A 72,089-nucleotide genomic window follows, 5' to 3' on the forward strand; every position below is an offset into this window, starting at 1 on the left:
GCTTAGGGCTAACTCTAGCTCCAAGAAGATGTTTAGCCACTCATTCATCCAACCCTCAAGGGCCATCTCCATGGTGGTATTGATCTTCTTCTCCTTGATGGAAACCCTAGATGAATGGAAGAACTCCTAAATAGTGTGTGCGTCTCTCTAATCTCTAGGCTCTCTCCTCTATTCTATTGTTGTATGATGATATATCTTGTAAAAATAGCTCAAAATCCTTATATAGGTAGCTCTAATGTCACACCCAATGGTCAGGTTTCGTGCACTAGGGCCCTTCAATGATTGCACCATGAGCCATCTTTTAATGAGCTGAACTTTATTTTATTTCGAACTTAAGGAGGTTCGATTGATCGAATTATGATGAGATCGATCGAAGTATGACCAGATCGATCAAAGTATGGCCAGATCGATCAAATCTCGGCAACGCCTTTTTGGAATAAAACAAGTCTAAGATATTTTTGGGATATTTTGGGATAAAGACAAAAGTGGTAGGTGGGGATAAGATCAAAGAAGTTTGATCGATCGAAATAAAAATTGGATAGATCGAAGATGGAAATTCTTGAGGATAAGGACAAGGGGTTTGATCCATCTTGGTGAGGCTGGATCGATCACTGTGAGATCGATCGAAGATTGGTCTAATCGATCAAAACCTGTTATTTTCCACCACTTTGCTCTTTTCTTCCATTTAGCTTGAGATTGCTTCTTTTATGCTCTAATTTGCCTGAATTGACTTATTTTGGAGATAAGCGCCTGAAAAGGGCAATAAAATGAAATTAGTCTAAAATAGGAAAATAAGATAGATAAAGGTCCTAGAATACTCGAGCTTAAAGGATTTAAATATGCATTTTTCAGTACTCATCAATATCTACCAAAATAAATTGCAAAAAGGTCCCTAAGAAATAAAATAATTACTTTTTATAATTACGAAAAAACCCCAAAACAAATAATATTTCCAAAGAAACTATGCATTCATGCCTTTTTATGTAAAAGTAAGTAACTAGCATACTTTTCTAGAAAAAGTAAAAATACACAAAGCATGTAATTTAAATATCATGCATGCATGCAAAATTGGAACCAAATCCGAGCACAAAAAGTGAGGTTACACGAAGAAAATCATTCTCGGAAAAAAGACGAAAAGTGAATAGTGTCAAAAAAATGAAAATGTTGAAATGACTCGGTCCTTAAAGGAAGTTGTTAATCCAAAGGAAAGAGCTCAGAAACTATTTTCGAACACTCGAGATGACACTAAGTGATGAGTAATCGAACTCAGAAAAGAAAATTCAACGGAAAAAAAATTTATCCGTAAAATTTCAGAGAAAGGAAAGGAAGGAAAATGACCGAGTCATTACAAATTAATTAATTAAATAAAACGTCTAGAGATAGAATATACTTGAATTCAAAATTATATTCTTAGAATTCGTATTGAATAAGGAAATATGATTGGAAAAAAAGACAATTCAAGTACAATTCGTATTTAATTTTAGTATGGAGAAATAGAATTAGAAAATAATACATGTTTTGTAAGAGTTAAGGAAAGTTATGTTTCTATGTATGTATTGAAAAAAATAATACTCCGTATTATAAAAAAAATTAAAAATTCTAGACATACAGAGTACTTGAATTCAAAACTCTATTATTAGAATTCGTATGGATTAAGGAAATACAATTGGAAAGAAGTAATAGAATTATAAAAGAATACTAAAATGCATTATAAATAAATTAATTAGTTAATTAAAAAGTCTAAAAATAGAATATACTTGAATTCAAAACTCTGTTTGATCCGGTAAGTTAGATAGGATTATAATTTTTTTCTTTTAGCTTTGTTTTTATTTTTTAGAAGCATCATGAAAGTATTTTATTTTTTTATCGTGTGTTTTATGTTTGGTTGGTGACAATAGTGGTTGATCTTGTAAATTTAGTTTGCATTGTCATTTATTTTTTTATTTTTTCAAAAGTATCATGAAAGTATTTTATTTATTTTTATTATGTATTTTACCTCTACTATATCTGCTCCTTTTCTCTTTGTAATTGGTGTTCAGTTTTTTCTCTTAGAAAGCGGCAATCGTGCTTCATCTGGTATGTTTTTCTTCTTTAGTTTTTATTTTCATTTTTTGAGAAATGATAAGCGCCGAATATTGTATATTCAAGCGCCCTAAATTGCATTAGTTAAGTCCATCGTTTGATTATTTAAGTAGATTATCTTCATTTGTGTGTATGTATATATTTTCAGGTCCATTTGCCAAAAAAGGAGCAAAATCAAGGCTTTGTGGAGTTTTGGACATCGAAAGGCACAATTCTGAATTTCTGGCAGCAGTGGAGTCAGGACTTTGCTCGCCATTTTGACCTTGCAAACTCGAGAACTGGACTTCCATTATCAAATGGCATATTTAGAGCTCTGAATCAGCTTTCCAAATCTTCAAGCGGTTCATCATTCGGAGCTCAGAGCAGAGAGTTATGGCCTTGTTACCAGAGGTACGCAGAACTGCCTGGCAGCAATGAAATTCTGCCTTGATCTTCATTTTCGACCAACCATCCTTGAGAATTAGATCTCCACCAAAACATGAAGTTTTTAGAGCTCTGAATTAGCTTTCCAAATCTTCAAACGGTTCATTAGTTGGAGTTCAGAGTGCAAAGTTATGGCCGTTTTACCAAAGTAGGTCCGGGCGGAGCAAACCAAGCATAGGGCATTCTGGCCAATTTTCGAGTGCTCGAGGCCTTATTTCGAGTGCTCGAAATTAGGGCAGATTGCTTCACGAGATCAACAGTGGATTCAGGAATTTGCTTGCCATTTTGACCCAGAAAACTCGAGAACTGGACTTCCATCATAACATAAAAGATTTAGAGCTCTGAATTAGCTTTCTAAATCTTCAAACGGTTCATCATTCGGAGCTCCGAGCAGAGAGTTATGGCCTTGTTACCAGAGGTGCGCAGAACTGCCTGGCAACACTGAAGTACTGCCTTTCTCCCCATTTTCGACCAACCAGACTTGAGATTTGGGTCTTCATCAAAACATGAAGTTTTTAAAGCTCTGAATCAACTCTCCAAATCTTTAAACGGTTTGTCATTCAGAGTTCGGAGCGAAAAGTTATGGCCATTTCATCAAAGTAGGTCTGGGCGAAGCAAGTGAAGCATGGAGCTTTTTACACTAAATTCGAGTGCTCGAGGCCCTATTTCGAGCACTCGAAATTTGGGCAGTTTGCTCCACGAGACAGCCCACTTGTGCTCTGAAAATTCCAATTTTGGATGGCCCTCTTTAATGAGGTGGTTGGGGATGTTTTTGGAGGAGAGAGAGAGCCTAGTTTGGTGGTAGATAAGAGGGATAAGAGCCAAACATTTGAGGAGGCTACATTTCTACAAGATTAGAGGAGAGAGAAGAGAGCAAGAAAGGTGTTCTTGAAGCTCCAAGGAGGTTGCACGAAAATGGCCATGAAGATGGAGCTTCTTCCTTCTTCTAGCTTGGCAATGGGTAACTAACTCCCTTCTAGGGAGGTGATGAAACTCTTTCTTGTAAGCATGTCTTGTTTTTGATTTACATTTGGGGATGTAATGTATATATATGACCTTTCCATGAACTAGAGCTTTATTTGATGTGAAGAGCTTCAATGTCTATTAATGATCATTTTGAGTTTAAGATCTTGTCTTAAGATTGTTTCCTCTTATGATTATTTTGCTTCCATTTTCATAGTGACAATGAAGATGAGTTTATGGAAATGTTTTTATTGGCATGATGCTTGGGAAATTTGATAGTCTATAGCTTAGGGTTCTCTTTTGATAGATTATTCTTGATTCCTAATGTCATGTGCTTCTACTATGTGATTAAGGGCTTGATAACTCTATGCTTAGTGAGTATGTCTAAGGTTGCAACCTAGTTTAGGTAACCAAAACATGCAATACTTTGATAAGTTATTCTTGCCTATTGATTTCATAAAAATTCTTGAAGGTAATGTAGCAATTTTATGTTGTTGCATTTCATGGTTATGTGTATATATTATTCCCCAAGTAAATCATGTATTAACATGCTTATGGATAGGTAGTGGATTCACTTCCCTAGCCCTCTCTACCTAGATCTCCTTCCTTTACATTTAGTAGCATTCTTGTTTTATGCACACTTCAATTACTAGCTTAGTGACAAACCAATCAACAACTCCTTATTACACCTTATCATCCTTAAATAACTCTAGATACTTAGGTTGCCTTAAGATTAGCGCAGTCCTAGTGGTTCGACTTACCCGACCAATAGCCCTATTTTACAATGATTCGTGCTATTGCGAAGGTTGATGTATGATTGACCAACCGATCAAGAAACACCAAGAAAGTATTTTATTTTTTATTCTTTGTTTAATGTTTGATTAGTGACAATAATGGCTAATCTTGTAAATTTAGTTTGCATTGTGATTTATTTTTTATTTTTTCAGAAGTATCTTGAATTTTTTTTATTTTTGATTTCTCTTATTTTCAATTTATTTTCTCTGTTTTGCTTCTAGAGTTACTATTGTTTTGCTTCTAAGGTTTGCAGCTAAACAAGAATCAGGAGAAAGAAGAATCATGAGAGAAAATAATTAAAAACTTTAATTAGGATGATTTTGGTTAGAGATGTTTTATTTATCGATTTTCACAGGCTTGGTAGAGGGAGCTTGCTCGTGGGTCTAACCCACGCTTTATTTTTCAGGTTATTAGATGTTCTAGTTTTAAGGTTGAGGATCCGTAGCTTGAAGACTTGTCTTTCATCTACTCATCTCATCTACTTCTAAGTAGTATTGACATTTAATAGTTAGCTCATAATTTATTTATGTATAAACTATTGGATTAGTAGTTTTGGTTTAGGGGTCCTTGACTTAAAGGATTCCCAAGTTGTATTTTTAAAGATCTATATTTATGGATTTTATTTTGTAAAGAATGTTTTGAGGTGCTTGAGAGGTATGAGAATATGATTGAAAATTTGGTGCTTGATGATTTGAATTGGAAGAGTGACCTACACTTTGATGGTGTGTGTACGGTGGAGGATGATATACATGAGCTTGAGAATTTTAAAGGTGGGGTGGAACATATTTTCCTTGAGGAGGGTTTACACTCGCTTTTTGGTTTTTCTATGAGAAATTTGGATGGTTTTTCCACCCGGGATTACAGGTGTTAGAGAAAGGATTATGTCCTGGACAAGAGAAAGTAGCAATAGGCAGCTCCTGAGGCTCATTTGAGATTGAGTGTCCATGAGGACAAGTTAAAGGATTATGACTTGAACCTGAATAAATCATGCATATTTCATTTTAAACTCGGGGAGGAGAGAATGATTGAATTGCCGAAGTTTGACTCGAAAGGAATTGATCAAACCTTTGAGTGAGATTTTTGATCTCAGCAGCAATCTCAATAGATTTATCGACATGATATAGATTTTTAGTTTTTCTTCCCCTTATCATAGAAACACGACATAACCGAGAAGATGAAGAATGGTGCATGGAGTTTTCACTCAAATTGTCAAAGAGAGTCTATAGATCATCTTCATGTTTAAGCAAGAATGTACCTTTGCCTATGAGTATTAGATAAGCCCTAATAAAAACATTGTATAAGTTGCCACTATGGAAGGTCATGATGTGGACACTTCCGTAACAAATCATTCAACTTTTCCCAAGCTTCATGGAATGGTTTTCCATCACCTTGAGAGAATCCCAAAATAGTCGTCCTCATTTGATTGGTTTTAGTTACAGGGTAGTACTTAAGGAATTCTTGTTGCATTTGCGCCCAAGAAGTAATATTAGCCCCAAGGTTGTTAAACCAATACTTTGCTTTCTCCTAGAGAGAGAGAGGGGGAAAAGCTTAATTTTTAAAGCTTTTTCCGAAAAATTGGTGATTTTAACAGTAGAATACACCTCCAAAAATTCATCCAAATGTTTTTATGGATCTTCATGATTTAAACCACAAAATGTTGGACACATTTAGATGATACCACGCTTAATTTCATAATGGTTAGCCCTCATATTCGGTATACGGTAACATGTCGGACCATTGTATAGATTTGGAATATAATGATTATGATGGACCATTTGAGGATTAGGTAATGGATGAGCGACTTGAGGTGGTTGAACCACATGAGGTGGTTCGGGAAGAACCGGAGGATTGTTTTGTACCACTAAATTAATTGAATGATTTAGAATAGGAAGAGTTCTCCTTTCACCATCTCTTAATTTCTTAAGGGAAGACTCAATTTCTTGGTCTAGAGGAATGATAAGTACCAAATATTTCATATTTAAGCGCTCTTAATTGCATTGTTTGGTCTATTTAGCATGTTAATAAAGTATGTTTTATAAAGTTTTGTGTTTAATCGTCATTTTTAGGGCCTATCGCAAAAATGGTGTAAAAATGGGATATTAATGGGTTTTTATGAACAAGGGAATTGGCGAGTTACGGAACCTAGAAAAATAGACTTAAAGCCTAATGCTTGTACTCAGCCTGAGAATAAAGTCAGGCTTAGGAGGCAGAACAAGAAAGAGAAGTCAAACATGAAGGACTTAGCCTTGCATCCGGACGCACTCTCCTAGTGCAGATCTTGTGTTCGGACGCACCTCATAATCCGAGACCAATAATTGAAGATTTGAAGAAAAATGAAATTCCAGTAGCCTCGCAAGTTTGCGTCCGGACGCCCGATGCCATAGCCCCCGCGAGCCAGTGCTGCGCTCGCGCGCTATGAAGACTTGGACACCCAGTGTCCGGACGCACTTCCTAGCATCGGGATGCAATTCCCCAGATTTGAAATTCAAAAGAAATTTTAGTTATGTGACGGCCTTGGGTTTTCAAGCCCAGTGCGTCCTGTGATAACCCGAAAGCTGACCCGGGAATAGATCCAAAAATATAGAACCGAAAGATAGAACCAATGTATTTAGAGATGTACATCATCCCTAATACACAAAGGTAGCTTCTTGAGGAGTCCCGAGACTCAACGGAAGCAAGAAGAAAGCAAGGATTTTGAAACCTTATAAAAAATGAACCAAGGGTAAAATGGTCATTTCAGAGAGGAATGGATACTACCAAGTATACCATTGGAAGGAAAACGAAAAATTAATGAAGTTAGACTCAAGAATTGTAATACCCCTAATTTTAAAAGGACAGTCCTGGAATTTATTTATTTTATTTAATTGCATTTTTATTAAGTTAATTATAGTATTTCCTGTTTATTTGGATTTACTTGTTTTATTTGTTAATTTAGTGTAATTGTTTTATTATTACTTAATTGTTTTATTGTTATTTATTTAATTATTGTTACTTATTTTTGTTAATTAACTCAATTGATGTCACGGTTATTTTTTAAAAAAAAAAAGAATAAATGGCCTTAAGTGAGTTAGGTTAGAATACGTAAATTCTTTAGGATTTAGGTGGTTGAGGGTTGTGTTTTAGCCGACATAGATTTCATGGGCCAGCTAGGATTGGAATTAGGGCTTAGTCTCTGATTATACATGGATTAGGGTTATCATGATTCACCTATAAATATAAGCAATATGGTGGTTTAGGGTTTTAGAAAACTAAGCCAAATTCTGTAAAAACATAGAGACCGTGAGATACAGAGAGCAACTGAATCTGTTTTGTGAGACAAAATACAGAGAGAACCTTAAGAGATTAAAGGAGAGATTCAAGGAGGAGTTCGGGACTGAATTAGGAGCAGCAGAGGTAGTTTAACACAACCGACGTTGCCGGAGTTGATAGAGACGATAGTTAGAGATTTTAATCCAAAGTCTCAAGGCAAGTCTCTGTTCTTCTCTTTCCCGTTAATTCGTGTTATGTGCATGCCTAGTTAGACTCTAGGGATTAAAACAAGGATAAAACAGACTTAAATAAACTTTATAACAAGTTTTATATGCATGTATGAATTTCGTTTACTCTCGTGAATTAACTGCTTTGCAAAAATTGTTGATATTCTGCTATTTGTTTTTGCTGTGGTTTACGGTTAAGCGTTATTTTAATTGAGATTAGTAGGATGTTTAGATGCCTTGTAATCACTTTAGGACTGAGTTTGAACTTTAAAACAAGTGCTTGGAACATTATTTAATTTCACTAAATTAATCTGAATTAAATCTTTTGTAATTTGCTTTAAAATTTCTAACGGAGGTTCTGTAAACGTGGCTTTAAAACTTGTGTTCCTACACATGTTAGGATTGGATCTTAGTGGTTTAAACTTATCTAGGACTAAGATTGAACCTAGAACAAGGATTTAAAAATACTACAGAGGCTCTGTTAATTATCGGACTTGGAGAAGAAGAAGCTGAAACGGGCAACGGCTGCTAAGGGAAATGAGAGCAGGCTCCCAAAGAGGTGGAGCTGGCTCTTGGTGTGTTAGAGAAGGCTCTAAAGAATCTAGAGCAGGCTCTAGATGGAAAAGAGCAGGCTCCAAAAGTTTTAGAGCCCGCTCTCTCTTAGAAGGCACAAAAAATGGTTTTTAAGGTTCGTTTGGTTGAAATTGGATTTTCTGGAACTGTTTAAATCTACTGAATGTTGTAATTAAATGTTTATGACTTATAAAAATGTTGAGAAGCAAGCTCATATTCAGATACTGAGGATGGGAATTAATTCAAGTTTAAACAAGGGACCCGTAGGTGGATAATTAAATAATTAACTTAAATTGCCTATTGTTTTAGCACTTGGTTTCTCTGCATGATCTTAAATTATGAATTATATTTTCAGCTGTGTTAAGAGTAGTCTAAATATATGTGGCTTAGATGGAATTAACTGATGTTAAACACTGTTGTAACATTACATTAATTATTGTACTGTTTGGAGAAGTTAGTGGTGTAGTTTAACTTTGTCAATTTCAAGAACTGGAACTTAGCAAGTTGTATGGATTTAATTATGTAAAATTATATTTTCCACAGTGTTGAGTATGGTGAATTAATTAAAAATCAACTATACTTATGTTGGATTTAATTGGTACTTCAATTATACTAAGTTATACCAGTTTATGGATTTTATGTAGAATTTAAATGGTATGACTTATTATAGCTATTTAAATTGTTAGAGCATGATATTTAGGTTCCGTAGTGAATACCTAATATTGTTATATGTATGAATTTATATTGATGCATATTTTGGAGGATGTGAATGCTTGCATTTCTTATAACAATTTACATTTTTGGATTTGAATTTTAGGCTCTGTATTGAATGCCTGATACTTCTGTGTAAGAATTAATTTATACTGTGCATATTCGGAGTTTGGTTGATTAGTATCTATTATTGGCTTGTCAACTATGTTAACTGAAGGATTGTATGTATCGGTATGGGACGGTGACATACTAGGTATGGACTGGTTAAAATACTAGGTTCTACCTAACTTGGATTAAGCTATGGATTAATCATATAGGTTAAGTCCATCCCCTACTTGTGTCATATCAATTGAGAATTGAATGACCTACTATGGTTTTAGGATGGATTTGTTATACATATATCAGACCACTACACAGATGGATGGTATTTTGTATTAGGAGGAGTATGGACTTTATATATATATTATATGGTGCTGTGGTATGAGATTAAGTCTCATGACCATGGTTAGGGCGCGTATATCACCTAGGATGGATAACTGGACATAGGTGTTGTTCCCTGGTAGGTCTAGGTACTTATGCCCACCTTAGGGTGCGTAGTTGCATGTTGCCTTCTATTCAGGCTGAGACAGACCTACTGGACTAGCGAGCGTCCTATAGTGTGTACTATATATATATATGGACAACTCTAGATATTGTTGAGTCTTCCTAGGATGTATCTGCGTATCGGATTACTATTTGGATTGTAGTAGATCAGGACTTGCATGTGGGCTTAACCCACTCCTTTATTTTTCAGGTGTTCGTCAGTTCCAGGGTTAGAGCTTGGACATGCAGAGCAGATATAGATATTCATTCCTCCGACTACGTAGGAATCTTCTCTATATTAGCTTTAGTTTTTATTTCAGTTTTCCAGTTTCAGTTTGAGAACTTTTCATAAGGGGTCTACTGGATGGATTCCCGAGTTGTAACCATGGAGGTTTTGGCAGTTGGATTATTTAATCTTTATTATTTAAAGGATTTATATTTAGTTTCTTTCAGCTTTTAATATTTAATCTTATTTCATTTTGTATTCCGTGTTCGATTTAAATATTAATTGTTTGATATCCCTCAGGTTTGGGCCTGGGTTTGATCAACCCGTGTCTCGGATCCGAGGGGTATCACAAGAATCACCTGATTCGGAGTCCGGATGGAAAAGATATGAAAATAAGAACAAAACGGCATTCTCCGATTTAGAGATACCGCAACCCTATCTCACTAAAACTGGTATAACTCTCACTACGGTTGGATTTTTTGAGAGTGGTTGGTATCATTGGAAAGCTATCTATAAGCTCTTATATTTAGGCTTAAGAATGACCTGATTTGGATTAGAAATGAAGGAGTTATAACTCTCTGAAGTTCATGCAACAAAGTTGCCTAAGAAAAATCAAAAGGGGAAGGTTCTAGGGCAGATCAGCCAGCTGATATGTGACGGCCCAAGTTTTTCAACCCGGTACGTTAGTGATGAACCGAAAGATGACCCGATAACGGATCCGAAATCCAAAAGCAAAAGACAACCAACGGTCTCTAGAGATACAACATGACTCTAAGACGCCAATGTGACCCTCAACGAGGTCACAAAACCCAAAGGAAACAAATGCGGAAGTAACGTTTCAAAAATGAACAAGAATGAACCTAGGGAAAAAAAACATCATTTCTAGCCTAAAAGTTGGTGCCACCGAGCACACCATTGGAAAGACAACAAAAAATTAATGAACTTAGACTCAAAAATCACTTGATTTGGAGTTTGGATGAAGAAGATATGGCTAACGGAAGAAGAAGGGGCAAAACGGTCAAAAAATGCAAACCCTAGATCATCTAACCGGTTACCAAGCCTTCCTAACCGGTTAGGAGACCAAAAAAATCGACCAAAACATTGCCCAAGCACATGTAACCGGTTACCAAACTTCTCGTAACCGTTTACATGTGAAGGAGGCAGAATGGGTAGCAAAAAGTCTTGGCAGCAGGGGTTTTTTTGGAAAAAAATAGAAATTTGAGGGCCAAAATGGCATTTTCTGGAAAAAAAATACGAAGAAGAAATCCCCTCAAAATCTAGTTTTCTACGTGACTTGGAAGGAAAATCAAAAAATACACACTATGAAAAGCCCAAAATGCCCTCCCAAGAAAAGTGTTCCAGAGGGTCCAAAAAGCTGCTAAATATAAAAACTGAGAGCTGAACTTCGGAAGCGATTTCCGATGTCAAGACGACATTTTCTGGAAAATCATAAAAAAGAAACCCCCCCTAAAATCATGTTTTCTATTTAAACTTATAAAGAACGGAATTTATTTTGAAAATAAAATTCCCAAAATACCCTTAGGTCAAAATATGCAACAAAAGTGTAAAATGAGTCCGTATGAGGCCCTTTCACCGAAGAAGAAGTTTTGCCCGGAAACGACCATGCACGCAAACGTAACTTACCTAGTAAGATGTGCTACAATGGTCCATGGCCCAAAAATATGGTTGACACAAAATATGACCCCCCAACGGCCAAAATGCCAAAAATGTAATTTGGAATGAAAACTTGGAATTCAAAACTATGAAATGACTTCAAAATACCGTTTGGCCTTTAGCCATACCTCATACATGTTAAAATGAATTTTAGATAACGAATTTCATACACAATACATGCTCTGGTGCAAAATAGTGTACTAAAACGCATGAATTTCATATAATCTTATTAAAGGCAAAAATCAACATCCATGACATAAATGTGATTCTAAAAGAAGTTTGGCCCTTTGCCTCATGTCATATACATAAAATGAGAATCAAAAGTGTGCTTAGGCACACATTACAAGTTTCGAATCAAATATACACATATGACAATTAAGACTACAATTGGCATTCCGAGCCAACCTTCACAAAAATGGAAGTCTTCAAGTCCACAAGTCATCCAAGCATAATGGAAGTCTCAAATTTAATTCTTATACCTGAAATATGCCCCAGTATCGTAGGGGTGAGTAACATAAAGCTACTCGTAGGAAATGAGCATGCATCGACCTACGTTTTACAAGTTTGCATGATTTAATTATTGTGGTTCATTCCACCTAACGTCTATGTCAAAGGTGAGACTCAGGGAGCATCCTAGCTACCTAAGATCATTTCTAGCATCAATCACCTCATTCGTGCAATTTTAGCAACATAGGGTCATGCTTACACAAAGCAACAACATAGGAGCATGCTTACACAAAGCAACAACATATAGATCCTCAAGGTTATCAACTTGAAGTCTAAAATGCAACATTAACTAAATATAACAATTTAGCATAATTAGAATATCTAATACCACACATCAAGACATAGATTCTCTAGGTTATCAACTAGAAATCTAAAAGTGTGAAATCAACTAAATATATCAATTTAGTATCAATGTACTTAACAACATCAAAATCGCCAATAGCCAAAACCACAAGTCAACAAGGTAAACATGATTGTCAACTTGGAATTGAATGCGAAAACAAATAGTGGAAGACTTGGACAGCACGCTCGGAATTCTGCCGAGACCTCAATGGTTATTCCGGGCACTAACCGTAGGGAAGACCACCCTAAGTGCGCACTATCTCAATGATTTAGAGGACTCACGTCCCCGTACTAGAGCCAAACCCTAGCCATCTCAACTCAACAATGTTCCAAGATTCCAAAATAAGCCAAATAAGTTTATAACTTATACATATTACTGCTACATAGTAACAAGTTAGCAATTTAACTCTCAATGTGCATAATAAGCATTTCATATCCATAATGCTACGAAATCACAAGCCAACGATATATTCATATTAGAAACATACTCTCATGAATATAAATTAAACAACAATGCCCTTCAATGCATATAACATAATCAAGTGAATACTTTACAAGTCTAAATCCATGATCTTAAGATAGAAGCACCTTCTAAAACATGATTAAATCCATGGATAAACAAGATAGAATCTAATTACATCAAAATAATTAAACTCTCTAGATTTTAAATCATTTCCAATTGGCCCCAATTTAATATATGCTAATAGACATATCATGGTCATTACATATATTCACACAAAAGCTTAATTAGGCCCATGAAACCACCAAAATAGATTTTAATTAATTCTCTTAATTAAAGTCTTTAGATTTCCAAACTCAACCAAATACTTTCAAATTAAAGTATGTTCACAAACATGCCAAAACTTAATTTAGAAGCATAATACAACTCAATTTCATGCAAGGTATAGCCATGAACTTTAATCTTTCACAAAAGATAAATATTAATTAAAAAGAGCAATTCTTATTTAATTAATCCAAATTTAATATATGCTAACCAACATATTAAAACAAGATTTTCTATCATGCCACAATTCAAATCAAAGTTATATATCATCATGAATTTTTAATCTTATACAAAGAATTAAAAATTACTAACTTTCTAGATTTGAAACAAGGCACATATATAAGTTGTATAATCATGCTAAACACTCAATAACACACACAAAAGCCTAAAACATTCCCTGCCTCCATTTGAGATGAAATCTCAAATCCGCACCAAAATAAATCGGCTCCGAATCCGACGAAACTCCTAAGTTTTATCGGGGACAACACCACGAACATAAATCCCAAGGAATCCCCATCAAAAACACAACTTGACTTCAAACCCGAACTCAAGAAATGGCCAAAACGAGATTCCAATCCGTTGGAATCGAAGGCCTCGCCGAGGGGAACAACAAACACTAAGGCATTAAGGTATTTCATTGAAGGGAAGAAGCTCAAAAGAAGAGAGAGAAGATGGCAGCCATGGCTGCCTCTAGATCCGGCCAAGAGAGAGGAAAGAGAGAGCAAAAATCTGATTTTTCACTTAAAGGCCCCCTATTTATAGAAAACTCAAAAAGTGCCCCGAACGGGCCCCGTCGGGTCCGGAAAAGTGAAATTTGAGCAGACGCGCTCAAAGGGCAAAACTCCATGAACGAAAAAGATTCCAAATAAGAAAATATGAACAACAAAAAAAACAGCATCAAAAACCGAGTCCCGAGCAGAGTGTTATACCCAAAACAAGTTTGGCGCAAACTAGGGCCAGAAATCCTGAAACTGGAAAATATCGTCCAGGAGGAAATTCTAAGAGTCCACGACTCGACGAAATATGAAAATGAATCTCATACGAGGATCCAGACTCAAAACAAGGCATTGAGCAATAACTTTCATTAATTGCACAATGGCCCCTCCAAAAAGTGAAAATTGCGAAACTGCCCTAGAATGAAAATATCTTCCAAAAGATATTTTCTTAGATACCCCTGAAATAAAATATCTTCAAAAGATATTTATGAAAAACACCCCAAGAAAAGAAAAAGTTTCCAAAGAACTTTGCATCCATGCTCCTATGGACACCGGGAGCAACCAAAGTACTTTATCACGAAAGTAAAGATACGTATCTCATGGAAACCACTGATAATGAAGATACGTGAAGTCAAAAACCAACTCCGAACACAAGAAGTGTGGTTATACAAACAGAGTGACAAATGAGGAGAAGACGAAATAGGGAAAAGGGCGAAAAGTGCAGAGTGTCGAAAAACGAAAAATGTGGAAATGACTCGATCCTCAAAGGTAGTTGTCAATCCACAGAAAAGAGTCTCGGATGTCATACCAGAGCACTTGAGATAACACTAAACAACGAGGAACTGAACTCAGAAAGGAAAAGACAACGAAAAAAATTTATTCGAAAAAATCCGGGTCATTACATGATATACAGTACCAGCCGGCTGAAATGCCATTTTTTACTAAAAGGCTACTGAAATTGGTCTCGAATAGTCATCATTCAGCTGATGACTACTATCAGCCGATTGATGGACCTGGTAATAGCAGAAAAAGCTGTTGTAATCCATGGGGAAGGTGCTTGTCTCAATCCTAGAGCTATGCATGCTTCCCATTTGATCCGGACAAGTTTCAAAACATTTCCTAGCCTCATGCAAGCATCTAAAACATGCTAAATCGAAATGAAGCTTTAAATGATACCCCAATGCATGAATTTTGCTTAAATTTTCATAAATCATCCAAAAATAGTTCAAAAGTTTGAACTTAAGAGTTTTGTGAAATATAAACATGCACGCATACGTAAAATGAATAAATAGACACGCTATAATGACCCACTGCCTCATAACATGTCATATAAAAAATATGACCCTTCAACCTTTCAAATCCCATATATTTCATAAACAAACTATGGAGTTAAACAAGCATACATGTCATATAAGTGTCTTTGGCCATTAGCCTCATTACATATACATCCAAAGAGTGTCAAAAGGTGCATTTAAGTGCATATTACATAGTTTGAACATTAAATACATGTTTTGTCAAAATAAACCAAAATGGAGCATGATATGCTAACAAGTGCATATTCTAACATAACAAAAATAGTCCAAGTAGTCAAGCAATCCTAAGAGTGTTGTGCATCCCACAATAATGCTTCTTTACCTAAAAAACACCGAGTAACTTTGGGGTGAGTAAACAAGTTTACTCGTAGGGAATGAGCATGCATGAACCTACTTTATACAACTTTGTAATTTGATATAAATCAATTCATAATGTTCAACCAACATTGGAACTTCTAACATAATGCAATAAGATATAAACTCATAAAGTTATCAACTTGGAATTTAAATGCGAAATCAAACCAAAGTGGATACTTGGACATCACAACGGATCAGACCGACACCATAGTTACTTTAGGGTTACTAGCCCATGGGTAACCACCCTATGTGAGCACTAGACTTGTAGTGGAATAATCAACCGTACAAGAACCATGCCCTAGCCTTAGTCATAACAACGACATCCCAAGTTTCCAAAATCAACAATTTGTGCAACAAAATATATGTATTAACATAACATATATATACAATGTAAAGCCATCTACTATACACAAACCAATTTTTGGAAACACAATACATGCTCTAGTTCACAACCACAATGGCATGCAAATTGTTGAATAATTATTATGCAACTTGTCACAACTTATAAGAATTTTATTTAATGATAGGAATATACTCTCACAAGTATTATACAAGTTTAAAATCAAGACTTAACCATATAATCAACATGAAATTCATACTTAATTCATCAGTACAACAAAGATAGAAATTATTTTAATAAAACAACTAATTTCTCTAAATTTCATTTCTCATCCAAACATGCTTAATTTAATATATGTTAGGGAACCTATTAGGATCATTACATATATCTCTTCAAAACTTAACTTAAATCATGGGAACTTATAAATGAAAATTAATTAAATTAATTTCTCTAGATTTCAAAATCCTAAATGACTTCAAGTTAACATAAGTTATAAATTAAGTCCTGGCGTTCCCAAAAATCATGTCTTAGCTTAATTTCATGCAAGGTACCGTTAACTATTAACTTAAAAATTTGGATCAAAGACATGTATTCCATATGAACAAAGTTATAAAACAAATATAACAATAATATCATGAGTATAAATCACCCCCCTACCTCAATAGAGAATTGAATCTTTATAAACCAAGAAGCCAAGCTTAAAATGGTAAACCAAACTACGAGAGGAGAGTGAGAGGAATCAAAAGTATTCGAAGCTTATGGGTCTAAGGTGAGTCAAAGGAGGCCAAAATGAAGCTTAAAGCTCTAAACTAAGCTTTGCTTCAATGGTAGCTAGGTTAGGGTTTGAGAGGAAAGAGATAAAGTGAAATAAAAACACAAACCCTAAACTAAATGTGGTGAGATTCTCCACTCACTATGTGCTCTTGCACTACCATTCACACACACACACAATGTAAGACTAAATTAGGTGCCTACGCTTGTCACTAATCTAAGGCTCCTTCTTACGCTTAATCCTAAGCCTACACTTGTCAACTATCCAAGCCAACAAGTGCTCCAATACTAGGCCAACAAATGGGTGAATCTCCACCCTCCATGTGTTACAAGATTATGCTTCCAAGTCTTTCCACCCCAATGCCAACAAGTGGCACCATAGGAGTGTGACACTTGTCACACTTTCTGAAAATTACAAAAAGGTCCTTTTCCAAAATATCTTCCAAATTAAATTACAAAATGGTCCCTAAGATGAAAAATAATTACTTTACATAATTTTACTAAAACCCCAAAAGTCAAGAATATTTCCAAGAAGTTATGCATCCATGCCCTTACAAGAAAAGTAAACATCTAGCATGCTTTTTTTAAAAAAGTAAAATGTAGACATCATAAAAATTAAATATCATGGACGTATGCAAAGCCCAAATCAAATCCGAGCACAAAAAGTGAGGTTATGCTATGAAAACGATAAACGGGAAAAGACGAAATTGGGGAAAAGACAAAACAGGAAAAATACGAAAATGGAAAGAAAATAAAAATGCCGAAAAAAGGGAAGGAGGGAAAAGACCATGTCATTACAACCTCCCCACCTTAAAGGGATTTCGTCCCCAAAATCAAGACGTACTTGAAAGGAAGAACAAATAGGGATACCGGGAGTGAACCTCCTGCTCGAGCTCCCAGGTAGCCTCCTCAATGCCGTGGTGTCTCCACAAAACCTTGACCAATGGAATGGACTTAGTCTATAAAACCTGCTCCCGTAAATTAAGAATTTGGACCGGACCTTCCTCGTAGGTCACGTCCTCATTAACAACCACATTAGTCGAACGCAGAACATACAATGGGTTCAGCTCGTACTTCCTCAGCTTGGAGACATGAAAGACTTCGTGAACCTTATCGAAGTCTGGCGACAACGCCAAACGATAAGCAACCTCACTGACGAGCTCCAAAACTCAAATGGTCAAATGAACCTAAGAGACAACTTGCCAGCTTGTTGAAATCTCAGCCCCTTGCGCGGAGAAATCTTAAGAAAGATATAGTCCCCAACCTCAAAAGACAAGGATCGCCTCCTCCTATCAGCGTAACTCTTCTGTCTACTCTATATGGTAGCCAATCGCTGCCAAATCAACTTGATTTTCTCTATAGTCTCAATGACAATGTCAAGACCCAAGGCAACGATATCACCAACATCGGTCTAACAAACTGGAGATCTACAAGGTCTGCCATACAACGCCTCAAAAGGTTCCATGCCAATACTGGTCTAGTAACTGTTGTTGTATGCAAACTCAACCAAAGGCAAGTAGTCCTCCTAACTACCCCCAAAATCTAAGATGTAAGCCCGTAACATATCCTCCAATATTTGGATGGTGCGCTCCGACTAACCATTAGTCTGAGGATGGAATGTCGTGCTGAAATGAGGTCCTGTATCAAGAGCCTCTTGAAAGCCCTGCTAAAAGTGAGATGTGAACCGCGGATCCCTATCCGAAACAATCGATACAACAACTCCATGAAGCCTGACAATCTTCCTCACATACAGTTCACTCAGTCTCTCTGCACTATCTGTCACTGCCATGGGCAAGAAGTGTGTCGTCTTAGTCAACCTATCAACTATGACCCAATCGGCATCCCTGCTTGAGACCTCAGAAGTCCTGTTACGAAATCCATAGTGATATGCTCCCATTTCCACTTAGCTACTGGTAATGGTTGCAATAATTCTGCGTGTCGCTGATGCTCTGCCTTCACTTGTTGACAAGTAAGGTATCGAGCCATAAACTGTGAAACATCCCGTTTCATGCCCTGCCACTAAAACTGTCGCCGTAGATTGTGATACATCTTTGTACCACTAGGATGAACTGCTAGCCGAGAGCAGCGAAAATCCCAAAGAACATCTTCATGACAAGACAAAGGAATAAACATCATCCCCTTGTACCTGAGACCACCGTCTGAATGTAAGGTCCAACCCTCTACATTCTCGCAGCCTGAAATTCGATCATAGATGGTCTTCATCTCCCCATCCTCTAACTGTGCCTCAATAACTCTGCTAACAAGTACCGGTTGAGCCACAAGGATAAACAAAATAGCCGATGAAATATCCTCAAAAGACTGTAAACCAAGATCTGCAAGCTCTTCTAGCATCTTCCATTTATGAACGGAAATGCTAGCAAGAGTTCCCCGTGACTTCCTACTCAATACATGGGCCACTACGTTGGCCTTACCTAGATGGTATTATAACTCAAAGTCATAGTCTTCCATGAACTCGACCCATCTGCACTGTCTCAAGTTCAAATCCTTCTAACAGAAGAGATACTTGAGACTTTTGTGATCGGAGAAAACCTTAAACTTTTCCCCATACAAATAGTGTCTCCACCCCTTCAAGGCAAAGATAACTGTTGCTAACTCTAAATCATCTGTCAGATAGTTTAACTCGTGAGTCTTCAACTGTCGAGACCCATAAGCAACCACTCGCTCCGTCTACATCAAGACACAACCCAAACCTTCCCGCGAAACATCACAAAAGATCACATAACCCAAACCACGTTTAGGAATGATCAAAACTAGGGCTAAAGTTAACCTGACCTTTAACTCCTAAAAAGCAAACTCACATGCCTCGTTCCATACGAACTTGACCCCCTTGCAGGTAAGTTAAGTCATAGGTGCCGCTAAACAAGAGAAATCCCAAACAAATCTCTGGTAGTAGCCAGCTAGGCCAAGGAAACTCTGAATCTCAAACACTGTCTTCTGACGCTCCTTGTCCATCACTAACTCAATCTTTGACGGATCCACTGGAACACTGCCCCTTGACACAACTTATCTAAGTAACTTCACTTCTGGTAGCCAAAATTCTCATTTCTCGAACTTGGCGTACAACCAATTATCCCTAAGGATCAGCAACATTGTCCTCAAATAATACTCATGCTCCTCCACTGAAGCTAAGTATAGGAGAATGTCATAAATAAAAAAAACCACAATGAACTAATCAAAATGGTCACTGAATACACGGTTCATCAAGTCTATAAAAGCTGCTGGAGCATTGGTCAAACCAAATGGCATCACCAGAAACTCATAATGGCCATACCGTGTGCGGAAAACGGTCTTGGATATATCCTTATCCTTAACCTTCAACTGATAGTATCCCAATCTCAGATCAATCTTCGAAAAATAAGTGGCTCCCTTTAACTGATCAAAATAGTCATCAATCCTAGGCAAAGGATACCTGTTCTTAATCGCAACGTGGTTCAGCTTGCAATAATCGATGTAAAGTCTTAAAGACCCATCCTTTTTCTTCACAAAAAAAACCGGTGCTCCCCAGGGTGAAGCACTAGGATGAATAAAGCCCTTAGCTTTCAAATCATCCAATTGAGCTTTCAGCTTATCCAACTCTGCCGGTGCCATGCGGTACAATGCCATAGAGATCGGCGCAGTACCAAGAATGACGTCGATGGCAAAGACAACTTCCCAAAGAGGAGGAAGCTCCGCTAACTCCTTCGGAAAGACATCCAAAAACTCGTTTGCAACTGCCAAAAAAGCACGGCCCAAACTGCTACCCTCGTCAGCTAACAGGCTAGCTAAGAAGGACCTGTGGCGACTCCAGTCACTGATGCTGAAAGTCATCTTCGAGTGGGAATCGCTCCGATCTCTCATGAAGTGAAAACAATCTCTAGTAGGAGTGCAAATAGATACTCGCCCGTGGAAGCAATCAATCGAGGCATGAAAGAAAGACAACCAGTCCATCCCGAGGATGACGTCAAAGCCCGTCATGTCAAAAATGACGAAATCGAACTCTAAAGTCTGCCCAGCTATCTCGATAGCACAACCCCGATAAACATTCAAAGACACTAGACCACTAACTGGTGTGTTAACATAAAGGAAACCATCCCGTTGCATGACCTCCAGACCTAAAGAATGTGCAAATGATGTAGATATGAATGAATATGATGCACCCGTGTCAACAAGAACTCTAGCCCAAGAATTAAAAACTGGAAAGATACCTCAAACCATAGAAGTCCCTACAGAGGTATCGACCTGTGGCAATGCGTAAGCTCAACCTTAACCCCCTGACTGCTAAGAACTGCCCTGGTGGCCTGACTGATGTCCAAAAGTAGTAGGCATAGAACCTCTACCCGAATAAGAACCAACTGACGGTGCCACTGGCTGTGGTGCCTGAGGTACCCTGAAACCCGACTTTGCCAGTGTAGCCTGTGAACCAGTGCCACTCTGTGCTCTGTTCTATCGGCGTGGACACTCCCTCGTAAAATGTCCGCGCTGCTTACAATAATGACAACCCCCTTGAAGTCCCTGTATCAAAGCTGAAGACTTGCTCGTCTGAGAACGACTGCCCTGAGGCTGCAACTGTGGACAATGAGGCTTGATGTGCCCTGGCTACTAACAGTGGTGATAAATCACCTTCCCTGAGGAAACAGGAATTGTGGGTGCAGATCGAGCCTGCTGTGACTGTCCCTGAACACGAGAACTGTCCCTGGCCTTAGCCTTCTTCCACTGACGACCCCCAACAGATACTGCTAAAGCCTCTCCATGAGACTACTTATATGAACCCTTGATCCTATGCTGATCTCGGTCCTCTACCTCAACCATCATAGCCCTCTGGACCACTTCTCCGTAGGTCCTCAAATTTAGTACTAAAATCTGTGGCCTAATATCAAGATGCAACCCATCCTGAAACTTTCTTGCCCTGAGTTCGTCGGTAGCTACCATCTCTAGTGCATAGCGGGAAAGAGAAGTGAAGCATGTCTTATACTCAATAACACTCATCATGCCCTGATAAAGACCTGTGAACTGCACTCTCATATCCTGCCTCATAACCCTCAGAAAGAAGGGGTCAAAGAACAACGTCTTGAACTCTTCCCAAGTCATCACCTCCACATCCTGAATGTTGGTCATAAACCTACACCAGATATCGACATCTCCCATGAACATAGAGGCTGTCAAGGAGATCCTCCATTGGTCAATAGGTACTGCCATGCTATTAAGCTTGCGTACCATGAGATCAAACCATGCCTCTGAAGCAAGCGGTTCCATACTCCCTACAAATTGGTCAGTTTTAACCCGTTATAACTTCATGAAGTAGTCCAATGCCTCATTAGCAACTGGTGCCGGTGCTGGTGTCGGTACCGAAATTTGTATCCCTGCAATATACTGATGAAACATCTGCTAAATGGACTCTGACATCCCCAGAGCCACTCCCTGTACGATCTACTCCTCATAAGTCGACGCTCGTGGTGGATTAGGACCCATGCCACAAATTAGAATTTTGGGCCTCCTCGGACCCCTCGTAAACTTGGTGTCGTCCACCTGCTCCTCAATGCCCTGACGTAAGACTTCCCACGTGTGGCAACCATGATGCTAAATGTACGAAAGGAAAGAGGTCAACAATAACATAAGTTATTATGACTGAATGCAACTCACACTATAAAAGCATGAAACACGAAGCAAGACAAGGTAAGCAACATATTGTCATGCTAAAGCAATCAAAGAAGGCTCTTTAAACAACTAAGCACTTAAGCAAATAAGCATACATGTCAAACAAGGATGCTTTTTAAACACAAAAGCATATAAGCATAAAGATATGTTATAATACCAAACGTGTTGCCAAGAAACACGTAAACATGTTACCACGCTAAAACATGTCATTAAAGGCATGCGAATATATCAATGTACATCAACAAAAGCATGATATGTACTCAAAACCCATCGTCCTAAGGTATTCAAACCTGGGAAGCTCTAATACCACTTGTGACGGCCTTGGGTTTTCAAGCCCAGTGCGTCTTGTGATGACCCGAAAGTTGACTCGGGAATGGATCCAAAAATGAGGAAGTGAAAGATAGAACCAAGGTATTTAGAGATGTATATCATCCCTAAGACACAAAGGTGGCTTCTTGAGGAGTCCCGAGACTCAACGGAAACAAGTAGAAAACAATGATTTTGAAACCTTATAAGAAATGAACCAAGGGTAAAATGGTTATTTCATAGAGGAATGGATATTACCAAGTATACCATTGGAAGGACAACAAAAAATTAATGAAGTTAGACTCAAGAATCACCTGATTCCGAGTTCGGACGAAAAAGATATGAAAATAAGAACAAAACCGTATTCTTCGATTTAGAGATATCGCAACCCTATCTCACTAAAACTAGTATAACTTTTACTACAATCAGAGTTTTTGAGTGTGGTTGGTATCATTGGAAAGCTAGCTTCAAGCTCTTAAATTTAGACTTAAGAATGACCTGATTTGGATTACAAATGAAAGAGTTATAGCTCTCTGAAGTTAATGTAACAAAGCTATCTAAGAAAACTCAAAAGGGGAAGGTTCCAGGGAGGATTAGCTAGCTGATGTAGTACCAACCGGCCAAAACTCACTCATCAGCCGGCTGATGAACAGTACCAGCCGGATAAAATGCCATTTTTCACTAAAAGGCTACTGGAATTGGTCTCGAACAATCATCAGTCGGCTGATAACTACTATCAGCCGACCGATGGACCTGGTAGCAGCAGAAAATGTCATGAGCCGTGTCTTTCAACCCGGTGCGTTAGTGATAACCCGAAGGTTAACCAGAAAATGGATTCGAAATGCGGAAGCAAAAGATAAAACCATAGTCCTTTGAGATATAAATCATCTCTAAGGCACCAATGTGACATTCTATGATGTCACAGAACTTAAGGAGAGCGAAAGAGGAAACTAGAGTTAAAACGGGCAAAATCTGTTAATGGAGGGCAAAATGGTCAATTCATAATTGAGAAGAGAAAATGGACTCTAAACAATTCAAACAAGGTGAATACAACCTAATCTAATCATTTCATAACATTCCAAGAGGTTCTAAGAACTTTGGATAAGAATCCCACAAAATGCCCTTTCCCAGTTTAAGCGAAAACTGACACTACCTCACTAAAACATGAATAACTCTCACTATGATTGGAATCTGTGAGTGGAATAGGTACCATTGGTACCATTGGAAAGCTAACTCAAAATCCTTGAGTTTAGGCTCAAGAATCACCCCATTTGGATTAGAAATGAAGGAGTTATGCTCTTTTGAAGTTGGAACTTCAATGCAGAAACCCAATAGAGAAGCTGTGCATGTTCAAGCTATTTCAGTTGATCGAAATAGAGTTTCGATCGACCAAAACTCACAAAGACTTACTAGAATCTTGATTTTTAAAGTAAGTTTGGTTCGGTAGACCGAATTGAACCATCGGTCGACCGAAATAGGCTATCGGTCGACCGAAAGGGCCCTGAAAGCTGAAAATGACTACTGGAATGTGCACTTTACTGTGCAATGATGTTACTAAAGGCCATTGGTCAATCTAAATATAGTTTCGGTCGATCGAAACACCTCGAAATGCTGCTATATGACCTGCTATATGACCTGCTATATACCAAAGGTGTTAAGGTTCGACCCATGCTTTGAATCCCATGATGATTTGGTTTAAAAATGAAAGTTTAAAAGTTATTTTCATAGAGAAGTGAGTGTGTGGACATGTCAACAAGTGTAATATGAATATGTGAATGTAAAACAATGGCTCATGGCCTTTTTCATGTCAATTACAAGGATTTCATATGCTAAATCCCCCAAAGTTGGTTAAAAATACATTTTTACGTGAAAGTTTGATACCAAATGAATACAAGTACAAAAGCAAACATGCTTGGCCCTTGGTCTCATTACATACATGCCTATAATATCAAAAGTAAGTACTTAGGTATTATTACACATCAAAGTAGCCACATTAGCTTCTAAAATACCATACATCCATGGTATGCAAAAATCTAACATCAAAAGTAAAGCATGCTAAACACTTGCATGTCAATATACAAAAATGTTCCAAATTGCTCATTAGCTTCTAAAGATGATGAGCATCCAAGAACATAGTCTCCTTACCTGAAAAACAACCCAAACCACTAGGGTGAGTAATCAAGTTACTCGTAAGAAGAAGCATATGCGTATACCCTAAAGTTTCAATATCATTGTAAGATCAATATAGATGAATACAAGGGAACATTCCACTTAACGTCCATGTTCAAGGTGTTCTAAGGGATCATCTTAAGCTAACCTAAATATCTCTTAGCAACATATATCAATATCAATGTACTTAACAACATCAATTCGCCAATAACAAAAATCATAAGTTACAATTAAGCATTGGTTGTCAACTTAGAATTTAATGCGAAATCAATTAGTGGAATACTTGGACATCACGTCTCGAACTAAACCAAGATCAAAATGGTTATTTCGAGCATTAACCCACTGGGAAGACCAACCTAGTGCGCACTATCTCAATTAGAGAGAACTCATACCTCCTGCACTAGAGCCAAACTCTAGCCATATCACTTGTAACAATGTCCCAAGATAATCCAAAATCACAATCAAGTTCAAAACTCAAACACTATAATTAAGGCATATAAACCACCTTCCAAGCACAAGTATTTTGAAACCACACAAACCATGTCTTAGTGTTCCAAGTCTAAATTGGCATACCAAATGACAAGTCCTCATCATGATATTTTGTACAATACAATACCACTAACTTATCAATTTAAAGCATGCCTCAACAATAAGCTATATATACTAGATTACAACATTATAGTATTAAGCTTCTAAAATAATTTCAATTGTCATTAACAAGATCATAGAATTATCACCACCATAAATATAGCAATTCAAGTCAATAGGTATTGTATATAACATTAATAATTCTATAAGAGTTCTATATCACTGCACATATGAAAATACTAGAATTTAGCTTACTACTAAATTATATAATCCTTTTACACATGGTTTATACATAGAATAATTACGAGAAAGTATGCATTCATGCCCTTTATGAAAAAGTAAGCAACTAGAATGTATTTTCTACAAAAGTAAAAATACAAATGTCATGGAAATCAAATATCATGAATGCATGCAAAACAGGAATCAAATCCGAGCCCAAAAAGTGAGGTTATGCAAGGAAAAATAATAAACGGAAAAAAGACGAAAAAAGAAAATCGCCGAAAAAGGAAAAGGAGGAAAAAGACCGGGTCATTACAGAAAAGCTGCTGTAATCCATGGGGAAGGTGCTTGGCTCAATCCTAAAGCTATGCATGCTTCCCATTTGATCCGGACAAGTTTCAAAACATTCCCTAGCCTCATGCAAGCATCTAAAACATGCTAAATCGAAATGAACCTTTAAATGATACCCCAATGCTTGAATTTTGCTTAAATTTTCATAAATCATCCAAATATAGTTCAAAAGTTCGAACTTAAGAGTTTTATGAAATGTAAACATCCACGCATACGTAAAATGAATAAGTAGACACACTACAATGGTCTACGGCCTCATGTCATGTCATATACAAAATATGACCCTTCAACCCTTGAAATCCCATATATTCCATAAATAAACTATGAAGTTAAACTAGCATACATGTCAACTAAGTGTCTTTGGCCCTTGGCCTCATTACATATACATCCAAAGAGTGTCAAAGGGTGCATTTAAGTGCACATTACATAGTTTGAACATTAAATACATGTTTTGTCAAAATAAACCAAAATGGAGCATGATATGCTAACTAGTGCATATTCTAACATAAAAAAAAATACTCCAAATAGTTAAGCAATCCTAAGAGTGTTATGCATCCCACAATAATGCTTCTTTACCTAAAAAACACATGATAACTTTGGGGTGAGTAAACAAGTTTACTCGTAGTGAATGAGCATGCATTAACTTACTTTATACAACTTTGCAATTTGATATAAATCAATTCATAATGTTCAACCGACATTGGAACTTTCAACACATTGCAATAAGATATAAACTCATAAAGTTATCAACTTGGAATTTAAATGCGAAATCAAACCAAAGTGGATGCTTGGACATCATGCCGGATTAGACTGACACTATAGTTACTTTAGGGTTACTAGCCCATAGGTAACCTCCCTATGTGCGCACTAGACTTGCAGAGGGACAATCCCCCGTACTAGAACCATGCCCTAGCCTTAGTCATAACAACGACATCCCAAGTTTCCAAAATCAATAATTTGTGCAACAACATATATGTATTAACATAACATATATATACAATGTAAAGCCATCTACCATGCACAAACCAATTCTTGGAAACACAATACATGCTCTAGTTCACAACTATAATGGCATGCAACTTGTTGAATAATTATTATGTAACTTGTCACAACTTATAAGAATTTTATTTAATGATAGGAACATACTCTCACAAGTATTATACAAGTTTAAAATCAAAACTTAATCATGTAATCAACATGAAATTCATACTCAATTCAACAATACAATAGGGATATAAATTAATTTAATAAAACAACTAATTTCTCTAAATTTCATTTCTCATCCAAACATGCTCAATTTAATATATGTTAGGGAACCTATCATGATCATTACATATATCTCTTCAAAACTTAATTTAAATCATGGGAACATTTAAATGAAAATTAATTAAATTAATTGATTAATTTCTCTAGATTTCAAAGCAACCCTAAATGACTTCAAGTTAATATAAGTTATAAATCAAGTCATGGCCTTCCCAAAAATCATGTCTTAGCTTAATTTCATGCAAGGTGCCCTTAATTATTAACTTAAAATTTTGGATCAAAGACATGTATTCCATATGAGCCAAGTTATAAAACAAATATAACAACAATATCATAAGTATAAATCAACCCCTACATCAATAGAGAATTGAATCTCTATAAACCAAGAAGCCAAGCTTAAAATGGCAAACTAAACTAGGGTTTTATAGAGGAGAGTGAGAGTAAGCAAAAGTATTCCAAAATTATGGGTCTAAGGTGAGTGGAAGGAGGCCAAAATGAAGGTTAAAGCTCTAAACTAAGCTTTGCTTCAATGGTGGCTAGGTTAGGGTCTGAGAGGAAAGAGATAAAATGAAATAAAAACACAAACCCTAAACTAAATGTGGTGGGATTCTCCACTCACTATGTGCTCTTGCACTACCTCTCACACACACGCAATGTAAGACTAAATTAGGTGCCTACACTTATCAACCATTCAAGCCAACAAGTACTCCAATCCTAGGCTAACAAGTGGGTGAATCTCCACCCTCCATGCATTACAAGATTATGCTTCCAAGTCTTTCCACCCCAATGCCAACAAGTGGCACCATAGGAGTGTGACACTTGTCACACTTTCCAAAAATTTTGAAAATGTCTTTTTCCAAAATATCTTTCAAATTAAATTACAAAATGGTCCCTAAGACGAAAAATAATTACTTTTTATAATTACACTAAAACCCCAAAAGTCAAGAATATTTTCAAGAAGTTATGCATCTATACCCTTTACAAGAAAAATAAACATCTAGCATGCTTTTCTACAAAAGTAAAAATTTAGATATCATGGAAATTAAATATCATGGATGTATGCGAAGCTCGAATCAAATCCGAGCACAAAAAGTGAGGTTATGCAACGAAAACGATAAACGGGAAAAGGCGAAATAGGGGAAAAGACGAAACAAGAAAAAGACGAAAATAGAAAGGAAATAAAAATGCCGAAAAAAGGGAAGGAGGGAAAAGACCGGGTCATTACAAGTTACTTATCTCTCTCCTCCTCACTTGAATACACGAGTTTAATGGCTTTTTGAACTGATTCTGCCAAAAGAGGTTATATACACTTGTATATGGATCTCTCATATATACAATATCATATATCATTTTTGGAGAGAGAATGTGAGGGTTCTAGAGTGAGAAAGTGAGAAATAGATAGGATTTTTGAGTGTTCTTGGTTTGTGGCTGCCATAGAGTCGAAGATAGAGTTTCCTCTTTAACCATCGGAGTTCCTACCACCACCAGGATGAGCTAAATCCTCTTCTAGGGGATTGAGCTAGCCTCGATGTATAAGTCAATATTTGTTTTGTTTACATTTAAATTAATATACAATCTAGGTAGAATATATATAAATATATATATAGGTATATACACCATGTAATTATTGTCATAGAAAGCATGATTATATATTTATACACTTAATATATTCATATGTGACAATGAGAATTTATATTCATGAAATGGGATTATTGGCATGTTATAGATGAATTTAGATGGATTATGCTAAGGGAATATAAATCATGCTACACCCTTAGATTAATGTAGTTAGGTAGATGGTCAATGCCAATCAAAGATAGTCTATACCAGAGGATTGATTTCATGTGCTAAACTTGTAATGTTATGATTTTGATAAGCCCTAGGGAAAATGGCTCATACCACACCCTAGTTTAGGTGAATGAGCCATGCAAACCGCAGATGGGTTATGCTTAGTCTTAAATTACATGATCTTCTTGAAAATTATTGTAGTTATTTTATATTTCTACATTTTATACATCGCACGTAGTTGTATCCCTAAGTTATTTACTAGTATGTATGATTACGACGTCGTGATGAACTTAATTCCCTAGCGTGCCTTTAATTGTTCTTTAAATTCAATTTAGTTTATTTAAATCTTTATGCAAATGACAAACAAAAAAATCAACCATCTTTTGAGACATTAACAAGCGAAATTAATCTTTGAAACTTGATTGCCATAAGTTTCATAATCTTCATGGATCGATACCCTTACTTAACCACTTTCTTATTAATCTAAGTTATAGCTAGTGTGGTTTTATTATTGAGCACGCTTGAGCACGCTTTAGCACGCATCAATTTTTGGCGCCGTTGCCGGGGATTGCAATTGGCTTTGTAATAAAAAATTTCAAAGATTAAATTCTGTTTGTTTGTAAAATTTTGTATATATATTTTTCTGTTTTAATTTGTTTGCCAAGTGTTTTGAGTGCAGATTGACGCAAAGGGGCTGCTTTGGAGTCGCTTTTAAGTGTTGAAAAATTCTGAAAAAATTCTAAAATATTGGAGAATTGCACCCCTTTGTAAGTGTTTCAAAGTTGATATTTGCTGCACTTTATTCTTTGGTGATTTTGCTTTACATGGATGCATGCTAGTTGATGTTGGGACGTAAAATTTTTTATTTTTTTTATGTATCTAAACAAGTGGATGAATTACTCCTAAATAGAGGGTACTTATACTCTAAATCATTTTTACATACCACATGAGTTATGTGCATTTTGCTCTAGTCATACACATGATACAAGAGATTGTCCTATAACGGGACAATTTCCTTATTTTTATCAAGAACAAGCAAATGCAGATTTCTTTGAACCGGGAAATGATCTATATTTCAATCACTATAACCCGGGTTGGGGAGATCATCAAAAATTTATGTGGCATGATATGGGAAATTCAGCCCTACAATCTCATGGCCAACATTTTGAATCAAATTTTCAGCCCAATAATCATGATTTCCAGCCTTCTTCTCCTTTTTCACTGTCTCAATTTGATGAGCTAATGGCTAATAACAAGCAAATGTTGGCTGCTTTTTCTAGCTTGCAATCCATAATAGAGTCCATCAATCAAGTGGTACCATATCACAAGTCCCAAGTTTGTGCTAAGATAAAAGATCAAATAGCCCAAATTCAACAAATGGTTAATACTCGAAATCATGCAGAGGAAGAAGAATTTTTAATTGAACTTATGGCCAATCCAAAAGAGAATTATGTGAATGATGAGATTACTCCTAGTAACTTTCATCATGAGAACGATCAAGTGGTTACCACATACAAGAATGAAGAAATGGTGGTTCAAAATGATCAATTTGTTGCCACGTATAAAATTGAAGAATTTGTGGGTTAAAATGAGGAAAACAATGATGAAGAGATTGTCTCTCTTAAAAATCCAAATTAAACACCCAAAATCCAATGGAGAATCCTCTAAAAGCATGCTTGGCTCAATTTAATTGTGATAATTTTTATGTTGAAAAATCTATTTAGGAGGAAAATTCTTTGCTTGACATTCCTCCGCACTTTCACTCTCCTCTTTGGGCAGCACCAAATGAATCTCTCTCTTGGGAGCTTACATCTCCTTCCATTCCCTTACTTGAGTTGTCTCAAAATTTTGAAGTTGACCTACCGGATAAGTGTGAGGAGGATGTTGAAAGTTTGAAGGAAAATTTTTCGGGCATTCCCGCAATAACTATGATCCTTCACAAGTCTTTGCTTGATATTCCATCACTTGATCAACCATCCCAAAATCCAAATCAATCTTCCCATAATCCAAAGTTCTCAAATGAGGAAGAAGAGTGGGTTGAGGTCATTCCTTTACCTACTCCCACTTTTTATCTTCAGGCTCTATTTCCTCTATTCCTAAAGGAATTTTCTTATTTGGGGACACAAGACTCTCTAGAGAGACATGGTATAAGTTGGCCCTTACCTTGAGAATCTGTAGTTGTTAGATATTTTTCAATTTTTTTATTTTTTTTATTTTTCTCTTTTTGTCATTTTGGACATTTTTATCTTTCAGATGTTGTTTACATAAATATAAAAAATAAAAAAGTATGAACCTCAAATTAAGCGCTTTTGCAAAAGTGCTCTGATTTCAATTCTTTTGGTCATACTAGGTGTCTAGGACATTAAATAGGCTCTGTTGAAAAAATTAAAATTTTTCGAGTTTGTCTCGGGTTCTAAAATAAAAATAAATAAAAAAATAGTTTGTTGGCATATTTGCATCTGGACACCCCTTCTTGTGTCCGGACGCATAGCTACCTGGGAGCAAAACAGTTTTAAAAATCTAAAAAGTTCAGATTTTTCAAAACATGTCCAATTTCCATTCTGATCGATCCGAGGATTGTCTCAGGGTATGTATATGATGTCCAAAAAGTTTTGCGAATTACGGACTTCGTTCCGGCCTCCAAAAGGCCAAAATGAAAAAACAGTCTGCTGCTAAAAATGCTTCCGAACGCACTTCCTTGAGTCCGGATGCCAGTTGCCATCAAGGCTGTCACGCTTAGCTCAAGGTGACCTTGACATTGTACGTCTGGACCCATTTGCCCAGAATTTGGGGGCCATTCATTCGTTATATATTTTACCCCCATATCATTTTTATTCTACTTCACCCTCCATATCTCGACCCTACCTCCCTCTTAAGCAAATTTTCACTCACCTTACCCCACCATTCCATTTTCCAATCAATCCAATCTTCAATTAATCTTCTAAATCAAAGAATCAAAAGGTCTTAATCACTCAAGCTTAAGTTTCATCTACTTCACTAAGGTAAATCTCTTCTTCTCTTTTTCAACTTCTTTCAATTCTTCATTAATTCATGAGGAGGAAGGGAATTTCATGTGATGGATGATTAGATTGTGTTAGGACCGGGATTTAGTGTTGATTGTTGTTTAAAATTGTGGGTTTTCTAACTCAATTACATATTCTTGCTCTAGGTTCTTTTATGTTGCACACCACCTATTTGTGCAAATTCCCTAACCAATTTTTTCACTTCAAATGACACCTAAGGTTGGCGAAAAGCATTCCAAATCATCCAAAAGTGGAGACAAATGAGCAAGTTCATCTGAGGAGGCCTTTGTTTCCAATTGGAGCAAATGGCCTATCGGACCTGACATAAAATTTGAAGTCAATTATGATTTCAAAAGGCATATACAAACGGTGTGGGCGGTCCAAAATCTATATGATTATAATATTGGTTCTCTCTTTATTACTTGTCACCATATGTTTTACCCGCGTTTGGTTCATCAATTCTACCAAAAAATTTCTTATAATTACGAGAACCCAACCGTGTTCACTTCATCCATTGATGAAGTCTCTCTCACTTTCACATTAGAAGACATCTCTATAGCTAGTGGCTGCCTTATTGAGTCTTCAGTCAATACCAATGGGCAATCCCTCTTTGGCCCTTTTCCGAAACTTGTAGACCAAGAGGACATTGTTAGGCAAATTTTCCATACCAATTACACCAACAAAAGGAACACTTCTACAAGAAAATTTTATATGCCACCCTAGATTTGGTTCATTCAGTCCGTCCTGGCTAAAAATGTTTTCGCCATTAGCCATCATGACGAGAAAAGGGGCAAATTCTTGAAAGCTCTGTATTCAGCTCATACCGGTTCTTGGTTCAATGGTCCTGAGCTCATTTATGACCAGATGATGAAACTTTACATAGACTTAATCATCCAGCACAATACAAAATCTTTGATATGGCTATTTCCATTTCCCTACCTCATTTAAAAATGATCAAGAATAAGGGTATTCCAATCCGTCTGGTAGAGGAAAAATCCAAAAGCAATGGAAAATATACTCTTAAGGAATGGAAGAAGAGCATAGGTCAGTTGAAGAATGCAAGACAATTGAAGATTGTAGAAGAGCTTGACTTTGGAAATGTTGAGGGTTTGGAAATTAAGAAACCAATGGAAGAAGATGAGGATGAACCACTCGCGATGGGGCGGGAGGAATATGAATCCTTGAGCACTCGTTTGGACATACTCCAATTGTGAGTTGATACATACCATGAGCAAACCATGAAGGAGCAGCATATGTTCCATGCAATGCTTCAATCACTTATTGATAGTGGTAGTGCAGGTCCGGGTCCATCTTCATCCTCTATAAGGGATGATTGAGCATCATGTTGCTCATTTACTACCTTTATTCATGTTATTTATTTTTGTTTAGTGTGTTTTGAATTTTTTTTATTTATTTTGGGCCATGTTTGGCATGACACTTGTGGGTGCACTTTTTGATGTGCATAAATTTTGGTTTTCTTCCCGGTTTTATAATAAAGCATAAATGATTTTTTAGATTTCAATCTATATAAATGTATATGCTTTACACTTGGTACCCAGTTTATTTTGACAGATTATTAAGTACAAGTTTGGGGGAGGAAACTTGCATCTCCTACGGGATTGGATGTATGGATTGCATGATTTCACATTTGGTAGTGTTCTTCCTTTTAGACTTCTACGCATGTTTAGCTTCTATATTTGTCTTCATTTATTGAAAACAATGTATCGTTTAAGTTTGGGGGTGTTAGGATATAACCATTTATATGCATATTGTTGTATATTGTCATTGCCAAGTTATGGTTGTAAAAAAATTAACAAATTAGAAAATTCTGAAAAGCAAAAAAAATATATAAAATAAAATAAAATAAAATTGTATGTTTAGGCAAATGATTTGTGATTTGTTGGCACTAAGTTTCTTGGGGGGGGGGGGGGGGGGGGGGGGGAATGTGACAAATACAATTTGTATACATATATATGAAATCAAGGAATGATTGAAAGTTGCTAGCATGAATGTTTAAATGAAAAAGGTCCATTGTATGATTTAAATGTCTTATTTTGGAGTTTTTCATCTCTAAAGTGACTTCACAATACACATTGAGCACACCGAAAATTACATCTCCTTCCTTGCGGTCTTATTAAAATTGCCCCCCTGAATTAGTAAGTTGGATGAAAGAAATGGTCCTTGGCATTGAAAAAAAAAACTGCAATCTTTCAACTAGTCAACCGAATAAAAAGGAAGACAAGGAGAGAATGTAATATGTATGGTTGGTTTGAGTTCGTAACCTAGTTATCATGAGTCATTACGCCCTTACGAATGTCTTTACACTTAACACCTTAAGACCATCTGGTTTGGGAGTCGTTGGCTCAATGCTCATTACATGGGGTGATTAGAGAGCTTAAGGAAATTAGACATTGCACAAAACCATGCATATATATATATATATATATATATATATATATATAAGAGATCAAATAAATTCATGTCTTGGATTATTATTTCAAAAGACAAGGTAAGGATGTGGAAGCCATTGTATGAGTCATAATAGGGTTAAAATAAATTAGAAAAGAAAATCAATATTCCGGTTCACTTTTAAGGAACTTGAGATGAAATTCTATTATAAATGAGATGTTAAAGATAGTTTATGTAGACTATTTTATTGATGCATGAATGCTGTGAATTGAATATTATTTTTGAGATATCATTGTATGCATATTTGTTGTAGTCTTCATAATAGAGTCCTTAATTCCTAAGGTCATATGTTTCAACTTAGCAAGAAGGAGCCTCATTGCTTAATGTTTGTGGGTATCATTTCTAGTAAACCCTCACGAGACTTCACTCGTCCTCTAGGGATACCTAAGGGTTTAAAAGGCTTATTGCATATGCTAAATGCAGTTGTCACTCCCACGAAAGAGGGGATGTCTTGTAGTGTTTTTGTTAAGGGACTAGCAAATTGCAAGTTTGGGGGTTTGATAAGTGCCGAATATTTTATATTTAAGCATCCTTAATTGCATTGTTTAGTCTATTTAGCATGTTAATAAAGTATGTTTTATACAGTTTTGTGTTTAATTGTCATTTTCAAAGCTTATAGCAAAAATGGCATAAAAAGAGGATATTAATAGGTTTTTATGAACAAGGAAATTGGCGAGCTATGGAACCCGAAAAATGGACTTAAAGCCTAAAGATTGTACTCAGCCTGAGAATGAAGTCAGGCCCGGAAAGCTGAGCAAGAAAAAGAAGTCAAACATGAAGGACTCAGCCTTACGTCCGGACGCACTCTCCTAGTGCAAAATCTTGCGTTCGGACGCACCTCACAATCCGAGACCAACAATTGAAGATTTGAAGAAAAGTGAAATTCCAGTAGCCACGTAAATTTGTGTCCGGACGCTCAGCCATGCGTCTGGATGCCCTGTGATACCATTCGATTCTAGAACCACAGCTGATCAAGTCTAAGCATAGAACTGAAGGATATCAAATAATTAATATTTAAATAACCATTTGAATACAAAAAGAATAATTAATAAATAAATAATAAGCTGAAGGGAACTGTAATGACCCAGGTTTTATTCAACCCGGTGCGACAACAGTAACCCGAAAGTAAATCCAATAATGAATCGGAATGCAGATGCAAAGGGTAAAACAATGGTCTTTAGAGATCCTACATGTCTATAAGACACCAATGTGACCCTCAATGTGGTCACTGAACTCAAAGAAAACAATTGGGGAAGCGACGTTTCAAAAATGGACAAGAATAAGCCTAGGGGCAAACGGTCTTTTCCAAAATGAAAGTGGGTGCTGCCAAGCACACCATTGGAAATACAATGAAAAATTAATGAATTTAGATTCAAGAATAACCTAATTCAGAGTCCGGATGGAAAAGATATGAAAATAGAAAGAAGAGGCATCCTCCGTTTAAGAGACAACACAACCCTATCTTACTAAAACTGCAATAACTCCCATTACGGTTGGATTTTTAATGCATGGTTGGTACCATTGGAAAGCTAACTTCAAGATCTTGAGTTTAGACTTAATAAAAACCTAATTTGGATTAGGAATGAAGAAGTTATGGCTCTTTGAAGTTGCTGCAACAATGCTGTCCAAGAAAAAATCAAAAGGAAAAGGTTCCAGGGAGGATCAGCCGGCTGAACCTCCATCATCAGCCGACCGAACCCCAATGGTCAGTCGGCCGAACCCCAATGATCAGTCAGCTGAAACACCAAAAATCCCAAAAAGGCTATTGGAATGAAGACTCGATATGTGTCAGCCAGCTGATGGCTCTCATCAGTCGACCAATGCACTCTAATGCAGCCAAAATGTCTGCTGCAACTCATGGGGAAGGTTCTTGGCTTAATCCTAAGGCTATGCACGCTTCCTATTTGATCCGGACAAGTTTCAAAACATCTTTGAACCTTAAATGAACAACCATTACATGCTAAATCGAAAGAAAACTTTGAATGATGCCCAATGCATGAATTTTTTTTATAAAAATTCATAAAATCCTCCAAAAATAATTAAAAAGTTGAAATCCATTGTATTCCTTGAGATGTGATCATGCTCGCATGTGTAAAATGATGAATTAGACGCCCTAGAATGGCCTACGGCCTCATGGCATGCCTTATGCAAAATATGACCTTTCAACGCATGGATTTTTCATGAGTTCCATAAACAAACTATGAAAATAAGGTATCATACATGGCATATCAGTGTCTTTGGCCCTTGGCCTCATTACATACACATCTAAAAGTATCAAAAGGTGCACTTAAGTGCACATTACATAGCTTAGACAATAAATACAAGTCTTTATACAATACACCAAAAAGGATCATGATATGCTAACAAGTTCATATTCAATGTCACCAAAATACTCCAAGAAATCTAGCAAGTCTAAGAGTGTTGTGCATCCCACAATGATGCTTCTTTACCTGAAAAACACCCAGTAACTTCGGGGTGAGTAAATAAGTTTACTCGTAGGGAATAAGCATGCATAAGTTCAAATTATTACAAGATTTACAATTCACTAAAATTTAGTCCATGCTATTAAATAACATTGGAACTTTTAACATAGCACAATGAGATGCAATATCACAAGGTTATCAGGTTTAAAAATTAAAGCGTGAAATCAAGCTAAAGTGGATACTTAGATATCGCCCGGACTAAAACCATACTCTTAAGATCACTTTAGGGCTATTAACCTATGGGTACCTCTCCCTAGTGCGCACTATAGTTTAGGGAGCTCTCTATCTCCCGTACTAGAACCAAGTCCTAGCCATGTCAAGTTCTTGATAATATCCCAAGTTTCCAAAATCAACAAGTAAAGCAACAAGTCATGATATGTAATAAAACACAATGAGTTCTATGGATTACATGACTAAATCATTAGATTAACAGGGTGGAAATTAAGTAGACCAACTAAGTAATTTCTCTAGATTTCAAGAGTTGTCCAAATGATTCCAATTTAATATATGACAAAGAGTAATTCATGGCCATGCTTTATATCAAGTCGCAAATGAAATATAAGCATGGTACAATTAATTAGAATTTAAATCAATTAATCCTCTAGATTTAAAAGCTCATTTAAATCATGCCAAATTAATATACAACAAAGATCAAGTCATGGCCATGACATTTATCTAGTCTACAGTGAATTATATACAAGCTAAAATTAATCATTTATTTCTTATTTCAATATAAGACATGCATATAACTTGGATATCACTATAAGAACAATTAAATCACTTGAAAAATAAATTATAATACCCCCTACCTCAATAGAGAATTGTATCTCTATAAACCAAAGCAACCAAGCTCTAAATGGGAAACCAAGCTAAGGTTTTATAGAGGAGAGTGAGTGGAATATAGAGTATCCCAAGCTTATAGGTCTAAGGTGAGTGGAAGGGCACCAAAATGAAGCTTAAAACCTTGGATCAATCTTTACTCCAATGGTGGCCAAGTTAGGGTTCTTGAGAGGAAAGAGATGAAATGAGTAAAATGAGATGAAACCCTAAGTTAAAGTGGTGGGATTCTCCACTCACTAGGTGCTCTTACACTACCTCTCACACACACACACTTGCAAGACTAAAGGCGAGTCCTACACTTGTCATGAATCTAAGTAAGCTTCCTAGATTAAATATCAAGCCTACAGTTGTCAACCATCTATGCCAACAAGTGCTCCTATCCTAGGCCAACAAATGGGTGAATCTCCACCCTCCATGTGTCAATAGATTAAGCCTCCAAGTGGTTCCTCTACAATGTCAACAAGTGGCACCTTAGAAATATGACATTTGTCACATTTTTCGGAAATTGCAAAAAAGACCTTTTTGAAAATATCTTCTAAATTAAATTACAAAATGGTCCCTAAGACAAAAAATAATTACTTTGCATAATTACCCAAAAACCCCTCAAGTTATGAATAATTACCAAAAGTGATGCATTTATGCCCTTTATAAGAAAAGTAAACATTTAACACGCTTTTCTACAAAAGTAAAAATGTAGATATCATGCATGTATGCAGAGCCAGAATCAAATCCGAGCACAAAAAGTGAGGTTATGCAAGTAAAAATAAAAAACGAGAAAAGGACAAAATAGGGAAAAGACGAAAAAAGAAATTACTGAAAAAAAAGAAAAGGAAAGAAAATGACCGGGTCATTACAAGAACTAAATAATAAATCCTCAAATTTAATAACTAAATAATCCTCCAAAATAACCTATTCAATCCACTGATACCATTACAACTCGGGAATCCATCGTGTGGACCCCTACACAAATCCAAACTGAAATAACTGAAATGAAATAAATCCAATAACTAAAATATGAAGGAGAATCCTACGTATAGTTGGAAGAGTGAATGACTATCTTTACTCAACACGAACAACCTTGGTGGTCATTCCACCATAAGCTTAAGAGTGTGCATTAAGGCGAGGGCCAAGTTTTACATTTATAAAAGCCACTACTACCTTCACTAAAAATATAGTTAGGGCGAGTAGGGATCGTCCCAAGGGATTGGAGTCGAATTTGGTTATGGAATCACTATTAGGGTTAGTAGGTCGAGTGATCAAACAAATAGTTGGTTGGTTGATTAAACTAGAGAGCAAATTAAACTAAATAATTGAATGCAATAAAGAGTAAGTAAGAGAGAGAGATCTTGGGGTTTAGAGGTCACCACCAAACAATACTTTTCTACACCCTTAACAAGTGACTAATGACGGAAATGTGTGTTGCAATATTAATGTGTGTGTGTGTTTGGTTGATTTAATTAGCAAGGGTGACCAATTAAATATATATTGTCTAATCAACATGTGAAAAGCACAATATATCTAACAATTAAGTATATATTGTCTAAGTAGCATGTGAAAAGCACAATATATCTAGCAAGTCATTAATCATTTCATTAAGCTCACAAGCCAAATACACCACAAGGTTAGAGACATATGCTATTTGCATTCAAATGTACGGAACATCAAACAACAAGCATGGATTGTCCTCCCATCTAACAACTATACTACCACAACACTACAATTAAGCTAATGACATGAAATTAAACTAATTAAGCTAAGGGAGAGGCATAATCCATCAAGAAATGAGCATGAACCATCAAGAAAATTACAAGAGCATTCCATTAAGCACTATGTTTTGACAATCTCTAGATCTATGGCATTAATACACATAGACATGCATCAATAACACAAGAAATAGAGATAAACACATGAACATCTATTATAGCATACATAGACATATGGATAGAATGAAATGATCAATTGGAAGCATTAAACCACATAAATCATTGAATAAACAAGATCTATATATATATAAGTGCCAAAACATGTATTACAACACTAATCCCTCAATAATACACAAAATCAAGATTTAGAAAGCATGTTTGGGGCTAACTCTAGCCCCAAGAGGATGTCTAGCCACTCATGGTAATGCTTCTCCAACCCTCAAAGGCAAACTCCATGGAAGAAATCTACTCCTTGATTGATGAAGAGCTCCCAAGCTTGTGTCTCTAGCCTCCTCTTTCTTTCTTCCTCCCTAAGAATAGCCTCTATTGTGATAGATCAATCTAAGTGTATATCTCTCAAAAAGTGTATCATATTCTATATATAAGTAGGTTAAGTGACACATAAAATCAACTGGGGTCGTGCACAAAATATTCCCCAATGATTGGATAAAGACAGCTTTCAATGAGCTGGAAATTTAACTTTTTCACACTGGAGGAAGTTCGATCGATCGAACCTTGGACTTGGATCGATCAAACATAGCTGAGATCTATCGAACTGAAGTTGGATCGATCCTCAATGGCGGTGCCTTTTTGGATAAAAACAAATCTGAGATATTTCGAAGATATTTTTAGGAAAAGGACAAAGTGGTTGGTAGGGTTGTACAACTAGATAAGATCAATCATTTGGATAAGGACAAGGTAGTTTGATCGATTGAAGAATGATGTTAGATCGATCAAACTTTTGAGATCTCTGAAAATGTCATCATGGCTCTGATCCATCTTGAAGTGCTGAGATCGATCATGTTGGATTGATTGAACTTTGATCTGAGATCGATCGAAGATATTGAATTCCACCTTTTTCTTCCTTTTGCTTCCACTTGGCTCCTTTATTTGATTCATCCCAAAATTGCTTCATTTTTGCTCTTATTTGGCTGAGTTAGCTTATTTTCGGGATAAGTGCCTGAAAATGGAAATAACACGAAATCAATCTAAAATGGTAAAGTAAGATAGATAAAGATACTAGATACCTAAGCTTAAGGGGTTTAAATACGCACGTTTCAGCGCTCATCACACCCCCAAACTTAAATATTGCTAATCCCTAGCAATGAACTAGAAAGTAAAGGAATGAAATGAATAACTATACAACTATGAACTAGAAAACAATAAATGGATAACGCCACTTTCGTAGGGAACACGATTGCACTTAGCATATGCAACAAGCCTTTTAAACCCCTAGGTTACCCCTAGTGGACGAGTGAAGTCTCATGAGGGTTTCTAGAATGATACCCACAAACATTAATCTCATTCTTTCAAAAGAGACACCAATATTGCAAACAAGCATTGAGAGAAAACTACCTCAAGTATGTAATTTTTCAAACATTTCTAAGCAATCTCCCAAAATCTCAACATCAAGCAAGCAAGTATGGTCCTCCACACATCAAAAAAATGATCATGTAAATCAAAACAACTCTAGAATTCTTTTTGAGTGGACCGGCATCAAATATGTTGCTATCTAAGCCAACTAAAGAATTAATCACATCCTTACCCTCAAACTAGCGCACTAATCTAGTACCGATCATCTAGACAAAAAGTGGACCTTTTATTAAAGCTTTATTATTCTAGGTGCGCTTATTCTTTTCACTCAATTTTTATTTTTTTTTTTATTTTTTATTTTTTTTATTTTTTTTTATAGGATTAAAGATGGAAGCATGGTGCAATGTGTTGATCTATTAAGCTTTCTAGCGATTCATGAGGTCTAGTGTTAAGTCAATGACTCCCAAACCAGATGGCTTTAGGGCCCACTTCTCACTTTTGGGAGAAGTCCTCACTTTTTTTTATTGCTTTTGCAACTTTTCTTTTTCTTTTTTTTTTTTTTTCTTTTTTTCAAGTTAATTATTAACCTAGAGTTCGGGCCCTCCAGCTTTCGGCACGAGAAGTTCAGTGGTTGATGAGGCTAGAATCCCGACTACTTAATGAAAAGGGGTTGTTATCCACCTTTATCAAGAATGAAAGCTTTTAATGCACTACTAGCTCAATTGGGATATAACCAATTCAATAGTCAACAAAGCATGTACCCCACAAATGAATGCTAGTGTGCGCCTGTACTAGTGTAGAATACTAGAGTGAATCTCAAAACAATCACAAAATCAAGATGATGTGGATCACAAGTGCAAGCAAGATATCAATCTTTTGAAAAATTTACTCCTAAATGGCATCTGCAAGGCATACAAGGAGTATTGGACTCTCAAGTCAAGCAATTTTTAAATTCTAAGCAATATAGTCCTCTCAAAATCATTGCTAATATGGACCAATCATAAGAAAAATCTCTCAAATACACAAGTCATGGTCAAAATTTTGAATTTAAAAGCAAACATTGTAACATACACCATTACCCCCAAACTTAAATGGCACAGTGTCCTTAATGTGCAAAGAGAATAAAAGGAAAGAGTATACCGGTGCAATTAAGGCAAAGAATGGCTGGGACTGAAGTATCCAAAGTGGGTGGCATGGCCCCCCCAAACTTGGGATTAACTGTGGTCCTGAAATTTGGCACTCGGATAAATTCATCAGATAACAAAAGGGATAATCAGTGCATAATGGACATGCAAGTGTAAATGGGATAGTAGGGAGAGAGATATAAGGGTGGTCCTAAAAATTGTGTAGCATTCTCTCTCATTGTAGTCACTGTGATGCACCTGATGGAGTCAAATAGACAGATATAAGAATATGATAAATGACATCCATAACAAAAGTATATATATAAAAAATAAAGTATAGAGTACATCAAAAGAGCAAAGCCGACATATCCAGCTGCAAACAATATACAGTTACAAAAATGAAGTATAGATCACAAAGGTGTAGTATGAAAAGATAGAAGAGACTGGGAATCTCAGGTGCACGAGGCAGGACGAGCAGGGCGAGCTCCGCGGATATCGTAAGATAAGTCTCAGAGTGCAGTCATGACATCCGTGCGGAATGTAGCAAAATCAGCTCGGTGGGCCACAGCATCAGCTCGAATGGCAGCAGTATCAGCTCTAATAGCAACCACTGCATCCTCAAGAGCCTGAAGACGCTCTCCAAAGTCGGGGGTCTAACTAGGAGCCTCAGGTACGGATGAATCAGAAGAAAGATCCTGAGTCTGTTCCTCCTCGTGTACTGGAGACCCAGCTGGAGTGTGCTGCTCCGGGTCATCTGCAGGTCGCTCTAAATCAATGTCCATACGCTCGACAACCGGATCAATTGGTTCATCGTCCGCTGTCGGGTCTGCTGCTGCTGCGGGCTCCTCAGCCTCTAAATCGTCTAAATCTAAGTCATCTACCGCCTGAGCTGCAGCCTCCTATAATCGGGTAATAATAGCATTATAGCTCTTGTCCCAGTCCTTCTTCAAGAAGTGACAGGAACCTCTCTCAGGGTGCTCCCGAGGATGGAAAGGCTAGCGCTGGTCAATCAGTATCTGGGTGCTGAGGTGGCCAAATGGGAGAGACTTAGCCCTTCTGGGCTTCTCCGTGCTGATATGCTTATCGTAGAGCTTCCTCATCACGCTCTAGATGAGCGCGGGGATAGATACCCAGTGGCCTATATAAAATGCGTAGAGGGCTGTCAGAAAGTCTCCTCACTGCTGAATCTTGTGCCCGGCCATACATATGTTCCGAAAGAGAACGGAATCAAAGAACCATAGGTCATCTAGAAGATAAGTGCAGGTGGCAAAAGTCTCGCCATCGGCATGGTGACCTGTCAAGAAAACTGCCATGTCGGCATAAGAAGGCTTATATAGCCTCGGATAAAGCTCCTGTAGCTCCAGAGGGCATCAGTGTAGACAATGGTATGATCTGGCTAGTGTGTCCACAGTAATAGAAATCTGATGGTCATCTATGGTAGTGACCAGCTCTGCCTTGGTACGCGGGGATGGTCGGAGGTTATGGAAGAACATCCATACTAGCCGCGGGTAGACTGGCTCAGTAACTGGGGCAAGAATAGCTGCAAGGCCCCTCCGGATAATATCATCAGAAGCTGATCGAGTCAGCACCAATCTGGAGAAGAAATCTGTGTCGAAAACTGACTCATGGGCCACTGTCATCTGTGCATATCTAGGCCTGGGCCTGTTACACTCTCAAGCTGGCTGAGGTGGTTGGTGTGGTGGAGATGGTAATGGTGAATGGTCAGCCTCAGCCTCATCCTGTGATGGAGATGGAGATGGCATAAATGCAGGCTGAGCCTCAGAAGTAGATGGAATATGATCAACCTCAGCCTCATGAGAAGGTGACTGAGGTGGAGTAGGCTCTAATGGCTCCTCCTGTGCAAGGTCCTGTGCATGAGAAGGACCGGCCTCGGCATCGAAAGTGTGCCTGCCCCGGCGGTGATAGTGACCACGGGCTATAGTCTTGCGCTTAAGCATGGCCTGAAAATAATTAAAATCCTGCAAGGGGAGTTAGTGCCAGAATAAAGAATTGCAAGCACAAAAAAGAAACAGGCATATCAAATAAGATAGACAAAACATATATGACATAAATCTATACAAGTGATAGGAGGTGAACATGCTAAGCAGTATAAGTGTAAAATGCATCAAATGTGGAAAATCACAGGCATTGGGCATGAATGAGATAGCATAGACACAAGATAAGATGCATGGAATGTGTGTATAAAATATGTGAAGTTCGATCGATCACAAAAAAATTGTGAGATCGATCTCAAAACTTCGATCGATCTGAGAAATTGAAAAACTGAGTTCGATCGATCTCTCAAGATCGATCTGAGAAATAAGTTTGATCGATCGAACTGTGCGAAGATGAAAATTGAAAGGTCACAGATCTTTGACGTGGATGGCACGGGGCCTTCACGAATAGTGTCGTGGGTCCATCAACACAACAATTCCTCAATCCTAGTCACTGGACTAGACCCATACTCCCACAAAACAAATCAAAACACACAAATATATACACAACATATATACACATATATACATATATATACACAATGTTTCAAGCTTCATCAATGGTGGATTTCATCATCAAAATATGTTAGATCTAGCATGTAAAGTACAAATACATAAAATAGAAGCTTAAATCACAAAGTGGTTCTCGGATCTCACCCAAAATCAAGGAGAGAAGATGAGATGCGAAGGGGGGGTGATGCAAACTCAGATCCGAGAGGCGAGAGAAGAGAGAGAGAGTCGAAGCTCACTGGATCTCACCGGAGATTCGCCGGAGATGATGATGAAGATGGGTGCACAGTGGCGACGGGAATGAGGGTTTGGAAGAGGGTTGGATTGATCTAATGAATCGATCTTGAGACCCTTAGGTTCTATTTTTTAAAAAACTTTTCTGAACAGTTCGATCAATCGAACTGAGATTTCAAACCGATCGAACTGTGATGATCTCTCTTCCAAGTATTTTTGGAATTTTTGAAATTTTTGAAAAATTAAAAACTAAAATTAAAAATTAAAAACAAGAAAATATCTTTGGATTTTTGAAAAATAACAATAAAAATAAAATAAAAGAGAATAAAATCTTTTTGGATTTTTGAAATAAATAAAGTAAAATCTCTACTTTTTTTTTTGAAAAATTAAGTAACTAAAAGAAAATAAAAGAAAATCTTTTTGGTATTTTTGGAAAATAAAATAAAATAAAAATATTTTAAAATTTTTGAAAATTAAAAAGTTAAACAAAATCAAAGATGGTGAGATGAAAACAGAGATCAATTTGTTCAGATCGATCAGACAGAGAGCAAAAATATGCCGGTTTTTGGTTTAAAAATTTGGCTAAGTGTTGGAACTCAAAATCGATCGAACTTTGAAGTTGGATTGATCTAAGGTCTTCTGATCGATCTGAGAATAAGTTCGAACGATGGGACAGAGAGGTGATTTGGATGCAGGTTGATGCAGGTCAAAAATTTTTCTAAGGGTTGGATGCAGGTAGAAGTTCGATTGATCAAATTCTCATTTGAGATCGATCGAACTTATGCAAAATGCTCAACTCCAACATGAAAGCTCATGCAATCCTAACACAGTTCCTAGCAATGCATATGAACCAAAAACAAGTATCTAGACTTCGCAAGAAATGAAATTAAAGATAGAAATGAGGGAGGAATAGGGTTTTGACACCCTACGAAATGTCGTGCTAGTCTTTAACATCTCTAGCAAGACATTGGGCTCTTTTAGCCCGGATCAAAAATCTTGTAATGCATCCCCTCCTTGTTGGGGTGATAGATGCTTTGAACTCCACCTAACAAATGGTTCTTTGAAGAACTTGTTGGATTAAGCTCAAAAGAAACTTTTGATCCCTTGTCAATGCAATCATAATCTTTGGACTTCCATGCCCTTTCAAAGCAAGAATTTGAAACAACACTTTGAGAATGCAAGGTTGAAGATGATCCCTATGAAGTTTTGGTCTTACACAAAAGTTCACTTGTTTGACATTGAAGATCATGACATTTATCTACAACATTATCCTCTCCTTCATATTTGTCAAATGAGTTGGGTGTGGGGTTGAAGATATTCAACTTCACCTTCATGTGGCCAAATGAGACCTTCATTATCCCTGTCCTACAATTAATGTTGGCATTAGCGGTTACTAAAAAAGGATGGCTAAGGATAACGGGAATTTGGCTTTTAGGATTGGGGACCGGTTCCGTGTCAATGACAACGAAATTAACGGGGAAGAAAAATTTATCAATTTTAATCAATACATCCTCGATCATATCCCTAGGCTTCTTAATGGATCGGTCGGCAAGTTGTAAAACTACCGACATCGGTTTCAATTCACCTGGGCCCAATTGGACATAAACCGAGTATGAAAGAAGGTTAACACTTGCTCCTAAGTTAAGAAGCGCCTGATTAATGATACGATCACCAATGATGTATGATGTGGTAGGTGATCCGGGGTCCTTAAACTTTGGTAAAGTGTTATGTTGCAAAATTGAGCTCACTTGCTCAGTTAAAACCACTTTTCTTGGTGCTTGGCTCTTGTTCTTCCTTTTCTGGGGGCACAAGTCTTTCAAGAATTTGGCATAAGCTGGAATTTGCTTGATTGCATCCAAAAGTGGAAGATTGACTTTCACTTGCCTAAACATTTCCATAATTTCATTGGTTTTTACCTTTTGCTTGTCTTTTGAGATGGATCCTTTTAAGGCATCCGGAAATGGAGCTTTTGGCTCAAACACTTTTTCAGCATTTCTTTTGAAAACTCTTCAATACAAGAATTTTTCAAATCACTTAGTTTCAAATCATTTTTCAACAAAACCTTTTCAAATTCATTTTTCGGCAAATCTTTCTTCAAATCATTTCAAAATCATTCTTCAAATCACATTTTGAAGCTTTCTCATTCACAAGATCATGTATATGTAACGAAGGAGGAATGGGATGTGAAACGGGACGGGTGATAACTTGAGGTTGCACTGGTTCACTCTCTTCATTGGACATTTCAACTTGATTGTCCATAATCCTACCACTCCGCAAGGTAGTCACCGCATTAACATGCTCAATGGTGTGGCCTTCCGATGAGAAATGGGTTTCCACAACACATGGTTGCTTAGGTGGGGCATTCATAGGCATCTTTCCCTTCTCTCTTGTATTAAGAGTGCTTCCTATTTGCCCTACTTGGGTTTCTAGCTTCACAATAGATTGAGAGTGGGAATGAAGCAATTGTGTGTTTGCCTCAAGAGTGCCCAAAACATTCAAAACTTTTTCTTCAAAGGCGGGACTTCTAGCGTTTCCTTGGGAATAAGATTGGTTGGGAAAATAAGAGTTAGCAAATTGATTCCCTTGTGATTGATAAGGTCTATAACCTTGGGATCCTTGGTTTTAAAGTGGAGGTGGAATGTACTTCCCTTGAAAACTGCCTTGGGAAGGGTTTGAGCCCTCTCCTTGGTTTTTCCAAGAGAAGTTCGGATGATTTCTCCAACTTGGATTATAACGAGTACCATAAGGATTGTTCCCTTGGTTCACAAAAGCTGCATTGACTTGTTCATTAGGTTTATTTTGCACTTGTCTGTGAGGACAATGAGAAGTAGAATGAAGAACACTAGAACAAGTTATACATGTTTCATTTGATGCACGATGAGAATGGTTAGGGAAGGAAGATACTTGGTTCGCCGAGTTTTGGTTAATCAAAAATTGATCAAACCTTTAAGATAAAGACTTCATTTCAGCGGCTATTTCATTTGAGTGGTCGACTTGATGTAAGCCAACACTCTTCCAACCTTGTGAATTTCTACCATTCTTAGATGATAATGTTCTATGCAAAGAATTTTCACTCATGCTCTCATAAAGACGCCACACATCATCCTTATGCCTATCAATATAAGAGCCACCCATGGAAGCATCAACCATGCCTTTGTAATTGTCTGATAAGCTCTCAAAGAAATATTAAACTAATTGCCATTTGGGCATGTCATGATATGGACACTTCCTAAGCAATTCATTAAAGCGTTCCCATGCCTCATGAAACGTTTCTCCATCCCCATGTGTAAATTCTCTAATGGAAGTTCTCATAGCATTGGTCTTAGAAACCGGATAGTACTTCTTTAAGAACTCTTGTTGCATTTCTACCCAAGAAGTGATTGAAAAAGGCCTAAGATTGTTAAACCAATATTTTGCCTTGTCTTTTAAGGTGAATGGAAAAAGTTTGAGTCTTAAGACCTCTTCCGGCATGTCCGTATATTTTACAGTGAAACATACTTCTTGAAACTCCTCCAAATGCTTGTAAGGTTCTTCACTTGGAAGTCTATGATAGTTAGGAAGCATTTGAATGGTTTGTGGCTTAATTTCATAGTGATGTGCTCTAAATGGTGGCAATTGAATGCATGTGGGTGCATTATATTCATTAGGCACATAGTGATCTCTTAAAGCAAGTGGAGGATTAGCAATTTGAGGTGCAAATGGGCACCTTGATTTTGATTTCCTTGAATGATGGGTGGTGGTGGAGTGTACATTGGCCTTGGCATTCCAAATGGAACTTGACCTTGTTGTTGTTGTGGTTGGTGAATGAATGGCCTAGGCATGTCTAATGGTACTTGAATGTTCTCATGATGCATATTTGGATGGAGGATACCTTGTTGGTCTATGTGACCAAGGTCCTCTATATGCTCTTCATTATGGCCTTCCATTGATGTAAGGGATTGGGTAGAACTAGAACTTCCTCTTCCCCTAGGATTTCTAACTACAGATTCAAGATGCAAATTAAGAGGGACAAGAGTTGGTCTTAGTGATCTACGACCATGCATGCACAATGTAAAGCACACAAACACAATGAATGAACAAACACTTCGACTTCACAACAATTCAATGAAACTTCCTCCATAAACACTTAACCCATACTCCTATGCTTTAACAACAATGATGCAAAGACCAATTAAGAATGCCTCCACGCGGGCTCACGATTTATCTAAGAATTTAAAAACAAGCCTCCACACTGGCCAACGATTTAACTAAGGGATTAAGTAAAGAAAGTCTCACAAAGGTCCTTTAGCACTTCAACTCCAAATTTAAAGGTTAGCTTAGCAATTTTTTTTAAATTTTTAGCATTTTTCCTTGCTTGCTTCACTCCTTTGCTTGAATGCTCCTTTACTTGAATCCTATCTCAATGCTCCTTGTCAAAGATGAACAAACACAATAAGTAATCAAAAGAAAAATAAAAACAAAGTAAGACACGATCAAAAGAGTACTAATTCCTAATTGATTCCACAAATACGACGTTGCCTAATCCCCGGCAATGGCGCCAAAAACTTGGTGGGTCGAACGGTCGCTACACCACAAGCTTAGAAAGTGTGCATTAAGGCGAGGGCCAAGTTTTACATTTATAAAAGCCACTACTACCTTCACTAAAAATATAGTTAGGGCGAGTAGGGATCGTCCTAAGGGATTGGAGTCAAATTTGGTTGTGGAATCACTATTAGGGTTAGTAGGTCGAGTGATCAAACAAATAGTTGGTTGGTTGATTAAACTAGAGAGCAAATTAAACTAAATAATTGAATGCAATAAAGAGTAAGTAAGCGAGAGAGATCTTGGGGTTTAGAGGTCACCACCAAACAATACTTTTCTACACCTTTAATAAGTGACTAATGAGGGAAATGTGAGTTGCAATATTGATGTGTGTGTGTGCATTTCGTTAATTTAATTAGCAAGGGTGACCAATTAAGTATATCTTGTCTAATCAACATGTGAAAAGCACAATATATCTAATAATTAAGTATATATTGTCTAAGTAGCATGTGAAAAGCACAATATATCTAGCAAGTCATTAATCCTTTCATTAAGCTCATAAGCCAAATACACCACAAGGTTAGAGACATATGCTACTTGCATTCAAATGTATAGAACATCAAACAACAAGCATGGATTGTCCTCCTATCTAACAACTATACTACCACTACACAACAATTAAGCTAATGACATAAAATTAAACTAATTAAGCTATGGGAGAGACACAATCCATCAAGAAATGAGCATGAACCATCAAGAAAATTACAAGAGCATTCCATTAAGCACTATGTTTTGACAATCTCTAGATCTATGGCATTAATACACATAGACATGCATCAATAACATAAGAAATAGAGACAAACACATGAACATCTATTCTAGCATACATAAACATATGGATAGAATTAAATGATCAATTGGAAGCATTAAATCACATAAATCATTGAATAAACAAGATCTATATATATATAAGTGCCAAAACATATATTACAACACTAATCCCTCAATAATACACAAAATCAAGATGTAGAAAGCATGTTTGGGGCTAACTCTAGCCCCAAGAGGATGTATAGCAACTCATGGTAATGCTTCTCCAACCCTCAAGGGCAAACTCCATGGAAGAAATATACTCCTTGGTTGATGAAGAGCTCCCAAGCTTGTGTCTCTAGCCTCTTCCTCCTTTCTTCCTCCCTAAGAATAGCCTCTATTGTGATAGATAAATCTAAGTGTATATCTCTCAAAAAGTGTATCATATTCTATATATAGGTAGGTCAAGTGACACACAAAATGAGCTGGGGTCGTGCACAAAAAATTCCCCAATGATTGGATAAAGACAGCTTTCAATGCGTTGGAAATTTAACTTTTTCGCACTGGAGGAAGTTCGATCGATTGAACCTTGGACTTGGATCGATCAAACATAGCTGAGATCTATCGAACTGAAGTTGGATCGATCCTCAATGGCAGTGCCTTTTTGGATAAAAACAAATATGAGATATTTCAAAGATATTTTTTTAGGAAAATGACAAAGTGGTTGGTAGGTTGGTACAACTAGATAAGTGATGAGCACTGAAAAGTGCGTATTTAAACCCCTTAAGCTTAGGCATTCTAGTACCTTTATCTATCTTAGTTTACCGTTTTAGATTGATTTCGTATTATTTCCATTTTCAGGCGGTTATCCCGAAAATAACTTAACTCAGCCAAATAAGAGCTTAATTGAAGCAATTCTGAGATTGAACGAAGGAGGGAGTAAAGTGGAGAAAGAAAGAAGCAAATGAAGTCAAAAGTGGAAAGCGGCAAAGTTCGATCGATCTAAGTTCAAGGTTCGATCGATCGAACATTGATCGATCTCAGCACTTCAAGATAGATCCAAGCCTTGACCCAAAGCACTTAAGTCCAAAAGTTCGATCGATCCAACATTATTCTTCGATCGATCGAACACCTTTGTCCTTATCCAAATGATTGATCCAATCCACGGCTGTACCACCCACCAAACACTTTTGTCCTTTTCCCATAAATATCTCGGATTTGTCTTTTTCCAAAAAGCTCAGCCAGTTGGATCGATCCAGCCTAAGTTCGATCGATCTCACTTCCAATTGGTCATTTCATTCTATCCATATGTCTATGTCTGCTAGAATAGATGTTTATGTGTTTATCTCTAAATTTTGTGTTATTAATGCATGTCTATGTGTATTGATGCTATAGATTTAGAGATTGTCAAAACATTGTACTTAAATAAATGCTTTTGTCATTCTCTTGATGGTTCATGCTTACCTCTTGATGGATTGTGCCTCTCCCCTAGTTTATTTTCATGCTAGTAGTGTAGTTGTAGTGTAGTGTTAAATGGGAGGACAATCTATGCTTGTTGTTTGATGATTCAAGCTTGTGAATGCAATTAGCATATGTCTCTATCCTTGTGTTGTATTTAGATTGTGAGCTTAATGAAAGGATTAATAACTTGTTTTGATTTATTGTGCCTTTCACATGTTGTTTAGACAATATATGCTTCATAGCTTAGATATATTGTGCCTTTCACATGATGTTTAGATAATATATACTTAACTAGTCATCCTTGCTTATTGAATCAACCAAATACACACACACCACTATTGCAACCCACTATTTGCCCTCATTAATCACTTGTCAATGATATAGAAATGCATTGCTTTGTGGTGATCTCTAAACCTCAAGATCTCTCTCTCCCTTACTTACTCTTTTTAGCATTGCATTCTTACTTAGTTTAATTTAGTTACTCTCTAGTTTAAACAACCAACCAATCACTTGTTTGATCATTCGACTTACTAACCCTAGTTGCAATTTCACATCAAGTACGACTCCAATCCCTTGGGATGATCCCTACTCGCCCTAGCTATATTTTTAGTAAAGGTAGTAGTGGCTTTATAAATGTAAAACTTGGCCCTCGCCTTAATGCACATTCTCAAACGTATGGTGCGGCGACACACCCCATCAGTTTTTGGCGCCGTTGCCGGGGATTATGCAATGTCGTATTTGTATAATTCATTAGGAATTAGTACTCTTTTGATCGTGTCTTTTCTTTACTTTGATTTCACTTTTCTTTTTGGTTACTTATTGTGTTTGTTTTCACTTGACTAGGTGTATTGTTGGAAAGAAGCCAAGCAAAGGAGCATCCAAGCTAAGGAGCAAAGCAAAGCAAAGCAAAATAAGGGAAAAAGCTAAAAATTCTAAAAAAAATTGCTAAGCTAAGCTAAATTTGGAGTTGAAGTGCTATAGGACCTTTGTGAGACTTTCTTGACTCAATCTCCTTAGTTAAATCGTGAGCCCGCGTGGAAGCATTTTTCTTGTCATTGCATTATTATTGTTTCAAACATGGGAATTGTGTTTGTGGAGGAAGTTTAATTGTATTGTTATGAAGGCAAAGTGTTTGTTCATTTGTTGTGCTTGCTTATTTGTTATTGTGCATGCATGGTCGTCATTCATTGAGACCAACTCTTGTCCCTTTTGATTTGCATCTCGAATCCATCGTTAGAAATCCTAGGGGAAGGGGAAGTTCAAATAGAACCCGCCTATCAATGGATGACCATAATGATGATCATGTTGAGGACCTTGGTCACATAGACCAACAAGGCATCCTTCATCCAAATGTGCACAGTGAGAACATTCAAGTACCATTAGGCATGCCTAGGCTATACATTCACCCACCACCATAACAACAAGGCCAAGTTCCATTCGGAATGCCAAGGCCAATCTATGCTCCACAACCTCCCATTGTCAATTAAGGAATTCAAAATCAAGGTGTTCATGTTGCACCTCAAGTTGCTAACCCACCACTTACTTTGAGAGACCATTATGTGCCAAATGAATATAATGCACCTACATGCATTCAATTGCCACCATTTCGAGCACACCATTATGAAATTAAAGCACAAACCATTCAAATGCTTCCTAACTTTCATGGACTGCCTAGTGAAGAACCTTACAAGCATTTGGATAAGTTTCTTGAAGTATGTTCCACCGTAAAATATACGGACACACCGGAAGAAGTCTTAAGGCTTAAACTTTTTCCATTCACCCTTAAAGACAAGGCAAAATATTGGTTTAACAATCTTAGGCCTTTTTCAATCACTTCTTGGGCATAAATGCAACAAGAGTTTTTGAAGAAGTACTATCCGGTTTCTAAGACCAATGCTATGAGGACCTCAATTCGAGAATTTACACATGGGGATGGGGAGACATTCCATGAGGCATGGGAACGCTTCAATGAATTGCTAAGAAAGTGTCCACACCATGACATGCCCAAATGGCAATTAGTTCAATATTTTTTTTAGAGCTTATCGGATAATTATAAAGGCATGGTTGATGCTTCTATGGGTGGCTTTTACATTGATAGGCGTGAGGATGACGTATGGCATATCTATGAAAGCATGAGTGAAAATTCATTGCATAGACATTGTCATCAAAGAATGGTTAAAATACACAAGGTAGGAAGAGTGTTGGCTTACATCAAGTCAAACATTCAAATGAAATAGCCGCCGAAATGAAGTCTTTGTTTCAAAGGTTTGATCAATTTTTTATTAACCAAAACTCGGCGAACCAAGTATCTTCCTTTCCTAACCATTCTCATCGTGCATCAAATGAAACATGTATGACTTGTTCTAGTGTTCTTCATTCTACTTCTCATTGTCCTCATGGACAAGTGCAAAGTGAACCTAATGAGCAAGTCAATGCAACTTTGTGAACCAAGGGAACAATCCTTATAGTACTCATTATAATCCAAGTTGGAGGAATCATCCAAATTTCTTTTGGAAAAACCAAAGAAAAGGCTTAAACCCTTCCCAAGGCGGTTTCCAAGGGAAATACATTCCACCTCCACTTCAAAACCAAGGATCCCAAGGTTATAGACCTTATCAATCATAAGGGAATCAATTTGTTAATTCTCATTTTCCCAACCAATCTTATTCCCAAGGAAACACTAGAAGTCCTACCTTTGAAGAAAAAGTTTTAAATGCTTTGGGCACTTTAGAGGCTAACACACAATTGCTTCATTCTCACTCTCAATCTATTGCAAAGCTAGAAACCCAAGTAGGGCAAATAGCTAACACTCTTAATGCTAGAGAAAATGGAAAGATGGCTATTAATGCCCCGCCTAAGCAACAATGTGTTGTGGAAACCCAATCCTCATCGGAGGGGTGTACCAAAGAATATGTTAATGCGGTGACCACCTTGCGGAGTGGTAGAGTTGTGGACAATCAAGTAGAAATGACCAATGAAAAGAGTGAACCGGTGCAACCACAAGTTGTCACCCGTCCCGTTTCACATTCTATTCCTCCTTCATTGCATGTGTATGATCTTATAAATGGGAAAGCTGAAAAATGTGATTTGAAAAGCGATCTTGAAAATGATCCATTGAAGAAAGTTTTGAAAAATGATGTTGAGAAAATTTTGTTGAAAATTGAATTGAAACCTAATTTGGAAACTTCTTGTGTTGAAGAGGCTTTAAAAGAAAATTCTCAAAATGTTTTTGAGCCAAATGCTCCATTTCCGGACGCCTTGAAAGGGTCCATTTCGAAATAAAAGCAAAAAGTCAAGACCAATGAGATTTTGGAAACGTTTGGGCAAGTAAAAGTTAATCTCCCACTTTTGGATGCAATAAAGCAAATTCTGGCTATGCCAAGTTTTTAAAAGATCTTTGCACCCAAAAGCGAAAGAACAAAAGCCAAGCACCAAAAAAGGTGATTTTGACCGAGCAAGTAAGCTCAATTTTGCAACATAACACTCTTCCAAAGTTTAAGGACCCCGGTTCACCCACTACATCATGCATCATTGGTGAACATATCATTAATCGGGAGCTTCTTGACTTAAGAGCAAGTGTTAACCTTCTTCCTTACTTGGTTTATATCAAACTAGGCTTAGGTGAATTGAAACCAACGTCGGTAGTTTTGCAACTTGCCGACCTATCCATTAAAAAGCCTAGAGGTGTCATTGAAGATGTTTTGATTAAGATTGATAAATTCTTCTTTCCCGTTGATTTCGTTGTCGTAGACACGGAACCGATTTCCAATCCTAATAGCCAAATTCCCCGTTATCCTTGGCCGTCCTTTCTTGGCAACCGCTAATGCCAACATAAATTGTAGGACGGGGATAATGAAGATTTCATTTGGCCACATGAAGGTGAAGTTGAATATCTTTAATCCCACACCCAATTCATTTGACAAATATGAAGGAAAGGTCAATGTTGTAGAAAAGTGTCATGATCTTCAATGTCAAAGAAATGAACTTTTGTGTAAAACCAAAACTTCCAAAGGATCATCTTCAACCTTGCATTCTCAAAGTGTTGTTTCAAATTCTTGCTTTGAAAAGGCATAGAAGCCCAAAAGTTTTTATGGCATAGACAAAGGATCAAAAGCCTCTTTTGAGCTTGATCCAACAAGTTCTTCAAAGGACCATTTGTTTGGTAGAGTTCAAAGCATCCATCACCCCAACAAGGAAGGGATGCATTATAAGATCTTTGATCCGGGCTAAAAGAGCCCAATGCCTTGCTAGAGACGTTAAAGACTAGCAAAGGTATTCGTAGGGTGTCAAAACCCTATTCCTCCCCCATTTTTATCTTTCATTTCATTTCTTGCGAAGTCTAGATACTTGGTTTTGGTTCATATGCATTTCAAGGAACTTTGGTGAGGATTGCATAAGCTTTCATGTCATTTTTTAGCATTCCGCATAAGTTCGATCGATCGAACTTCCATCTGAATCCAACACTTAGAAAATTTTCAAGCCTGCATCGAAATAGGCTCTCTGTCCTATTGATCCAAGAAAAATCTATGATCTTAGTTCTCAGTTGGATCGATCATAGGACCTTCGATCGATCCAACTATCCCGTTCGATCGATCTTGAGTGTTGACACTTAGAATATTTTTGAGCCTGCAGAACCTGCATCCAAATCACCTCTCTGTCCCATCGTTCGAACTAATTCTCAGATCAATCAAGAGACATTCGATCGATCCAACGTTCCAGTTCGATCGATCTCATGTTCCAACACTTAACCAAATTTTTGAACCAAAATCCTGCATATTTTTGCGCTCTGTATGATCGATCGAACTCTTTATTCGATCGATCACAAATCTTCATTTCATTATTTTAATTTTAGTTTGACTTTTCAAATTTCAAAAATCCAAAAATATTTTTATTTCTTATTTTTTATTATTATTTTATTTTTCAAAAATACCAAAAAGATTTTCTATTTTCCAATTTTAATTTTAATTTTTAATTTTAATTTTCCAGTTCATTTAAAAAAAAAAAAAAACCTTTGTCAAAGAAAGTTCGATTAATCTCAGCTGAGTTCGATCGATCGAACTAATCGGGGAATGTTTTTAAAAATCGAGGGTTCTCATGATCGATCATTTAGATCGATCCAACTCACCCTCAACCTCAAAACCCCCCTTTTTCTCTCTCGTCGCCGCCGCTGCACCTACTTATATCTTCCATCTCCGGCGAGAACCAAGCTTCTTTCTCTCTCTCTCATCTCGGTTTCATCCCTTCCTCTTTGCATCGAACTACAGATCCTGGGAGTTATACATGCAAACATATTCATTGAGAATAGCCTCAAGGATGGTTTCAACATTCTACTCTTAATGTAGTATTTCTTGTCTTTGCATTTCAGATACCAGAGTTTGCTTAACTTCTTCATAACACAACCTTGATGCAGACATGAATGATTCAGATTTAAAACAGTAGTGTACTGTCTTTTTAACCTTGGGCCAGAAAGGGAATTGCCTGCAATATTGTGATTATAATTAGCCTTAACTTCAGAGTCTTGTTCAATTTCACTTTCATCAGTCAAAGACATTTGACAGCCTTCATTTTCCTTTGATCTGAGCTTCATTATGCTGAATACCATAAGTGAGAACGAAACCATGACTGAAAGTTCAGACTTGAACAATTCAGTGCAAACATCGTTTTGAGCTTTGGTGAAATGAGTGAACACAACATCTCTTGAAGTATTTGATGCTACAGGTTCTTCAAAGTTTTCATTTGGTTCATAAATAGCTTCAAGAGTGTACCAAACATCCTTTGATGATTTACAATGTCTGACTTTTAAGAAATCCAGTTGATTGAGCCCACTTACCAACACTTGTCTTGCTTTGAGATCATGATTAAAGAACTCTTCTGACTCTTGAACTTTTTCACCATTGATAGCTAAATTCCATACATCATAGGATAGGAACATCAAGTAAGCCTCCAATCTAATTTTCCAATCTTCATAGCATGGGCCATCCAAGATAGGTGCTGTATTTGGATCAAGCCCTTCTTCCATTAATAAGATCTTTGCTGCAGGTATATTAAACCTCAAGATAGCAGACCAAGGGCTTTGATACCAATTGTTAGACCAAGAGAGGGAGGGGGTGAATTGGTCTAAGTAAATTCTTTCTTCTTTTCAAGCAAACTTGAGAATCAAAACACATTTAAAAGAAGAAAAATAAGGAAGACACAGCACAATACAAGATTTACAAGGAAACCCTATCAATAGGGAAAAACCTTGGTTCTTGGCTCCTGCCAATAAAAGCACCACTAGGTGATGTAAGTTGTTACACACTCAACTGTCTCACTCTCAGTACACTCCTTGTACAAGTAAGAATATTAACTTTCACACCCACTACACACACACTAGCTCTTCATCTTCACTTGTATGCAAATAGTTACTCACTTAGCTACCCCACTTTCCACACACCTTGTACTAGCTAGGACACTGACTTTCACTCCCACTACACACACACAAGCAACAATAATGAGCACACATGCACTTCATTTCACTGTAAACTTTCATGGCTTGATCAACAATGAATAAAGGTGTCAGCAAGTATGAAACAAAAGAAACCCTAGCTTCACTTCACTGTAACAAGAAGGGTAGATCAGTCAAATCAAAATGCAGCTTCACTTGTAGCTTACACTAGGTTCCCATAGCCTTGAATAAGCTCAACTAACTTGCTCAAATCAATCTTGGAGAATGGACAGCAAGTAAACAATAATTTTAGCACATAAGGCTTCAAAACCCTAGGCAAGGGTAAATCTATCAAATCACCCTGTAGCTTCAACACTGACTATTGTTATGTATTCATAGCCTTGATATCACAAAGTAAACTTGCTCTATAGGTTATAGCAGTGAATGGAGCAAAGTATAAGAATCTCAGTTCATAATAGACTTGAAGAACCCAAAACCCTGGGTTCCAAGCTTCCAAGGGCAATTCTGTCAAAACCTCTAAGCCTTGATCAAATGCAGGTTCCCAAAGCTACAAATCATCACAATACACTTGCACACAGAGTGTCTTTGGTAAGCATAGCAAGAAAAGGTCAATAAAGCACAAAATCAGTAGCAACTCAGTTTCTGCAGGGTCTAATCTGGTGCTGCTGTAATGCCTCTATTCCGAGGGTATAATAAGTACTCTATGAGGTCTCAGGTTTGGAAAATATTCTCTTATCCTTGGTTCATCTTCTCACAAAAGCATAAAGTTTAAGCACTTTATCAGACAATTCAAATTCAGCCCCAAAACCTGTTAGAAACCTGTTTCTGCAGAATAATTTCAACTAGCAGCAATAGACAACAATGTCAATGTGGCTTCTCTATTTAGTTCAAACCTCAGCAATCTCACCTCCCAAATAATACTTTACACTTGCTTACAATATTAAATTCAAGAACCAAGCAAGGTAAAACAATTTAATGCAAAATTCCAGAAGATCACAGTGCACAGCAGGTTAGTTTAGTCTCAGTTCAGCAGCAACTTAATTCTTAGGGCAATTCTGGAATTTTGAACTTGTTTAGCACTTGTTCAGCTTCTCACAGTCTTGTATAATCAATATACTCATGTTCAAATAAAAATCACAGTGATTGAAACAAGATATCTCATTTTCAGTACTCAACTCTCAGCAAAACAAGGTTAAAGCCTTAGTATAGTGTGGTTCTCGGGGTTAAAACTTGAGCTACCAATTTTTCTGAGATGGATTAAATTTTAACAGCATCAAATCATCAAGTTACTCATGCCCATATGTTTGACACTAGACTTATAGCATATTAGATCAAGGAAATGGACCACAGCAGCTTTTTCAACTCAAAATACTTAACAATCAAGCTCTAAGGTACCAAATTATGAAGAAGTGTGTATTTGAGTTTATACCTGATATCAGCAGCTGTAAATAGGTATATGAGATTTGCTTCAACCTTCACTTAGCACCTCAAGAGTCTTGAACACAACTTGACCTCCCATAGCAGCCTTGACAACATCATACAAGCCTTAGCAGCACTGTTCCATTGTGAGTATTCAAGAATGCATAAACACACAGCAGATTCTGAGAGTAAAATAAGCTTACATAGATGAATCAACACTCAGAGATATTCATTTAATTGCTCTTCACGTTTTTCACTCATGAACAGCCTCCTTTTCTAGTATAGAGAATGTGTTTTCAGGCCTTAAACCTAGCAGCAACTATAGCTTTGCTTTTATACACAAATCCTTATTGATGCAGCCCTAAAACCAATGGATAGGATTGAGCTGAGATCCTCCAATCCGTAAGGAAAGATATTCTGACAATGTAAAGGTGATAGGACCTTTTTACCCCTTGCCAACTCATCTTCAAAAGCATATACCAGCTCACAAAATCAATATATATATGTCTATACCAGAAAAGCCTTTATGATCTTGAGCTCTAAGAAATGTAAAGCTGGCCATAGACTCTCACTCTAGGACCACTGTGCACATGTCAGAACCTTGTAGCTTCACACAGAATTACGTAAATACCCCTGCAGATTCCTTTTGACAGAAAGATTAAAAGCACACTGCTGCAACTTTAATTGGTCTGTCACATTGAATATTTGAGCTCACATACACAATGTAGCTTTTCAGACAATTGAAGTATGAATATTGAAATATGTATGAAGACCAAAATGACCCTAACAAGTGCTGTAGGCAGAATATAAGTGCTGTCACAGAGTTCACAACATACAAGGGCTGCATTGACTTCCTTTGATTTTTCAGTGAGCAATGAGCTGAATAAATGAGCTTGTAACAACTTGTATATCCTTAATCAAACCCCAATAGATCAACATTCCAATATCCAATTGCTTTGAGCCTTTAGCTTGCATTTTGTCCTTAAAAGGGCAAACCTCAAGATAGGCATAGGCATCTTAGGGACCAACAATCTCCCCATTTTGCATTGTAATGACAAAAACCTTAACATTCTCCCCTTTTTTGACATTGAAAGTCAAAAGGTTCAAGGGACCAACAATGAACACTTGTGTCAAATAGCTTCTTGAGTATAGCCTTTTAGTAGAGATTACAAGGTGAGAACACCATTGTACATGTCCAATTCAGCTTCTATTAAATTTCTTTAAGATCAGAGCATTACCATATACACTTGGAGTCAAGATAAACATCAATTGGAGTGCAATATCAGAGCTGATTTCAGTACTGAATAGTCTGAAATTAAGATTTTAAGTCAAGAAGATACTTTGTCATGATGAAACAACTTCCCAATTGGCTTAAACTTGATCTTCTCAGTCTTCAATAGTCATATTATACTTGTTCATGAATTAACATCAAGGAGAAGGCAAAGTACAGCAAGGACACATTATAAAGTAGTTTACAGCAGACTTCAGTTATAGGTTTTCTGAAAAAAAAACTTCAAATTGAACCAGGTCAATTGAATATTTGTTGTGGATGAAAAGTGATGAATTGAACTTAAAATGACAATGTAGAAGCTTCAGAACATACTTCACTGGACTTTAACCCTTTACAGCAAGCATCAGGCTCAGCAATCAATAGCATGAGATATCTAAAGAATATGAAGAGATTTGTCTCTAAGAGGGGGTGGCCTTGTAGAGACTTAAAGCTGACAACCAAAGATAAAATAATGATCATACGAGGCCTTGTCTCTTAGAGGAGGTGGTCTTGAGGAACTTTGAAGTTGGCAATTAAGAATAATAGAGTAATGATCTTGAGAAGCCTTGACTCTGATAGTACTGTCAGTTTTGAAACACTTTTTAAGACCAAGCTGGGAGACTCTTTTGTTAACTAAAAACTTGAGAGTCCTTGAATTGATAAAGAGCTGAGTATAGAACTTTCTTGAGAGTGAACCTTCAGATTTTGACAGTCTTGAGCTTTCTTCACCAATGTGTTGATTTTGAGTTTATATCCTGAACTTCAAATAATGTAAACGATTGTCATCCTTATTTCTTTCAATACTCGAGCTACAAATCCTAGGAGTTATACATGCAAACATATTCATTGAGAATAGCCTCATGGATGGTTTCGACATTTTACTCTTCATGTAGTATTTCTTGTCTTTGCATTTCAGATACCAGAGTTTGCTTAACTTCTTCATAACACAACCCTGATGGAGACATGAATGATTCAGATTTAAAATAGCAGTGTACTGTCTTTTTAACCGTGGACCAGAAAGGGAATTGTCTGCAATATTGTGATTATAATCAGCCCTGACTTCAGAGTCTTGCTCAATTTCACTTTCATCAGTCAAAGACATTTGACAGCCTTCATTTTCCTTTGATCTGAGCTTCATTATGCTGAATACTATAAGTGATAATGAAACCATGACTGAAAGTTCAGACTTGAACAATTCAGTGCAAACATCGTTTTGAGCTTTTGGTAAAATGAATGAACACACCATCGGTTGAAGTATTTGATGCTACAGGTTCTTCAAAGTTTTCATTTGGTTCATAAATAGCTTTAAGAGTGTACCAAACATCCTTTGATGATTTACAATGTCTGAATTTTAAGAAATCCAGTTAATTGAGCCCACTTACCAACACTTGTCTTGCTTTGAGATCATGATTGAAGAACTCTTCTGACTCTTGAACTTTTTCACCATTGATAGCTGCATTCCATACATCATAGGATAGGAACATCAAGTAAGCCTCCAATCTAATTTTCCAATCTTCATAGCATGGACCATCCAAGATAGGTGCTATATTTGGATCAAGCCCTTCTTCCATTAATAAGATCTTTGCTGCAGGTATATTAAACCTCAAGATAGCAGACCAAGGGCTCTGATACCAATTGTTAGACCAAGAGGGGGTGGGGGTGAATTGGTCTAAGTAAATTCTTTCTTCTTTTCAAGCAAACTTGAGAATCAAAACACATTTAAGAGAAGAAGAATAAGGAAGACACAGCACAATACAAGATTTATAAAGAAACCCTATCACTAGGGAAAAACCTTGGTTCTTGGCTCCTGCTAATAAAAGCTCCACTAGGTGATGTAAGTTGTTAAAGCACTCAACTGTCTCACTCTTAGTACACTCCTTGTACAAGTAAGAACATTGACTTTCACACCCACTACACACACACTAGCTTTTCATCTTCACTTGTATGCAAATAGTTACTCACTCAGCTGCCCCACTTTCCACACACCTTGTAATAGCTAGAACACTGACTTTCACTCCCTCTACACACACAAAAGCAACAACAATGAGCACACATGCACTCCCCCTGTCCTAAGCAACCCTGCTTGGACACACAAAACTTTCATAGCTTGATCAACAATGAATAAAGGTGTCAATAAGTGTGAAACAGAAGAAACCCTAGCTTTACTTCACTGCAACAAGAAGGGTAGATCAGTCAAATCACAATGCAGCTTCACTTATAGCTCACACTAGGTTCCCACAGCCTTCAATAAGCTCAACTAACTTGCTCAAATCAATCTTGGAGAATGGACAGCAAGTAAACAACAATTTTAGCACATAAGGCTTCAAAACCCTAGGCAAGGGTAAATCTGTCAAATCACCCTGTAGCTTCAACACTGACTGTTCTTATATATTCACAGCCTTGATATCACAAAGTAAACTTGCTCTATAGGTTATAGCAGTGAATGGAGCAAAGTATAAGAATCTCAGTTCATAATAGACTTGAAGAACCCAAAACCCTCGGTTCCAAGCTTCCAAGGGCAATTCTGTCAAAACCTCTAAGCCTTGATCAAATGCAGGTTCCCATAGCTACAAATCACCAAAATACACTTGCACACAGAGTGTCTTTGGTAAGCACAGCAAGAAAAGGTCAATAAAGCACAAAATCAGTAGCAACTCAGTTTCTGCAGGGTCTAATCTGGTGCTGCTGTAATGCCTCTATTCCGAGGGTATAATAGGTACTCTATGAGGTCTCAGGTTTGGAAAATCTTCTCTTATACTTGGTTCATCTTCTCACAAAAGCATCGAGTTCAAGCACTTTATTAGACAATTCAAATTCAGCCCCAAAACCTGTTAGAAACCTGTTTCTGCAGAATAATTTCAACTAGCAGAAATAGACAACAATGTCAATGTGGCTTCTCTATTTAGTTCAAACCTCAGCAATCTCACCTCCCAAATAATACTTTACACTTGCTTACCATATTAAATTCAACAACCAAGCAAGGTAAAACCATTTAATGCAAAATTTCCAGAAGATCACAGTGCACAGCAGGTTAGTTTAGTCTCAGTTCAGTAGCAACTTAATTCTTAGGGCAATTCTAGAATTTTGAACTTGTTTAGCACTTGTTCAGCTTCTCACAGTCTTGTATATTCAATATACTAATGTTCAAATGAAAATCACAGTGATTGAAACAAGATATCTCATTTTCAGTGCCCAACTCTTAGCAAAACAAGGTTAAAGCCTTAGTATAGTGTGGTTCTTGGGGTTAAAACTTGAGCTACCAGTTTTTCTGAGATGGATTAAATTTTAACAGCATTAAATCATCAAGTTACTCATGCTCATATGTTTGACACTAGACTTATAGCATATTAGATCAAGGAAATGGACCACAACAGCTTTTTCAACTTAAAATACTTAACAATCAAGCTCTAAGGTACCAAATTCTGAAGAAGTGTGTATTTGAGTTTATACCTGATATCAGCAGCTGTAAATAGGTATATGAGATTTGCTTTATCCTTCACTTAGCACCTCAAGAGTCTTGAACACAACGTGACCTCCCATAGCAGCCTTAACAGCATCATACAAGCCTTAGCAGCACTGTTCCATTGTGAGTCTTTAAGAATGCATAAACACACAGCAGATTCTGAGAGTAAAATAAGCTTACATAGATGAATCAACACTTAGAGATATTCATTTAATTGCTCTTCACATTTTTCACTCAAGAACAGCCTCCTTTTCTAATATAGAGAATGTGTTTTCAGGCTTTAAACCTAGCAGCAACTATAGCTTTAGTTTTATACACAAATCCTTGTTAACGCAGCCCTAAAACCAATGGATAGGATTGAGCTGAGATCCTCCAATTCGTGAGGAAAGATATTCTGACCATGTAAAGGTGATGTAAAGGTGATAGGACCTTTTTACCCCTTGCCAACTCACCTTCAAAAGCATATACCAGCTCACAAAATCAATATATATATGTCTATACCATAAAAGCCTTTATGATCTTGAGCTCCAAGAAATGTAAAGCTGGCCATAGACTCTCACTCCAAGACCACTGCACACGTGTCAGAACCTTGTAGCTTCACACAGAATTACGTAAATACCCCTGCAGATTCCTTTTGACAGAAAGATTAAAAGCACACTGCTGCAACTTTAGTTGGTCTGTCACATTGAATATTTGAGCTCACATACACAATGTAGCTTTTCAGACAATTAAAGTATGAATATTGAAATATGTATGAAGTCCAAAATGCCCCTAACAAGTTCTGTAGGCAGAATATAAGTGCTGTCACAGAGTTCACAACATACAAGGGCTGCATTGACTTCCTTGATGTTTCAATGAGCAATGAGCTGAATAATTGAGCTTGTAACAACTTGTATATCCTTAATCAAACCCCAATTGATCAACATTCCAATATCCAATTGCTTTGAGCCTTTAGCTTGCATTTTGTCATTAAAAGGGCAAACTTTAAGATAGGCATAGGCATCTTAGGGACCAACAATCTGTGACTGTTAGGTTTCATCGTCGCACTGTTCGGTCGATCGAACAAATTAATGATCGATCGAATATTTGTGATCGATCCAACTCAACCTTCGATCGATCCAACTTTTGTGATCGATCTCATTTCTTTTTTTGATCGATCGAATTTTACAGATCTCATATACACACTCCATTTATCTTATCTTATGTTCATGTTACCTTATATATGCCCAATGCTTGTGATATTCCACATTGGATGCATTTCATACTCATATTGTTTGGCATGTTTCATATTCTGCCACTTGCATAGAATCATGCGATATCTTGTTTTGTCTATCTTATCTGACATACGTGTTTCTATATTGTGCCTTATATTCTATATATGCTGGCACTAACTCTTGAAATTCTATTTGCAGACTATGGCTCGCGTCAAGACTGTAGCACATAGACACCGTCACGGCACCAGACGCAGACTTGACGACAAGGTCGGTCCATCTCATGTCCGAGATCCTAGCCCCAAGCACACACAGAGGAGAGTCCGACAGCGAACAAAGGAGACTGCGCAGCCCTCCCATGCAAAGGAGCCATTACACCCTACTCCACCCTAGTCACCAGCTCGTCCAGCATTCACTGCATCACCATCTCCACCGCATAGAGGTGTTGAGCAGCCAGCTCAGCTGGCTCCACCTATTCAGCTAGCTCCTTTACAGAGCGACAGACTCGCGCCTCGATATGCGTACATGACTATCGACCACGAGTTAACATTCGACATCGCATTCTTCTCCAGATCGGTGCTGACTCGATCTGCCTACCAGGACATCATTCAGTAGGGCCTCTCAGCTATTCTTGCCCCAGTCACAGAGCCGATCTACCCGCGACTGGTACGGTTATTCTACCAGAACCTTCGACCATCGCCGTGCACTACAACTGAGCTCATCACCTTTATCGATGGCCATGAGATCACCATTACACTGGATACTCTGGCCCGTTCGACTCGCTGTCCACATCGGTGCCCGCCCGAGCTACAGGAGACATATCCCAGGCTCCACAGGCCTTCTTACGCCAATATGGCGATTTTTCTCACAGGTCACCATGCCGGTGGCGAGACTTTCGCCACCCGCACATATCTTCCAGACGACCTTTGGTTCATTGATTCTGTGCTTTTCTGGAACATATACATGGCAGGCCACAAGATTCAGAGGCGGGGCAACTATTTAGAAGCCCTGTACGCCTTCTATACCGGCCATTGGGTGTCTATTCCTGCGCTTATCTGGAGCGTGATGAGGAAGCGCTACGATGAGTACGTCAGCAAGGAGGCGCCCGGAAGGGCTAATTCTCTTTCATTCAGTCACCTCATCACCTAGATTCTCATAAACCAGCGCTATCCCATCCACCCGCAGGAGGACCCCCAGAAAGGTTCCTGTCATTTCCTCAAGAAGGACTGGGATAAGAGCTACAGAGCTATTATCACTCGCCTGCAGACCCATGCCGTATTGGCGGCTGCAGAGCTGGAGTTAGAGGAGAAGGAGGCAGCAGCACAGGTAGCCCCGGCACCAGCAGAGCCAGCAGTAGCAGCTCCCGCAGCGAACGATGCACCAGTCGATCTAGCTACCGAGCATGATGACATTGATATAGACATTGACTTAGAGCACTCAGCGGATGATGCAGTTCAGCATTCTCCAGCCGGGTCACCTATCCACGAGCAGGAGTAGACCTAGGAGCTGTCTTCTGACTCCTCCATACCAGACTTGATCCCCGGCTTCGGAGTACGTCTGCAGACGCTCAAGGACACTGTTGTTACCATCAGAGCTGACCTCACGGCCCATAGAGCGGAGTTCGCTACCTTCCGCATGGATGTCGCGACCATGTTCAGAGATTTATATAGAGACATCCGCGGAGCCAGACCTGCCCGTCCTACCTCATCTTCCTGAGCTCCCACTCTTTTCTATCTTATGATTCCTCTCTCCTTTTGATACTTTATTATTGTCACTGTATTATTTTTACAGCCGGTCTGTCGGCTTTGATATTTTTATTATACCTGCACTTTCTCTATTTTGTATATCTATTTTTGCTATGGATGTCATCTGATTGTATTCTCATATCTGTATGTTTGACTCCATCAGGTGCATCACAGTGACTTCAGTGAGAGAGTGCTACCTAATTTCTAGGACCACCCTTATACCTCTCTCATTTCATTTTCTGTTTATCCCATTTACACTTGCATGTTCACTGTGCACTGATTATCCCATTTTGTTATCTGATAAGTTTATCCAAGTGCCAATTTTTAGGACCACAATTCATCCCAAGTTTGGGGGGGCCATGCCACCCACTTCGGATACTTCAGTCCCGATCATTCTTGCTTAGTTGCACTGGTATACTATTTCCTTTGTTCTCTTTGCACATTGAGTAAATTGTGTAATTTAAGTTTAGGGGGAATGGTGCTCTATAATGATAGTTTTAAATTCAAACTTTTAGCATGACTCATGTATTTGAGAAATATTTCTATGATTGGTCCATACCTAGCTATGATTTTGATCTTCTGAGGACTATATTGCTTAAAATTTAAAAATTGCTTGACTTGAGAGTCCAATACTCCTTGTATGCCTTATGAATGCCATTTAGGAGTAAATTTTTCAAAATATTGATATCTTGCTTGCACTTGTAGTCCACATCATCTTGATTTTGTGATTGTTTTAAGATTCACTCTAGTCTTCTACACTAGCATAGGCGCACACTATTATTCATTTGTGGGGTACATGCTTTGTTAATTATTGAATTGGTTATATCCCAATTGAGCTAGTAGTGCATTGAAAGCTTTCATTCTTGATAAAGGTGGATAACAATATCTTTTTACTAAGTAACCGGGATTCTAGCCTCATCAAGCACTGAACTTCTCGCACCGAAAGGTGGAGGGCCCAAACTCTAGGTTAATAATTGAACTTTATTCAAAAAAAAAAAAAAAAAAAAAAAAAAAAAAAAAAAAAAAAGAGTAAAAGCAAAAGCAATAAAAAGTGAGGACTTCTCCCAAATGGTGAGAAGTAGGAAATGATTAGATGGTTGTTGTCTTGATTTGTAGCCTAGTTGATTTGAGCTTGTAAGTCCGTAGGGGTGTCTTAACGTCTAATGCCCTAAAGCCGTCTGGTTTGGGAGTCATTGACCTAACGCTCGACCTCATGAATTGCTAGAAAGCTTAATAGATCAACACATTGCACTATACTTTCATCTTTGATCCTATAAAAAAATAAATAAATAAATATCCGAGTGAAAAGAATAAGTGCACCTAGATGAATAAAACTTTAATAAAAGGTCCACTTTTTGTCTTGATGATCGATACTAGATTTGTGTGCTAGTTTGAGGGTAAGGATGTGATTAATTCTTTAGTTGGCGTAGATAGCAACACAGTTAATGCCGGTCCACTTAAAAAGGATTCTAGAGTTGTTTTGATTTGCACAATCATTTTCTTGATGTGTGGGGGATCATAGTTACTTGCTTGATGTTGAAATTTTGAGAGATTGCATGGAAAGGGTTGAAAAATTGCATACTTGAGGTACTTTTCTCCCAATGCTTGTTTGCAATATTAGTACCTCTTTTGACAAAAATGAGCTTAATGTTTGTGGGTACCATTTCTGGAAACCCTCACGAGACTTCACTCGTCCACTAGGGGTAACCTAGGGGTTTAAAAGGTTTATTGCATGTGCTAAGTGAAATCGTGTTCCCAACGAAAGTGGCGTTATCCATTTATTGTTTTCTAGTTCATAGCTGTATAGTTGTTCATCTCATTTCTTTACTTCGTAGTTCATTGCTATGGACTAGCAATATTTAAGTTTGGGGGTGGGATGAGCACTGAAAAGTGCGTATTTAAACCTCTTAAGCTTAGGCATTTTAGTACATTTATCTATCTTACTTTACCGTTTTAGATTGATTTTGTATTATTTCCATTTTCAGGTGCTTATCTCGAAAATAAGCTAACTCAGCCAAATAAGAGCTTAATTGAAGCAATTTTGAGATTGAACGAAGGAAAGAGCAAAGTGGAGAAAGAAAGAAGTAAATGAAGTCAAAGGTGGAAAGCAGCAAAGTTCAATCAATCCAAGTTCAAGGTTCGATCGATTGAACATTGATCGATCTCAGCACTTCAAGATAGATCCAAGTCTTGACCCAAAGCACTTAAGTCCAAAAGTTCGATCGATCCAACATTATTTTTCGATCGATCGAACACCTTTGTCCTTATCCAAATGATTGATCCTATCCACGGCTGTACCACCCACCAACCACTTTTGTCCTTTTCCCATAAATATCTCCCATAAATATCTCGGATTTGTCTTTTTTCAAAAAGCTCAACCAGTTGGATCGATCCAGCCTAAGTTCGATCGATCTCACTTACTTTCGATTGATCTCACTTCCTTTCGATCGATCGAACTTCCTCCAGTGCGAAAAAGTTAAAATTCCAGCTCATTGAAAGTTGTCCTTTATCTAATCATTGGAGAATATTGTGTGCACGACCCCAGCTCATTTTGGGTGTCATTTTGACCTACCTATATAAGGATAAGGATTGCTTTTTGATGGGGAAAAACATTACTTTTCATATCATCTCTTGGAGAGGAAGTTTAGAGGAGGAGGAGGCTAGAGACACCATTGGAGATCTTCATCAACAAGGAGCAAACCTCTTCCATGAAGTTAGCCCTTGAGGGTTGGAGCATCATCACCATGAGTGGCTAGACATCCTCTTGGGGCTAGAGTTAGCCCCAAACATGCTTTCTATATCTTAATCTTGTGTATTATTGAGGGATTAGTGTTGTAATTGATGTTTTGACACTTTGATATATATAGATCTTGTTTATTCAATGATTTATGTGGTTTAATGCTTCCAATTAGTCATTTCATTCTATCCATATGTTTATGTATGTTAGAATAGATGTTCATGTGTTTATCTCTAAATTTTGTGTTATTGATGCATGTCTATGTGTATTGATGCTATAGATTTAGATATTGTCAAAACATTGTGCTTAAAATAATGCTTTTATGATTCTCTTGATGGTTCATGCTTACCTCTTGATGGATTGTACCTCTCCCCTAGTTTATTTTAATGCTAGTAGTGTAGATATAGTGTAGTTGTAATGTAGTGTCAAATGGGAGGACAATCTATGCTTGTTGTTTGATGATTCAAGCTTGTAAATGCAATTAGCATATGTCTCTATCCTTGTGTTGTATTTGGATTGTGAGCTTAATGAAAGGATATATAACTTGTTTTGATTTATTATGCTTTTCATATGTTGTTTAGACAATATATGCTTCATAGCTCAGATATATGGTGCCTTTCACATGATGTTTAGACAATACATGCTTAACTAGTCATCCTTGCTTATTGAATCAACCAAATACACACACACCACTATTGCAACCCACTATTTGCCCTCATGAATCATTTGTCAATGATATAGAAATGCATTGCTTGGTGGTGATCTTTAAACCTCAAGATCTCTCTCTCCCTTACTTACTCTCTTTAGCATTGCATTCTTACTTAATTTAATTTAGTTGCTCTCTAGTTTAAACAACCAACCAATCACTTGTTTGATCATTCGACTTACTAACCCAAGTTGCAATTTCACATTCAAGTACGAGTCCAATCCCTTGGGACGATCCCTACTCGCCCTAGCTATATTTTTAGTAAAGGTAGTAGTGGCTTTATAAATGTAAAACTTGGCCCTCACCTTAATGCACATTTTCAAACGTATGGTGCGGCGACACACCCCATCAATAAGATCAATCATTTAGATAAGGAAAAGGTAGTTCGATCAATCGAAGAATGATGTTGGATCGATCGAACTTTTGAGATCTCTGAAAATGTCATCATGGCTCTGATCCATCTTAAAGTGCTGAGTTCGATCATGTTGGATCAATCGAACTTTGATCTGAGATCGATCGAAGATGTTGAATTCCACCTTTTTCTTCCTTTTGCTTCCACTTGGCTCCTTTCTTTGATTCATCCCAGAATTGCTTCATTTCTGCTCTTATTTGGCTGAGTTAACTTATTTTCAGGATAAGTGCCTGAAAATGGAAATAACACGAAATCAATTTAAAACAGTAAAGTGAGATAGATAAAAGTACTAGAATACCTAAGCTTAAGGGGTTTAAATACGCACTTTTTAGCGCTCATCAAACCTCTAAGTCTGAATTTGACGAACACCTAAAAAATAATGGTGGGTTAGGCCCACGAACAAGTTCTACTCTACTACGGTCCAAAAAGAAACCCGATAAACATATACATCCTAGTTAACTCAACAATAGCTATGTAGTCCATATATGTATATATATATAGATACATACTAGAGGACTCTCACTGGACTAAAAGGCGGTCTCAACCTGACTAGTAGGCAATATGCAAAAACACACATGAAGTGGGCATGAGTGCCTAGTCCTAACAGTGTACACCACTAAACATCATAATCTTACTATGCATCCCATTGCATATATGCTCCCTAACCATCGATCTTAAGACTCAAGCTCATATCATGGCATATAGCTATACATATATAAACCCATCCTACCCAAAACACAAAAGTAAGCCAAGTATGTCATCCAACTATTTTGTTGACCTGACACGATTTCAAGTTGGACTTAACTCGTTGGTTAATCCATTCCCTTATAGATTTAAATAGGTTTGACTTAACTCATAAGTTAATCTGTCCCTAATATGCTCCCATCCCATAACAGTGCATTTATCCACAACATAACCAAATAAAGGTTTCAGATTCCAATGATGATGCAAATAGTATATTGACATCTAATCATCCAAATAAACATGATATAAATCATGTTATAA

At 37.3% G+C, this 72,089-nt stretch overlaps 1 protein-coding gene and 1 pseudogene across 1 annotated transcript; both read right to left on the bottom strand.

Annotated features, from left to right (window-relative positions):
- Positions 1–14,795: 14,795 nt before the first annotated feature.
- LOC132301740 (uncharacterized) lies at positions 14,796–32,771 on the bottom strand. The gene is made up of 6 exons (XM_059798970.1): positions 32,591–32,771; positions 21,436–21,893; positions 21,240–21,348; positions 20,231–20,747; positions 17,604–17,787; positions 14,796–14,867 (listed from the first exon to the last, which is right to left on the bottom strand). The coding sequence occupies exons 1-6, from the start codon at positions 32,769–32,771 to the stop codon at positions 14,796–14,798; spliced, it is 1,521 nt and encodes a 506-aa protein (XP_059654953.1).
- Positions 32,772–53,579: 20,808 nt separating this feature from the next.
- Positions 53,580–53,678, bottom strand: LOC132302043 (small nucleolar RNA R71; annotated as a pseudogene).
- Positions 53,679–72,089: the final 18,411 nt, after the last annotated feature.

The sequence above is a fragment of the Cornus florida genome, unplaced genomic scaffold (genome assembly GCF_030987335.1).
Source record: "Cornus florida cultivar Cherokee Brave unplaced genomic scaffold, ASM3098733v1 CherokeeBrave_3.0.0_Hap2_Chr03, whole genome shotgun sequence".
Lineage (NCBI taxonomy): Eukaryota > Viridiplantae > Streptophyta > Magnoliopsida > Cornales > Cornaceae > Cornus > Cornus florida.

Coding starts and splice junctions, on each gene's coding strand:
- LOC132301740 (XM_059798970.1), bottom strand. CDS start 32,771: ATGGCTAATGGCGAAAACATTTTTAGCCAGGACGGACTGAATGAACCA. Junction 21,349..21,435: donor AGAGGGCTATGATGGTTGAG/GTAGAGGACCGA, acceptor GGGGGTCGTCAG/TGGAAGAAGGCTAAGGCCAG. Junction 20,748..21,239: donor GAAGGTGATTTATCACCACT/GTTAGTAGCCAG, acceptor CACATTCTTTAG/GTCTGGAGGTCATGCAACGG.